General features: G+C 35.3%; 6 protein-coding genes across 7 annotated transcripts; 5 read left to right on the top strand and 1 right to left on the bottom strand.

Moving 5' to 3' along the window:
* The first annotated feature begins 7,048 nt into the window (after positions 1-7,048).
* LOC113731129 (GDSL esterase/lipase At1g29670) lies at positions 7,049-13,807 on the top strand. 2 transcript variants are annotated; one of them, XM_027256217.2, is made up of 5 exons: positions 7,049-7,361; positions 7,858-7,982; positions 11,532-11,777; positions 11,901-12,132; positions 13,487-13,807. In XM_027256217.2, the coding sequence occupies exons 1-5, from the start codon at positions 7,112-7,114 to the stop codon at positions 13,693-13,695; spliced, it is 1,062 nt and encodes a 353-aa protein (XP_027112018.1). In that variant the 5' UTR covers positions 7,049-7,111; the 3' UTR covers positions 13,696-13,807. The 2 variants fall into 2 exon arrangements, with proteins under 2 accessions (XP_027112018.1, XP_027112017.1); XM_027256216.2 differs by having other exon boundaries at positions 13,442-13,807.
* Positions 13,808-20,869: 7,062 nt separating this feature from the next.
* On the top strand, positions 20,870-21,954 carry LOC113731130 ((-)-isopiperitenol/(-)-carveol dehydrogenase, mitochondrial-like). Its single transcript, XM_027256218.2, has one exon. It carries the CDS (start codon positions 20,947-20,949, stop codon positions 21,730-21,732), a length of 786 nt encoding a protein of 261 aa, XP_027112019.1. The 5' UTR covers positions 20,870-20,946; the 3' UTR covers positions 21,733-21,954.
* Positions 21,955-32,405: 10,451 nt separating this feature from the next.
* LOC113728632 (GDSL esterase/lipase At1g29670) lies at positions 32,406-37,201 on the top strand. Its single transcript, XM_072081389.1, has 5 exons — positions 32,406-32,715; positions 32,850-32,974; positions 35,230-35,475; positions 35,898-36,138; positions 36,725-37,201. The coding sequence occupies exons 1-5, from the start codon at positions 32,472-32,474 to the stop codon at positions 36,940-36,942; spliced, it is 1,074 nt and encodes a 357-aa protein (XP_071937490.1). The 5' UTR covers positions 32,406-32,471; the 3' UTR covers positions 36,943-37,201.
* A 7,589-nt stretch (positions 37,202-44,790) lies between these two features.
* Positions 44,791-49,279, top strand: LOC113728631 (GDSL esterase/lipase At1g29670-like). The gene is made up of 5 exons (XM_027253016.2): positions 44,791-45,044; positions 45,398-45,522; positions 47,026-47,271; positions 48,054-48,294; positions 48,946-49,279. Exons 1-5 carry the CDS (start codon positions 44,801-44,803, stop codon positions 49,158-49,160), a joined length of 1,071 nt encoding a protein of 356 aa, XP_027108817.2. The 5' UTR covers positions 44,791-44,800; the 3' UTR covers positions 49,161-49,279.
* A 664-nt stretch (positions 49,280-49,943) lies between these two features.
* Positions 49,944-62,198, top strand: LOC140036713 (GDSL esterase/lipase At1g29670-like). Its single transcript, XM_072079187.1, has 6 exons — positions 49,944-50,405; positions 50,662-50,786; positions 52,792-53,037; positions 53,810-54,050; positions 60,906-61,033; positions 61,990-62,198. The coding sequence occupies exons 1-6, from the start codon at positions 50,162-50,164 to the stop codon at positions 62,059-62,061; spliced, it is 1,056 nt and encodes a 351-aa protein (XP_071935288.1). The 5' UTR covers positions 49,944-50,161; the 3' UTR covers positions 62,062-62,198.
* A 795-nt stretch (positions 62,199-62,993) lies between these two features.
* LOC113731125 (floral homeotic protein AGAMOUS-like) lies at positions 62,994-70,084 on the bottom strand. The gene is made up of 9 exons (XM_027256212.2): positions 69,926-70,084; positions 69,373-69,604; positions 65,365-65,446; positions 64,959-65,020; positions 64,767-64,866; positions 64,612-64,653; positions 63,753-63,794; positions 63,418-63,584; positions 62,994-63,255 (listed from the first exon to the last, which is right to left on the bottom strand). The coding sequence occupies exons 2-9, from the start codon at positions 69,600-69,602 to the stop codon at positions 63,252-63,254; spliced, it is 729 nt and encodes a 242-aa protein (XP_027112013.1). The 5' UTR covers positions 69,603-69,604; positions 69,926-70,084; the 3' UTR covers positions 62,994-63,251.
* Between the last annotated feature and the right edge of the window lie 1,705 nt (positions 70,085-71,789).

The following is a 71,789-nucleotide window of genomic DNA, read 5'->3' as shown; positions in this document are numbered from 1 at the left end:
CGAACGGGTCGGAGAGGCTGACACCAAGCCGGAGGCTCCCTCGCGAGCTAAGGCCAAATAGGCCGGAGAGGCTCCTTTGCGAGTTGAGGCCAAACAGGCCGGAGAAGCTCTCTCGCGAGTTGAGGCCCATACAGGCCGGGGAGGTTCCTATGCGAGCTGAGGCCATACAGGCCGGAGATGAGGCCATGCATGCCGGAGAGGCTCTTATGCGAGCTGAAACTATACGGGCCAGAGAAGCTCCCATGCAAGCCGAGGCCAAGCCGACCGGAGAAGCTGGCATCTGGTCAGCTGAGGCAGAACAAGCCCCTGTATAGCCTGACATCGATGAAACTGGGGAGATTGCCGGACAGGCCGTTCCAGCCTGAGCACTATACGTTGATGGCTCCTCCAGCAAAGAAGGGTGCGGGGCCGGACTCCTCCTAATCAGCCCTACTAGGGAAAAGTTGACCTACGTCTTGAGATTCGACTTCATAGCCTCTAACAACGAGTCTGAATATGAGGCCCTGATTGCAGGGATGGAGATGGCTTGGAAATTGGGAGCTGAATCAGTAAGGATCCATAGCGACTCTTAGTTGATAGTAAACCAAGTTTTGGGGAACTACGAGGTCAGGGAAGAGCCATTGAAGAAGTATGTTGCTAAAGTACTTGATCTAAGGAGTCGGTTTAAGTAGTTCACCCTCGAACGAGTCCCGAGAAGCTGCAATAAGAGAGCGGATGCTTTGTCTAAACTAGTTTCCACTTCTTTTGACACGCTGAATAGGGAAGTATTGGTAGAGGTCGTCAAAAATTGTGCATATGAGCAGCTAGACACGACAGTAGTACGAGTGATGAGCTCCTGGATAGATCCAATTGTACAGTACCTAGCCAGGGAAGAACTTTTCTTGAGCAAGACAGATGCTCGCAAGGTCCTTCTCAAGTCACAGAGGTATGCTCTCGCGGACAGAGTGCTTTATAGGAAGTCGTATCTACGTCCACGGCTGAGATGCGTGACGCTTGAGGAGGGGAGCTACATTCTGAGCGAACTACGTGAGGGCATATATGAAAATCATGTCAGTTCGCGAGTTCTGGCCAAGAAGGGCATGTTATCCGGATACTACTGGCTGACCATCTTCCGAGACTCGGCCGAGCTGATGGCAAAGTGCAGGTCATGCCAACTGGACGCACCGGTTCATCATGCCCCGACTCAAGAGATGGTCCCTCTTCAAAGCCCATGGCCATTCTTTCAGTGGAGAATTGACCTGCTTGGGAATTGACTATTCTTTCACTAAGTGGGTAGAAGTTAAGCCCCTTAACACCATCAGCAGCACGTCGGTTCTAAAGTTCCTCTGGAAAAATATAGTTTGTCGGTTCGGCATACCACGGGCCCTGATCTCAGACAATGGCAGACAGTTCGTCGATAGTTCCCTCCAGGACTGGTGTTCCGAGCTTGGAATACAGCAACACTTCACTTCCGTAGGGCACCCACAAGTTAACGACCAGGTCAAGAATGTCAATAGGACCATCCTGCATGGTTTGAAGGCGCGGATCGAATCTGTCTGAACTGGGTGGATAGACGAGCTGCCAACCATACTGTGGGTTACTGAACCACGCCCCGAACTGCTACACAGGAAACTCCATTTGTCTTAATTTATGGGGCGGAGGCTGTAATCCCAACAGAAATTGGAATACCCTCGGGCAGGATGCAGCATTTTGTGGCTCGGGATAATGAGGAGGAGATGCGATTCAACCTAGACCTGCTAGAACAGTAGAGGGAGGAAGCAGCCATAAGAATGGCAAAGTACAAAAGGCAGGTTGCGCGGTACTACAACGCTAGGGTAAGACATCTCTCCTTCAAACCAGGAGACCTGGTGCTACGAAAAAATTCGGTAAATCGAGCTGTGGGCACAAGTACACTAGATCCGAACTGGGAAGGCCCCTATGTTGTAAAGGAGACAGACCGAGCTGGATACTGCAAGCTAGCTCAAGTCAACGGGGAAGAAGTTCCACGCACATGGTACAACTCCAATTTAAGGCTTTTTCGCTAGTATCCGAGTGCATGACCTGGGGGTGATTTGCGTGGGGCTAGAAAAGTTAGAGGTCAGCTCGGGGAATTGGATGAGCTGACTTTTACACATGTTAAAAGCAATTTCTAGCAGGACAATCTGTATATGTATCCAGATATTATGACATGAAATGAAATGAAATTTTAGCTAAGTGTTGAATAAAGGGAAGATTCATTCATTTCAAATAAGGGTGCAAAATGGGGGTCATACAAAATCGAACTGGCCGGTCCGGAGTCCTACCTACTCCGACTACGCCTACACTAAATACTATCTATTTTTCCCCCTGGTGCTCCTGCTCAGGTTCAGGAGAGGTCACAGGCAGAGTGGGGTTAGTTACGAGGTCTGTCAGCTTACGTCCATGCGCATAGCCCGCCACGAGCCTGTCAATCTGGTCGATCGCGTCGGGATTGTAGTCCGACCATAATCCCAACTCGAAACCAGGCAAATTCAGAGCCTGCACATCATGAAGCCTTCTGACTTCTTGAACTCTTGGACGCCTAGTTGACGCCTCTCCTCTCTCACAACCTCGATCTGGCCCGGAAGCTCGGTAGACTTCCTCTGCTCGGCCTCTAGCTGCGAGATCAGCTCGGCCACCCTTTTCTTCTCCAGCTAACAGGCGGACTGGGCCTCGGCAAGTTGTTTCTTCAAGGACTCCAGCTCTGCTTCGGTTGTTTCAAGCTGATTGGACAGCCTGTTCTTGGCTGCATCGACCTAGGAGAGGTTTACTCCCATGTTCTTGTATCTCTGCAACAGCTCGGTGCCAGCAACATTGAGCTGCAGTAAGACATGAGATCAGTACTTGAGCGACTTAAAAAAGGATACGAATAACCATGAAACCAGTTTGGGATTCACCTGAACTGCGTTGAGGTAGTAGTGCTCGAGCAGCTCGGAGTCGGATGCCATCTGAATGAAGGTATGGTCGCGGGGAAGGACTGCTCCTCGAAGGAGATCCCGAGCTATCTCGGGGAACTGGGCTCTGTCGTTCATCGACAACCCCCACTTCGGGCAGAAGTGCATCGGGTGAGGGTGCAAGCTCAGCTCGGACAGTGGATTTACGGGGATTATGTTCCTACGGCGCCACATGGTAGGTGGAGATTCAGAAGAGGCCTGCTGCTCGGCCGAATTCACCCCATAATGCTCGAAAGGGGTGGCGGTTGGAGCTGGATACGCTGCCTGGGCAGTGGGAGAGGCGACCTCAGTTCGGGCCCTCTTGGCCGTTGTTTTCTTCCTTTTCTTCTTGCTGGCCCCCTCAGTATGGGATGACTGAGCAGGGGCCTGTGGAGCTGGTACTGGAGGAGAAGGAGCGACAGAAACCGAACTACTTGGTGCAGTGGGCGGCACGGTGGCAGGCGTGCTCGAGCTGCCCGCTCCTCCAATGTTCAACAGTTGGGAAAATCTCTTCACTACAAAAGAGGATGAGAGGTGGTCAGCTCAGATAGTAAAAAAAAAAAAAAAAAAGAGAGAGAAGAGAATGAGAAGGGGAAGAAGAATTTATGGGCAACCAGCTCTTCTGGGGTGAGTGACCTGAGGTCAGGAGCAGGGTCGGTTACCTCTGCCCGAACCAGTCCCGCAGACCAGAATTGAGCATTGTTGAATTTCTACACATTCAGCCGCGTGCTCGAACTGACCAGGCGGTCTAGCTCGGCAGCGGGAAGAGGTGAAGGAAGAGGGTCTAACACTTGGACGTCCTCCCTCCAGGTCGGGGAAGGAAAACCAATGTTCTTCACGAAGAAAAACTGGGCTTTCTAGCCCTTGATAGAGGAGGGGACGCCGGAGAACAGCTCGCGAGTTGGGAGCTTTGCCCTACTCCTACGAGCGAAGTAGAACCAACCGTAAACTTGACCGATGACTTTCATTTGGAAGAAGGATCTAAATAGCTCCAAGGAGTAGGGAATCTCCTGGATCCTACAGAGTATGAAGAAACCTAGGATTGACTGAACTGCATTAGGAGCAAGTTGGGTCACCCGGATCCCCCAGAAGATCAGAATTTGAAAGAGAAACTGGGGAATAGGAAAACGGAGACCTGTTATGAGTTGGTCCTTGTAGATTGCCACAAACTCAGGAGGAGGTCGGTAGGCAACCTCCCCAGGTTGGGCAGCTCGGGCTTCAAACTAATGGGGAATGCCATATTTCTCCACCAGCTTGTCCACATCCCCCTGATCTAGGATAGGAGGGATGAGGTCTACCTCTCCGAAATTTGGACCCCTGGGGGGTCTTTCCCTGGCTCGGAGTAGAGCTGCCTTGAGCGGAATTGCTTCATCAGCAGTTCCAGCTGCGGGCTGAGCAGGCTGGTCGGGTTGAGCCATTGCTCGGACAGGAGAAGGAATGGAGGAAGGAATATACTCCGACTCGGATGAACTTGGAGACGAAGAACTAGAAGAAGAGGGAGAGGAAGAAATAATTTCTATGGGAATAGGCCGGGTTACTCTACGCCTAGGGGCCGAACTAGTTATATCGGAATGTGTAGAAGAAGAAGACATAAAAGTGAGAGAGGACTTACTGGCGAATAGGAAAGGAAAGCTGAAAGGTGCTTAGAAGGTAGCACGAACTGACTCTTGGCCGAACTCACTAAGCGATCGGACAAACTTGGAAGGGCAGAGATGTGTGAGCTGCTAGAAATTGGAGAGAGGAGGAAATGAGAAAGGAAGTGTGAAAGTGACGTTTGGTGGGGCCTATTTTTAGGCCACCAGGGCGGGAAAACGAAGCGTCCCGACTTGAAATTTGAATTTATTACTGAAAAACCGCTGTATTGCGTGACGGTTGAGCTGGCAACCGCCATTATGAGAGACGTGATGCTTGAAGTGATGGTTGCGTCAGCAGACGTGGCAGCTACCCGAGAAAAAGCAGCTATCATGGGATTGTGGGCCCCACAAGGAACCGACCTGCCTCGAAATTTGGTCCAGGTTCATGCGACTTTTCAATGACCATAGACTCAAATGGAGGCTAGTGTAGCGGGGCCAATCTACGTACGCCACGTATCAGCTCGTATGCGGCAGATTGGGCGGATCAGTTCGGACATAGTGGGCACCAGTTCAGCCGTTTCCACCGCCATTCAACCATGTAGGCTTAGTGGGTCGCGCCTCCCGCGCCTTTCGGATATATGCATATATGCAACCATGTGGGCCTAGTGGTTCTTTTCTTCACGCATATATGCATGTATATATGTATATATTGAATTTCAACTAATTATTAGGATAAAAGCAAAACTTTTCTAAAGTTCAATATCAAACCATTTCTTTGGGCCGATATGGGGACACCTGGATGGTTATTAAATTCGTCCTAACTCAGAAGTTGAATCATTTGACCCAATGAACGGCCACTAGCTGAGCCATATTTCTAATTTGATCGGATAAAGAGAAGGCAATAAGATGCAACCGTTTGGTCCAGTGGTTTAATTGGGAATGTAGATGGTGCTCAATGACCCGATAGGCCTTTGCTTTTGGGTCAAAATGTATGTTTACCGATGTTTGGACCCTAAATCTCAAAATAATTTTGTTTAAAGTTCAATTTTTTCCCCAAAGAGAAATATGAACGTCTTTATTTATGTACAAAAGACTTTGCCATTAGAAATAAACTTTCACTTGTTGATCAAATGTCCCTTCAGATGTATTTGTTTGCTTTATTGTTGCATAATCAATTCAACATTCAATATGAAAGTGTTATTATTACGTAACAATGGTTGAAAATTAATGGAATTTTTTTGGCAAAGTATTGACAAAAACTTAATTCTATTTCCTTAAAAGCCTATTCTTTTAATAAATAAGATAATTTTTTGTTATCTGTGAATGCAGGATTTATATTTTTAAAGTATGATATAAAGAAATTTACTCATTTATTAATGTTTATTTATTCAAAATATATCTTTTTAGATGTACTAATTAATATTTATGAAGTACTTTATTTATAAATTCTATGCATCTCAAGATAACTAATATGTCACATGTATTTGTAAAGACGGTAAATTACACAAACCTCCCCTCTAGTTTCCTGCAACAGTCAGGGGTCTCTTCTCTTGATTCTGAAACAACATGAGCCTCTCTTATCAATGTCTTCCATCAAGTCAAAATTTATAATTGTTTTGATTTTACATTTTTACCCTTTATCTTATATTAAACAAAAGAAAATTGTCAAAACAAAGAGCTTTAGTTCTCTAAGAAATGGGGGGAAAAAAGAAGAATAAAGCTATTTTTATGCATTAAAATTTGAAGATTTCCCATATTTTGTTAGTTATTTTTATTCTTCCCAGTCAAATTTAACAGATTTGCATGTGTGTCTACTTCTAGAATAAATTGGATTCTAAATAAATGAGTTGTCCAAACTATACATTTATCAAATATATTAACAATTTAAAATTTCAACTTGTATATACATGAATATTACATAAATGATTCAAGACATCAACTTATTTTGTGGCAAAGCTAATATAGAAAAGAAGTATTATGGATTTTCTTATGAAAATACATACACTTAATCTACAAATAAAAAAATGATTGATAGAAGGCCAACTTTTATGGCTATATATACAATTATGTGTGATCGGTATTTTATAGTTACAAGTTGAGGGAAAAAAAACTCCACTCTTTTTTTCTTAATTTTTTTGGAAAAAATTACTTATGTCATTGAAATGGTGGTTTGGGGACTTTGAATTGAGTTTATGACAAAAGTAGTTAACATTTCTCCCCTGATCACATGTAGGGAAGCTTTTCTTGTTATTTGGCAAAGAAGAAGGGGGGTCCTCTTTATTCCCAAATCAAGAGTGGAGATCCTTAACTTTTGTAAAAACTAGAGGGGAAGTTTATATAATTTACCCTTATAAATATTATTTTACTGATCCACTGATTCAACAATCAATTCATTAGTTGAATCAGTGACCTATTTACCCGATTCCTTTGCGGGTCAGGTTTAACAGCACGTGGAGATGGAGTGGCTCCGCCCTCTCCCAAGGTGGACTACAACTACAGCCAACTGCAATAGGTCCTCTGCCTTCTATATTTTGGCAATGACTTTGGAATTTTGGTACCTCCACGTCTGGCTTTTCCTATCACTTGCTTCTTTCCTCAGCGACAATCATGACTTTTGTAGCTAAGCAATGGGTTTTCTTGCCCGTCGTAGGAGTGCTTAGCCTCTTCTTGCAACCATTTGCTCTGGGCAATCCTCAGGTCCCTTGTTACTTCATTTTCGGCGACTCCCAAGATGACAATGGCAACAACAATTACCTGAACACTACTGCCAAGGCAAATTATCCACCTTACGGCATTGATTTCCCGGAAGGTCCAACTGGTCGCTTCACCAATGGGCGAAACCAAGCGGACTTCATAGGTAACCATCTCTTTCTTTTCTATATCCAGCACAAAACTTTTTTTTTATTGTATTATTTCTTTCAAAAAGTTTTTTGATTCGTATGGACTCTTTTATGAAGACTATATTCCACTTTGGACTCTTAAACGCATTTCAAGCTGAGTTTTTAAATTTTATTCTTGGACACTTTAACTCTTAAAATATGAAAACATCAACTTTAGTTCTTAAACTTCAGCTTCGAACATTACTCTTAAAATATGAAATCTATCTCGCAGGATTGTCAAAATTGATGGAATAGTACGTAAGTGATGCTTGAAGTTTAAGGACTGAAAAAAAAAAGAGATGAATTTCATCTTTTAGGGGATAAAAGTGACACATATTTGAAGTTTAAAAACTAAAGTAGAAGTGCAGCAATAGTTTAAGGGTTCAGAATAACATTTGGCCCTTCATGTACAAGCTAGGGCTTGCCAACTTATATGCTACTTATTGATAGAAAGTATACGTCTGTTTCTGGCAGCTGAGCTCCTTGGATTTGAGGGCTACATGCCTCCATTTGCAAATATAAAAGGCCAGGACATCACTAAAGGTGTTAACTATGCATCAGCAGCATCCGGAATTCTTGACCAGACAGGTCGCCAGCTGGTAATTATACAACTTTGTTTTGAAAAATAAAAAGTTTTGAAATTTCAGATCAATGTTATATACTCTCATTACTTTGGTAAGAATACACTTACAAAATGAAAACAAAATTGCCTAAATCACTTCAGCCATTTTAAACCTTTTTTTTTTAAAAAAAAAATCACATTATAGTGTTTATGTATCTCAATGCAAAGTAAATAGTTTATATTTTGTGCATCCACATGCTAAGAACTGATTTAACGGCCCTTTGTTTTGCAATTGCAGTATATTTAAGAAATCCAATTCTGTTCAATTTCAAGACTAACATAAACTCTCCAATTGTCTCTATTTTTCAATTTTGCTCTTGTCCATGTTTCTTGAAAGGCGTTTTTCCTGGGTTATTGATGATTGGAATGTGATGCATTGTAGTACCAGATAGGGGTGGCAATTCGGGTCTAAATCAGGTTGGCGGTTCGGGTTCGGGTCAACCCGTCAGAAAATCTGTTGATCCGAACCTGACCCGCCAACCCATGACGGGTCAGGTATGCTGACCCGAACCCGAAAATTTCAGGTTGACGGGTTGGCGGGTCGACCCGAAATGACCCGAAACTTAATTTTAATTTATTAATTTATCACTGTAATTTCTAATAAAATCAATTTCTCACAAAACTAATTACATAATCAAGTAATAAAAATTTAAATAAATAATTCCAAACCAAATCTAAAATAAATTAAACACCGTAAAAGTGTTTTATCCCAAACAAAATATAAAATAAATTAAAACAATATAAAAGTAAAAAATAATATAATATATTATTTGTCCAAATATAATAATTTCAACTTCACACAAATTAAATAAATTCATTTAGGATTAAGTAATTAATGCCTTTGAAAAAAAGAATAACTTAGTTTAGTTAGATAAAATTATTTTTATGTTTATTAAATTATTTTTAATTCGTAAACGGGTCATATCGGGTCATATCAGGTCACCACGGGTTGACCCGAAATCGACCTGTTTTCTTTTCGGGTTCATCGGGTCCAACCCGATTCTGACCCGAATTCCCGAAACCTCAACCCAAACCCATTAATTTCGTATTAGATTCGTGTCGTGTTTTCAGGTCGTGTCGAAAATTGACACCCCTAGTACCAGACCTTTTACATGACGTTCAAAAACGAGAACATGTCACTGCCTAATAAGTCAGGTGCCATTAATGTGCAGTCTGCCTACTGAAACTTTTTTATGACACTGCAATAATTGAACAAGAAGATAACAAATGATGTTGACAATCCACTGACCTTTTCTCGACAGGGAAACAATTTAATGGGATCTTATAGTATAGTACCTTGTACAGTACTAAGACATAAGGATGTCCATAAATGCCAAGTTTATTATTTGTGGTCTTCTTCAATTACCTATACACACATTGTACATGGTTCTATTATGTGTTACACTCAGTAGATCTCGACTTAAACATAATTTAACTAAATCAGAAGATGCATTAACATTTATAAATATTTATGAATTGAGAATTAGAATATTGGCAAATAAATTTCCTTCTGGCCAAAATAATTTATAATGTGCTCCCTTTTGGATCATTGTTTTCTGAAGTCTTTGTAAAAAAAAATGTAATGTAACGATTTGATATATGTAAGATAAAAAGATGATTGAAAAATGTATTCATGAAAAGGTAAAAATTTTTTGAGAAAAAATGACAATCCAAAAATGGTCAAATCACATTATAGTGAGGAGACTACTTGGCTTCTTGATTTTCATTTTCTTTTAATTTTTGTATGCAATGAAATCTAGAGTGATTGTCCACTATGTGTAGATCAAAGTGTAGGCTCGTTCTCGCGTACTGCCAGTTAGAAGTGTTAAGTAGACTCAAGCTTAGACCCTTAATCCTCGCTTAACCACGATATGTTGGCATGGGAACTTATTCTGATTAGTTATTTTGACAACGATTCGAGTCACTTATTCACCATGGTTTTCGAACTATGTCCAAAATCCAGTACCATGAATGGTCGAATAAGAGGATACTGGCATGATCATATATCCACATTCTTCTCTGGTCACAAGTTCCATTTCAAATTAGCTTGCCTTTAGAGTGTAAACAAGTTAGAATGAGATGTACATAAGTTTCAATACAATATAAACAAATTAGAGTAGGATTTACAAAAATTTGAAATAGACATTTAAACTTGTAGTGGACTAAAATAGACTAATGAGGCATGGATCCTTGATTCAAGTGAATTTCATTTAACCTTGAAGTGGAACAGAATTGTTTGGCGGGCCTATAGTTCAAGGCCAATGTTAGGGCTCCATTGGACCTTCCCGTTCTGACTTCTTCTTTTTATTTCTTTTTTTTTTAAAATATAATGTAAGTGGAGATCTCGAACTAAAATCCCTCACTTATATTCTTTCCTTCCATACTGTTCAATCCACCCCTTCCTCTTCCAGTTTTGACTTTAGATCTAAGTATTCATACAATTGTCTTATCTAGGAGAATTTCAAATGGAAAATTTTTATTTATATTATTTATATAGTTTTTTGGGTTAATTACATTTATCATCCCTGTGGTTTTGACCAAATTACAAAACTACCTTGTTGTTTGGCAAAATTATAGTTAAACCCCTTGAATGACAAAACGTATATCAAATACTCCCAGAAATTAGTCGCTATCATATGTTGCATGCACCAACAATATATATATATATATATATATATATATATATACATATACATATATACATATATATATATATATATATATATATATATATATATATCTAAAAGTCCCAAATTACCCTTTTGTAAATTGAGTTGGTTACATTTATGTCATTGAGGTTTACCCCAATGACAAAATGAAACTTATAGTTTCTGCAAAATAGTTTAATGCTTTAAACAGCCAAATGTTTATTAAATACAAATTTCACCTGTCAGTTGCATCGATTTCAACAAAAGATTTAATGAAATTCTGAGAATACTGGTTAATTGCTAGTCCCTTTTTGCCAATTTTTTTCATGGCATCATTAACAGTATTGTTCTGTCACTGCTATAGTTTTATTGACCACCTATTATTATTTAATATAGCAACCTTTTCCATGTTAGTGCACAAAAATCAAACTCCATTTTTCAATTGGTGGATTAGTCTTTCAATTTTAACACAAATGAACCATATGGCACACTGAAGTGGTAAAAATACTTGGGGGAAAAATGAAAAATGAAAAAAGGAACAAATAATGAAGTGAACATATCAGCTGCGGGCCATGGATTCTGGTCACAATGCCACAATGGCCTCATTAGAAATTAAATAGTCATGACTCATAACTTGACCTATTTCTTCTTTTATTGTCTAATTTCTTGTCTGATACGCATTTCCACTTCTTTAAAATTGCTTAATAAAAGAAAGCTAATGGAATACATTCATTATTACCAAATTATACTAAAAAATTTATTTCAAAATCTCAAGAATCTAGTATAGGTGCTTTGCTTTTCTTTTTGTTGTTACTTACCTCTTGAGGGAGGCAAGATAACCAAAACTCACACTACATTGCTTTCTTTTTTACTAATAGGGCGATATCGTCAGCCTCAACCAACAATTGCAAAATCATAGAAGAGTAACTTCGCAGCTTGTGAGATTAATTGGGAACGAAGCTGCAACAAAAGAATACCTAGCCAAATGTTTGTATACTTTTGCAATTGGAAGTAACGATTACATCGACAGCTACTTACTGCCAGAATATTATCCTACAAGCCGCCTATGTACTCCAAGACAATTTGCTAGAATGTTGATTAAAGAATATTCTCAGCAACTAAGGGTTCGTATAATTATTTTCTTTTGACTAATTTCCATTTTCATTCATTAAATTTTGATGTTCATCTTGAATATACATTTAAAAAGAAAAAAGAAAAAACCTAACTCGTATCCCTTTTGGTGCTAGAAATTGTACAGATTGGGGGCAAGAAAAATAGCTATCTTTGGGCTAGGTTTCCTTGGTTGTGTGCCTGGTTTGTTATCTATAGATGGTACATGTGTGGATTCTTTAAATAGTGAAGTTCAGTTATTCAATGAGGAGCTCAAGCCACTGGTCGATGAACTGAATACCGAGTTAAGCAGTGCACATTTTATCTATGTAAATGTGACAGCAATCACTTTGAGCACTATGCCTGCAGGTACGTTAGAACTTCTACTTTATGGAAACCGAAAGTGTTTATTTAGACTCAACCTGCACAGATAATATAGGACGGTGATGAAGGCAAACCTGATGTTCATGCAATCGAAAAGAATATCAAGGTTTTGGTTACAAAATAAGCTTATTGAACTTAATTTTACAACATTTTTGTTATAAAGACTGAGGTAAAATGTGTGGATAATAATTTGTTTCTTTGAAAAAGATGCAAGTTGGTTATTATTTGGTTAGTTACCACATTTAACATTCTTGGGTTATTTTCTTTTGAAGTTTATGAAAATCATGATAATGCAATATCAAAATGAAGAGGCTCATAAACCAAAGAGTTTATCTCTTAATATAATATTTGTGTAGATGCCCTATACAATAGATTGCACAATTCTATGAAGGTGATTTAGAATGCGTTTGATAAAACTGAAATCTGAAAATTCAAATTTGAAATATAAAGTTTGAATTCATTAAGTTACTGAATTATTAAGCACTAAATCTAATATATTTGAGTATATACCATATTAAGTAGTAAGTGAATAACTCATCACTTATTTTTTCAAACAAATTTTGCCTAGAAAATTCAGTGTAACTTAATTAATTTAGATGTTCTATTTTTTATTATCAAACAAGTCCGAATATGTTAAAATCTGAAGTCATTAAATTTAAGTGCTGAATTGGGTTATCAAACAAGATCTAGTCATTTAACAATAAATTTATTAACTGTTTTAATCAATGAACAATACCCATACCCTTATTTACCAAAAGTTGTACCCTTCTATGAATTTTTTTTTTTGGGTTCTTATTTTTCATACTTTTCCTAATAAAATGATCTAAAGCGTCTAATACACTTTGAACAATTAGATTTGTTAGCTTTTAACCATTTGAACAGGAAATATTGGTTGCTACTATATGGAATGATAATTCATCAGTATATATACTTGCATAAACTCGAAGTCCAATGAAGCAAATTAACGTTTTAATGGAACGATTGACTTACAAACACTTCAGCTACTCAGCATTTCACACGTAAATATAAAAGCAAAATTATCCTAACTTGCCACTTGCCATTTTCTAATAATTGATGCTTCCATTTGAATGTGTAGTTGGATACATAATATAGACCAGACAATTGGAGGGTTCACTTAGGAAATTTCAGTTTATGTAGAAACAAAAACGAAAAGAAAAGAAAAAAAGAAAAAAGGTCATTGTACATCTTCTTCACGTCTACTTCCACGTTTTTCTTTGATACTGTGTTTTTTTTTTAATTTTTTCAATGCATTCTTACACTAAATCTATCTCAGAAATTACAATTGATAAATCACCATGCTGCAATGTGTCTACAACAGTTAGTGCTGGACAATGCATTCCTGGACAAATTCCCTGCAGCAACAGAAACCAATATTATTTCTGGGATGATTTCCATCCCAGTGAAATAGTGTATGAAGCATCTTCCAGATTGGCATACTCTGCATTATCCTCATTACTTAATGCTTATCCTTTTGGTATCGGTAGCCTAGCAGACACCGACTCTCGTGAGAAACTGGAGATACAATAGATTATGTTTGCAGTTGTGTATTCTTTTTCCCATTTTTTCCCCAACAAAGTGTGTTGTAAAACTCTGAAAGTCTGATGAATTACTATGATTTTATGGCCTCAATGTAAAAAAATCAGGCTAAATCCTCAAATATTGTCAATTGCTAAAAAATTCAACCAAATGCGTGTCTGCAGAAGTATAGTACCAAACTATGCCAAATTTTTTTTTTAAATGGCCTAGGAGCGACGGCCCCACAAATTTTTTTTTAAGAGCTGACAGGATTTTCCTTTTTTTGTTCTTAAGAAAAATTGTGTATAGAAATTTGTGAAATAAGAATTAGGGTTAGTAAAACCATTTTAGCAAACTAAGGGCAAAGATGTTATCCCCCACAACCCTTCGCGAGCAGGCTAAGGGCAAAGATAAAGGCAAGAAACACGCGAGGCATTGATATTTTTTTTTAACAATGTTTTAAACTTCATCCATCTTGGCATTTATTTATTTCGATTTTTATGTTTAATCTAGTCGCTTTACGATTGAACAACATTAAATATTTTCAAAATTGAGAAGTACACGGCATTTTATGAAACCTTACAATACCAGAAAATGGTACATTAATTTAATAGATAAAAAGGTATAACTAACTCTATGATCAATTTAATTCTTTTAATCATTAAATATGAGTATCGTATGTCAAATAATGACCTATAAAAGCACATTTACTATCTATGTGTTTTATACAAACATTCTTTATTTCTACGAAGATTAATTTTTTAACACAATGGCATTTTATATAAATTTCTAAATATAAAAAATTGCAATTCACGTAGTAATATTTCTACTTCTATACAATTACAGTTGATTTTGTAAACCCTAAACCCTAATTTGTAAATTGTAAACCCTAAACAGTAAACCCTAATGTGATACAGCTAAGTGTTAGAAGACTATATGAACAAAGTTAATATTAACAAACCGTCACTTTACTAATTTGTAAATCTTACAAATTATTTATAATATGTAAACCCTAAACATTTCTACATTTGGTAAAATGGTTTTACCGACCCTAATTCTTATTTTACAAATTTCTATACACAATTTTTCTGAAGAAAAACAAAAAGGGCGTTCATGACGAGACAGAAAAAGCATGGAAAATCCTGTAAGCTGTCGCGCCATGGTGGCATGACGGCTTGACAGGTCCCTTAAAAAAAAATTGTGGGGCCATTGCGTTATGTAGCTTTTTTTTTGTGAAAATTTGGAGCCCGTCACGCCATGTGGGGTCATTGCTTTTTCTTTTTTTTCTTTTTTTTGTCGACACAGGGGTATCCGGGTCAATCCTTACGGAGCCCGACTAATCCCCTGCGGCCCGGGAGAGGAGGCCCCACTCCACACCGAACACGTTAACAGCGGGACTCGAACCCTGGACAAGCCAGGAAGGTCGCCATACCCTAAGGAGGGGGAGCGGACCGCTCGAGCTATCCCGTGGGGGCAAAGACCAGCCACGTAGGGTGGCAAGTTGTAAGAGGCAGGAGTCATTGCATCATGTAGCTTTTTTTGGTGAAAATTTGGAGCCCGTCAGGCCAACATGGCGCGACAGGCATAGTTTGATACTATGCTTTTGCAGACTAGCATTTGGTTGATTTTTTTAAAAATTGACAATATTTTGAGGATTTAGCCAAAAAATCACAATTTGATGTAAACTATTTAATTATTATTAAAATTAAGTTAAGCCCAATATTTTGTTTTTTCCTTATAGTCAAGACATTATTTCATGAACAAATAAAAAATCAATTTACAAAATTACGAAAAAGAAAAACAATTTATACTTTGTCAATGAGTAACATTAGTTTTGCAATTAGCTAAGATTAATCTTTCTTGATTTATGTATGGGTTTTTCTAGTGATCAGTATCCAATGAGCACTTGTTAGTACACACAAATTACTTAATTTGTTATGTTGATACACACAATCACAATTATTGTGTCCTTGTTTTTATACATTTTTCCATGTTATTTGTACTTTTCTAAAAAATAAATACTTGAAACCCCTATTAATGAGTGAGTGGTGCACAACTTAGCCGAACAGTTTATATAATTTTTTTTTTGTCAATAACTATTTATATAATTAAGCCATGTAAAAGGTGCAATGTCTAGGGATACAATATTTATTGATATGAAGAAATTCCAATCATAAATACAAGATGAATTAATTCTGTATTAGCTTAATTCTGTGTCGCTAATCAGTAAAGAACATAAAATCTAACCGCAAGAATTCAAATTCCAGTCAATAATACAAGATAAAGATTTCCAATTAACTGATCATTGGAAAAAAAAAAACATATATGGCATCTAACAACTTCAAGAAACCTGTCATAGTTAGCATTAAGAAGCAGTACAATTAACCGAAAAACTAAACGATTACTATGATAAACACGGGCGCGTACTTTTGTGGACTGTTTTCCGACAAAGATTTGGGGAGGTTGCTTTTGTGAGGTTTATTGGGAGGATCATATGGCTGCATATGACGGAATTTTCTCTTGTCTGTGTACCTCAGCCTTGCCATTAAGGTGGAGTTCTCCTGGATGTCGTAATCCGCGAGTGTGCGATCTTCATCTAGTTGTTTGCCGGCAAATACGAGGCTCTGGTGCTGAGGAGGGATTCCATCTTTCGGCTGAAGCTTGGCCTTGACGACTTGGATGGTATCGGAAATTTCCACCTCGAAAACAATGGTCCTGCTGCTTTGGGATTTGACGAAGATCTGCATGCTTGCCCGGAATGGACTTAGAATGGTTAAGATAGTTTCGAGAAAGCGTGGACTGTGTTTAGCTGAGAAGCGTGAATTTTGGATTTGAATGATTAAGCGCGGGTTGATTAAGTGGTAGCATATAAAGCAGGTTATGCGGATTGAAATCCAAAGGGGAAAAGGATTAAGCAATGAAAATCCTTTTTGTGAATCATTCAGGACACACTACTTCACCTTAATCTGAAATTTTGGAAATTTCTATTGCCTTTCGGAAATCCTTTTTACCCTATAAAACCTTTAAAAAAAATTACCAAGGGACAGGTGAGATTTAAAAAGTAAAAATGGAGAAAGAGGATTTGAATCCAGAACTCTAATTCATGGGCCTTTCAATTTTACATACCACTTCACTTTAATCTGAACTTTTGGAAATTTCTATTGTCTTTTGGAAACCCCGTTTACCCTGTAAACTTATTCATTTGGTGATTCAAATATGTTAATCAATTGAACAGGGTAAAAGGGAATGCCATAAATAGAAAACATTGGAAATAAAAGAGTGTAATTATAGGAACAAAAATTATTAAGTCAAAAATTGAAAGTCCTAGAAGCTAGGCTGTGTTTGATTTTTGCTGTTACAACCCTATTACACCATGGATTGGGGCGTGACGTGCCTTTTAACTTAATATGTGTCACTCTATTACGTAGTGTAAACTGTAAAGAAGTATATTATTAAAAATGTGACAATGTTTGTGAACTCCCAAAATATTAATGCATACTTACTTTATGGAATGAAAAATGCAACATCTGATGAGTAATAAAGAATACATATATATATATAAGTATACACATACATCTGATTGGTGTAGAAAGCTACCATTTCGAATTTTCTGTGCACTTCTTTCTTGCTTTCTTTGTATTTCCTATGTTTACTTTACTAATCAATCCCTCCATCCCAAATATTTGTCATTTTTGGGCAACTCAACATTTTAACAATAATGACCTAATGGTGATACTTACACAGAGTTTTCAAACTTCACCCTCCACATTAAGAAATTTGAATGGTGTGTATTATCTTTCTAAAAAGGACAAGGAATAGGAGTGGCAAAAGAATAAAAATTATGTACTAATTTTTTGAAAACGACACCAATTTGGAAAACGCAATAATGAGAAAATTACGCTTTTAATGTGAGGCTAGGAGCTTGCCCACCAAAAAACAAAAATCGAGGCTAGGAGTTTCACGTAATTAGCAAGATTGTCAAGTGCTGTGAATTGGACCGGTTGGGGTTTATCCCCATAAAGATCTGGTTTTAGTGATTCTGTGTTTTATTGGTTTGACTGATCTCAAATTCGACCCACTAAAATTTTGACCTAGTTGGGTGATAGCCCAATTATGATACACAAATAAACAACCCAGCCCATCCAATTGCTACCCAAACTTTTATCGTCATGTTAGCTGTCATTAGGCAAATTTTCAAAAGATCCCAGTCCAAGTCAAAAAAAAAAAGAGATTCTATATAGGAATTCAATAGAAAATCAATCCTCAAAGCCTCCTCACTTGCATCTGATATTATCCCAAATTCTCAAATTTTTCATCCTGAGAACAGTATGATCTTTTGATAGATATGTAGAGAAATGGGTTTAGCTAATTTGCAATATGAAGCATGGAAGGATTTTCTTGATCTTTATTGAATCAACAAATATGGTTCAATTGGAACACTCCACAAATTAGTCCAAAATGCATAGATTTGTCTATATTAGAAGAAATGAAAACTGAATAAATATAGATGTTGCGAAGATTCAAAGAATGAGCATTTTTTTTATGTTACTACAATGCAAAATTTCCTCTTCCTAGCAGTCACGGCATTTTCACGTGATCCCTACCACTCAAAGTCAAAGGTGGAAAAGAAAAGAGAAATACGGGAAGACGAAAAGATGACGAGAGAGAGAGAGAGAGATAGTCATGGGGAAAATGAGAGAGGAAATGGGAGAAATGAGACTGTGAATCATTTAATCCAAGTAGTAATTCAATCATCTACGTGTGTCTAATTTCGTGATTTTACTCGAGTCTTGCAACTAGTTATTATTTTTTTTCTAGCTTGTACTTATCAGTGACGGTAATTAATGAGCTTAATCTTTCCCTGCACTTAATAGTTAATACTAAATTTTTTCTTTTTAAATTTTTTTAATATAAAATCTAAAGCAATCTGGTATCTGGAGGATTTGAGTTCATGTATTAGAAGATTCCCAGTTCACCTCTTCCAAACGTTGTATTATTATATCACGGTCCTATAATCAGTAATCACGTGTCCATGTCATTGTTTCTCCTTCGAAACTTTATGTTGCGTGTAATCTTTCACAAATCACAGTAACTTTAAAATTAAAAGTAGCTAGCCATCTTTTGGGAAAAAAAAAAAAAAAAAAAAAAGCTAGCCAAGAGTGAGAAGTTGTCATTCTGGGACCATTTAATCAGTTTATCAGTAAAAGACAATCAGTTGGCTGGTGGTCACTACCAAGCGTCATTATTTTTGGTATTGGTTTTGGTGGTTGTCATTATTTTTAGTGATTTTTTTAATGATGATTTAATTTTCATCGACTTTTTTTTTTAAAAAATTAGAATAAATTAAATTATTAAAAATATTATCATTACGATAAAAAAAAACCCACAAACAGGAAACATTTGAAAAAAAAAAAAAGCATAATTGTCAAAACAAAAATTTCTTTAGTCAAAAATTGAAAGTCCTTGAAGCTAGGCGTGTTTGACTTTTTATGTCACTTTCCCTATTACACCGTGGATTGGGTGGGACGCATCTTTGACTTAATATTGGTTATCAAAAGACAAATCATCATCTTCTGTCATATATTTATGTCTTGCACTCTTGTTATAGTGTAAATTTTGCTATATTTAACATACCTCTTTCTACTGGATCCTTCAATTAAATTTAATAGATTATAAAGTGATTACAAAAGGGTAGAGAGAACAAGGATAGAAAAATGTCTAACTAGAATTATCTTGGTGAAATCATCGTCACATGATATATCTTTTCTTCCAAAAAAGTACACAAAAATTGTAGATAGTTACCAAATATAACAAAAAAAAAAAAGAAAAGGAAAAAATTGTGAAGAATGCCAAAAGCAAGGTTCTATTTGGCACTCTGAATCTACGAGGGTTCTATGATCATTCTAGTTCTAGTAATCATTTCATAGGATTCATCATCTAAAATGGTTGCATGATGTATTAATTGAATGGATGAACTTTGTTCAGATCAAGTGTTTTCCACCGTAGTATATAACGAGCCTAAGAAAATAACTTGGCATCGATCGTAAGACTCTTTTCTCCTGGACTGCCTTACACTTCGTGTCATTCTGTGGCAACAAAGATGTCAAATCACATGAAATTTGATAAACAGATTTGGCCTCTCGAAATACACTTGTAAGTGTGTTTGCATTGTTACAACCGAAGCAGAATCGATTGTCAATCTCTGTTGTTGTTGTATGGTAATCTGTCCATATGGGGCCAAGTCAGACTTGAAGGTTGAAACTTAAAACACGGAGATATTAATGGTTATAATCATAACTTAAAGATTCATCCAAAATGGACTTTTTTTTTTCCTTTGTTGTCAACTTAATTATCCCTTAGATGGCTAGGCCTTTAATTATCTCTTAGATGGCTTTCCTCCGCAAGAGGCACAAAATTCCACCATTGTCGTGTTCACAAGAAGCATAAGATGACCGAGATCCACGTAAAGATTCGATTTGATGTAATTGCCCTTTGAAACTCTCACAATACGAAGAAAGATCGTTTGTCAATTCCTTGCCAGTTTTGGACTTCTATGGCATCTGAATTGTCAGAAAAAATGCACCTAGTTTTTGACTGACTGATTAATTTATGCATGTAAGTTAGAAGTAGAGTTACCAGCCTTCAAAAAATAGAGTGACACCTAAAAGGTATGAAAATAAAGCAAATGGATACATTTCTCAGCATACTCAATCTCAATTATTGACTTGGTGGTCCGTACTGTTTGCCAACTCATTTGGAAGCAAAAGGCATTTGGAATCTTGGGTTTTCCAAAAACAAAATTAAAAAAAAGTAATAATATAAATCTTTGACGTCTTCTAGATGGTAATTAATAACTCCAAGTCATTTATCCAAAAAAAAATTCATATATATTATTAATATTTTATTATTTATTAAAAAATATTATTTTATTTATTTTTTAAAAAAATAAAATAATTATTTTTATTTTTTTAAATTCGAATAAAAAGCCGAATTTAAGCTTAGTCAAGTTCAACTTAATTAGATCAAAATTCGACGCACTCGTTTGCAATACAGTACTTTGCACTCCAAGTCCCAATTGTTGATTAAAAAATTCTCCAGCACATGGGATGGGCAGTGGGCACATGATTAGGCAAAGGGCGGAACCTACTGTACTTGGGGGTATTATAAAGCAGCAATCCTCCGAGTTGTCGACGCATGGAACAACAATAATTTCTCCTAAAGAAGGACTAGCTTCTTGAGATAAAAAAATTATCTCAAAGAGCGATGGCACAACCACCTCCCAATATCACCAAAAAGTTGGAAGGCAAAGTTGCCATCATAACAGGTGGTGCCCGTGGCATAGGCGAGGCAACTGCTCGACTTTTTGCCAACCATGGTGCCAGAGTTGTGATCGCTGACATCCAAGATGAAGAGGGCCAAACCGTGGCCGAATCAATTGGCTCAGAAACCTGCAGCTATGTCCATTGCGATGTAGCTGATGAAGAGCAGGTCAAGAAACTGGTCGATTCAACCATCCATACCTATGGCCAACTAGATATCATGTTCAGCAACGCAGGAGTATTTAGCAAGTCAAAACAATTGGTGATAGATCTTGACTTTGCAGGACTTGATCGAATCATGGCCATCAACGTACGAGGCACGGCGGCATGTGTAAAACACGCAGCGAAAGCGATGGTGGAAAGGGGAGTAAAGGGTAGCATAGTGTGCACGGCGAGTTTAGCAGCCACCACGGGTGGAGAGAGTTGGACTGATTATTACATGTCAAAACATGCTATTTTGGGGCTGATGAGATGTGCTAGCAAGCAGCTGGGGCCACATGGGATTAGGGTCAACACTGTTTCACCATTTGCTGTTGCTACACCGCTAACGTGCAGCTCGTTTCAGATGGATGCTGAGGAATTTGAGAAGTTGAATCAGCCTCTTTCTTGCTTAAAAGGAACTATATTGAAAGTTAATCATATTGCTGATGCTGCTTTATTCCTTGCCTCTGATGATTCTGCATTTATCACAGGGCATAATCTGGTGGTTGATGGCGGATGTACGGTTTGATTATCGATTATCATCGCAACAGAAGTTCGTACTTTTTTTTTTTTTTTTTTTAATTTGTTGCAATGGGTGTTTGAAGGTTTCAAATTATTGCATCCACAGCAGAAGTTAAGAATTTTAAACTAGAATAAATACTTATATCGGACAGAAATATGTGTCTAAGATGCTGTTGTTTTGAATTTGTCGAATTCTGTCAACATAAAATAAGATGACCTATTTAATTTACCTTTTTTTTTGTTTTCTGTTGACATGGTAGAGATCAAGAGTACTTTTTTAGTTTCCTTGTTTTGATAAAGGAAATAATGCTAGATTAAGACTAAAGAAGTCGGAGGATGTTTTCATCTCCATACTGGTTTATTCATGTTTGAATTATTTTTTTTGGTTGATCTTCATTGACTAATTTTATTTTGCAAAATTTAGGTTAAAGGAGGATAAATAAGGCGCAGTGATTAATTTGGTGAGTAGGTGCATATAACTTCTTTCTTTCTCGAGAAGTTTAGGATAATGTAAGGAGATTGTGGATGATGAATTATAGGTTGGAGACAATAACGGACTGGAACGGTTACTGAACTGATGGCTTTCTAGAAACGTTTGATGGCTTTCTAGAAACGTTTACATGTAGGATAGCTCAGATTTTAAGTTTAGAAAAAAACTAGTTTTGTACCCGTTCGTTGAACGGGAATCTTCAAAAAATAATAAATTATTTAGTCAATTTTATAAAAATGTCGATATGAAATACAAACTTAATATATATTTTATTTTAATCTTTCTTAAATATATTACTATATGCGCATTGTAATATAAAGTATTCTTATAATATAAATTTAAACATCTAATTTAGTAAATAATAATTCAAAAATAGAAAAAATAACATTCGACAATACCATAACATTCAAAAACTTGAAAATAAATAAAAAGTGCAATAAATAGTATCAAATAATATTCTACTCTTCAGAAACTTGTTTTTGTTTTTCTTCTGTTTGAATATTCTCCTCGATTTGTTCATGCAAATCAGCATTTATTAATTTTTCATTATCACTGCATGATAGCAAAGCAGGATAACTAAGTATAAAAAAATAAATGATTTATCACGTTCAAGGTTGTGTATAACAATACGTAAAGATTATAATTTAAGAAAGTAAAATAGTATATTAAATCTACCTTCTCGTGCAAATCTTTTTATGAGAATTCCCTTCCTCTGTGATTTTTGTTGAACCCTCTAATGAATGATTCATATGAAGTGTATTGAAATGTTGTTGATTAGAATCATTTGTTATACTAATTGGGATCTGGGAAAAAGATACTTCAGGTTGGTATTGGTTGTGGGTTCCACCAATCTGATAATGATTTATCAAAATTAAAGACAAAAATATTATGTGAGATATAATATATGAAATATAAGATAAATTTATTACTAATTCAATATATATTACTAATCATATGCGTTCATAAAAAAAAACAGAAAATAAAAACAAAAAAAAGGAGTGGAAAAAAAAATTGAAGATCAATATGCATTTTTTTAAAAAAATATGTATTGAAAAAAGATGTACCTGATAATCAAGAGGAGTGAAAACCCAAAATCGATGCTTTAATGTGCCAACCGCTTGCATTGAAAATACCTAACCATGAATTTAATACTTGAAATCAATATATTAGAGGCTATTAGAGGCTATATGTAGTGTAAGCATAAGGAATAAGAATTGATAAGAATATAAGAACATTAAAAGTAGGTTTATCTTGATTTAAGTTGTTTAAAGTACGTAACTTTTGGTAGGAAATAAAAATCCTATAATATTAAAAAATCTTATAGGAAATAAAAGTGTGTTCTCAAGACAAATTTTACTTATCTTGAAAGATTACCTCAACTATATTGAGTCTTTTAAGTGCATGGACTCCTATAGTGTGGGTCCACACATTAAATACTCCCCACCATCTGGGTAGAGATGTATTGTGAATCCTATAACCTAACAATGAGTATAACCTGCATGTTTTGATTAACAACGAATAAGTTTATAAGAATTTACAAATCCGTACTCAAATAGGAATTTATATTTGACCGTACGGGGTCAAATATATATAGTTAATTGGATTCAATTAACTTTTTCTTTTCCATAAATTTCGTGCTATGCACTATGTCTTGATAACGCACTTAATAATAAAATTTATTAAGAATTTTATTTCCAACATCAGATATTGACTTCTATTATTAATGGTTCCTTTTGAAATTAGTTACTTTTCTACTTCTTATAGTGATAACAATTCTTATTTACTTCGGTTTCCTATGCAGTACACAAATTATTGGCATGAATTTTGAGATATATCTAATAGAGATATTTATGTCTCTTTTATTTGTATCGCATTACTTTCCAGTTCCTTTTTGGATAGGAAATAAGAATCATATAATATTAATAATTCTTATAGGAAATAAGAATTGATATATATCTAAACAAAAAAGGAGCATGCCACGTAAGAAACTATTTACTGTCTCGTTAAACCACGTAGAAAAGAGAAAATATGAAGGGATAAGAATGAAAATACGACTTTATTATATATATATATATATATATATATATATATATATATATATATATATATATATGATGTACGGTTGAGATAACATTTTATACATTTTTTCAACATTATTGAAAAATAATATTTTAATTTTGGATTAATCTTTTATACACTAATAATATACATATTATTATCATTAAATATATGACAATTAATAAAATTTTTAATTTAAAATTCACATCTTGCATAATATAATATGTATTTAATAGTGATAGTGTATATATTATTAGTATACATAATATTAATTTTTTTATCAAAATAAGACCAAAAGATAACCTACTTTATGACTAGACTGATTAAATACATGAGTAGACCAAAATTAACTATAACCACCCGTTTGGTTGATAGCAATAATTATCACAATCACAGATCAATGATAATGATAATGAATTTGTGTAGATTTCTTCCGATAAAATCTGACGTTTGATGGTGACCATAATGTCAATGACTTTTTGAATAAAAAAAATTATTATGCTTTTCTTCCACGTGATTGAAGGCGTGGAAATTGGGAAGCCACGTCAGTGGGCTGAAGACAGAGGACGTGCTACGTCCTTTCAATGACCTGACGGCTGACACAGAGCATTAAACAAACTGGTTACCTTCCCACTCAACATACAAAAGGGAAGGAAAACATCTCTTCATCATTTACAACGAAGAGTAAACGAAAGTATGGTTGCAATGTTGCATCAGGAAGGGAGTTCGATTCTTGTAGTTAAAATTTTTCGAAAGAGTTCATCGTAATCTATATCTATATGTATTCAGGAAGGGATTTTTAGCAGAAACCCTCTCAATGCCTTCTAAACTTGTCATACTTTTTTCTAGATTTTTGTATTTATTTTAATACATAAAAAAATAGTGGGTTATAACCCACCTTATCACCAATCAATATTCCTACTATCTCACTCCCACTATCCCATTATCACCTTATCACCAATCAATATTCCCACTATCTCACTCCCAGTATCCCACTATCTTAACTCATCCTACAATCACTCCTACAAATTCTCTCCCGTTTCCCAGTCCAATTAAGAGTCCACTCCAACTATCTCTTAATGACCCATTTTTTTTAATTCAAAATTGCGTCTTCACATAACACACAGGAAAATACCTGAAAGCTATCCCATCCTGGTACCAGAACTCCGGTGCTCTTCTTAGTACGCATCATACTTCTTTTCTTGAACCTTCGGCAGACGTCACGAAGCCGGCGGTGATTACCTTTCAATAAGTGACCCTGCTCATTTAGCTATTGATTAGTATTATTGTGTTTTTTCACCTTTGCCCCACTTATCTGCTGTCCCAAATTCAAGTTATCCTATTATTTAATATATTAAAATTTTTCACTCAAAATTTGTAAGGAACTCATCTAAAGTTTCCTCACCATGGAATATGCCCGCCTACAAGCATTTCAACAACAACTAGATTTCAAACTCGCAAGATTGCAAAGGAGGAAATATTTGCTTAGAAAACGAAACATATACCGCAACGATTCCACACACCAGTTGGAAAAGTTTCAACAAGTTTGCGCTGACGAAAGAAAAATCTCAAATCAAATCCGAAGAACAAAATCCAGGCTACACTGATTAAAACGTCGTTCGCATCAAATTAAAAATTCCGGTACCGTGTTTTCTTTAAATATTATTCCCCATATTGTAATTCTTTTTATTTTCGATTATTTTCAATAATATAATATGTCTATAATTTTTTTCCAACCCTTTTACTGATCGACTTAATTAACTTATCGAGTTAATTCCCTCACCCTCTCTCTCAGTTTCTTATTTGTTTTGGGTTCTCTATTGATTTTGTAAATGTATTGATTTTATTTCTTTTGTGAGCAGTAGTGGAAGATATTATGTGCAGAGACTCCAGCAGAAATCAACCTTCTTGCGGCCGGCTTAATTTTCCAGGTCGGTCCCCTCTGTCTTTTAAGTATGTTGTGCTTTTGCTTTGCTTTTTGTCATGAATGATATTGCATTGATTTTCTGATCATCCATTATTTCTGAAAATTTTTTACAAAATCCTATGAACGGTTGTTTGCTTATTGTTACAATGTAAAGCAAAGATAAAAAGGTATTGCTTACTTATATAATTGCGGATGGTATAGGTTCATGATTGAGGGTTCTACTATTTCTAACATAAATTGTATATTATAAAAATTTATTTGTTTGTATTACTGAAATTTTTTTAATTATTTTTTATTGCACATTTATCACATAAAATAGGTGTTACGATAGTTATTTTCATAATTTTATTCCAAAAATGATCGTGCATGAAATAAAAAAAGATTTTTTGATAATTAAAAATGGTTTATAATTGGAGAAAAACAATTCAGATACTACTAATAACTAAGGCACTATACGCCCATTATTAAAATTGGATTAATTTTTAATTTCGTCAGAAATCCTTTTGGCAAAGTTGCATTCTAGCCTTTATTTTCTTTATCAACAATGACAATTACAACTACATGATTCATCTATCTAGCAATAGCACAATTCAACTCATGGAATAAATAGTTCATTGCTTAAAGTACTTAAACGAAAGGTTAGAGCCAAGTCTTACTTAACACCTGCAAATAATATATTACAATTAGAAAAAAGAAAATGATTTAAGAGGAGCAAAAAACTCACCAAGCCCCTGACATATGTGCAATCGTCAAGGCACTTTTGAGCATTTAAAACTGCATTCCTTAGTTCAGGTAACCACTTCTCTGTAATTGTTTTCATTTGATTACAATGCAATTCTATTAAATTCTATTGATGCTATTTCTATATTAATTATTGTATTTTTTTTGTTAACAGTTCTCATACAATGTATCACTATTTACACATAAAATAAATACATAAACTATTGATTTTTAATTTAATATATATTTTATTTCTTGATCAAAGAAATGAAAAATCTAACTGTCCTCAAGATCGCCGGGCATCCACATCACCAATGATTTTGCGTGATCATGGTAAATATACAACTTCTTATATCGTCATACTCATCTTACATACACACTTTTTGGCTGCACTATCTTGCTAAATCAACTATAGATACAATACAATACAATTGTATTACAATTGTTCGATTACAATACAATTGTATTACATTCTATTGATGCTATTTATAGACAACTTAGCAATTTTATAGATTAGCAATTTATTTTATTTTATAGATTACCAATTACTACATGTACCAAAATATATTTATATAGGGATTACTTCATTAACTATGGGTGCTAATAACAATTCAATTGGTGCGTATTTTTCATTTGATTACAACACAATTGTATTAAATTCTATTGATGCTATTCTATATTAACTATTATATTTTTTTGTTAACAATTTTCATACAATGTTAAAAAAAATTCACATACAACCGAAAAAGACGGTTCTTAAATGATATATTCATTCTATTATATTTCAAATTATTGTTAACAGATATTATATTTTAATTTTATTGGTAAAATTTTTTTACCTTTATTTGTTCATCATTTTATTTTTTTTCCAATAATGTCAGCACCGTGCATAGTACGGGTATTCCCACTAGTAAATGTGTAATCATAGAGCAGCAGTCAGAAGCTGTAGCTTTAAATGAAGGGGCAACGGTGGGTAGTTTGGTTCAATTTGGGCCTTCTCAATTTCTTCCTTTCTTAATGGATCCAAATATTAGGCCGCCTTCCAAAAAATTTCAGGATATAATGCAAGCTGGCCCATGCACTTCTATTTCTAAATGCCAAGTCCCTTATCTAAATCCATTAACATCTCAAGTTTTGGTTTTTAGTGATAGGCCTCTAACGGATTGTTTGATAGTCTTTTCTGTAAAGACACAGAGTGTGGGTCTTCTCTCTTTTCAAGGGTCGTGTGATGGAGCTTTGTGAAAACATATCTTCATTCGGCCTAGTCTTTGAACATCCATGTGTGGAACATGGCTAGCGACAAAGTAACACAACGGGGACCATTGAGGAAGCTTTCATGAACCTATCAGTCTTTGGATCTAGTAAGAGGCAACATCACCAGAGGGACCATGCAACTTACTTCCTTCTGGGTTTTATATTTCCACCTGATGTCAATTTCACAAATGCTCGGTCACCAGACTAAAGTGTCAACTCTTCGAGGCATGAAGAGGAAAGCTCAAGTGGGCATAGAATCTAACTCTTGTTATCGACGACGTCGGTTGGATCTTTGGCCTAACAGTTGGTCTTCGTTGACCATTTATCAGCCATCACCACGACAAGATTCTCTGTCTGGGGAACCTGGCCCTATATTGGGCAATCTTAATCTGGACCGTTCTGATTTCTCTACTATGGGTTTGCAGGTGGTTGTCTTAGAACAATCGCCTAATGCTCTATGAGGATTCTAAGTTGGAACTGTAGAGGGATGGGTCAACACCTTGCAGTTCAATTTCTGACAATGTGCTCATAGCACATGAGGTGCTAGAGTTTTTAAGGAAGGCGAAGAAGGGGAAGACCTATCTGGCTGCCTTAAAGCTCGATATCAGCAAAGCTTATGATAGGTTTCTTGGCAATTCTTAATAGCTGTACTTCGTAAAATGGGCTTTCTAGATTCTTGGATCAGGATCATTTCTCAATACATCTCTTCGGTCTCTTACTCAATTATTATCAATGGGGTATCTTCACCTACAATTTATCGTACTTGAGTCCTCCGTCAAGGTTGTCTGTTATTCCTCTATTCATTCATCCTATATCAACAAACTCAGTCCTTCCTCTTAACATTTTTGGCAGAGACGAATTCATACTCACTTTTACGGGTTTGTCGTGGTGGCCCTTCTTTATCCCACTTGATGTTTTCGGATGAGACTATGGTATTTTTCAAATGTGTACCATAGAGGCAGCTGGGAAGCTAAAAGATACGCTAGACACATATCGAGATGTTTCGGGTCAGGAAATTAATTTTGCTAAGTCAAACTTCGCTGTTAGTCCAAACACTCCCACTAACATAAGAATGGCCTTCTCAAGAGTATTTAATATTCAATTTGTAGTAGGAATGGGAAGATACCTGGGGCTCAATCTTGATTTTTCTGAAAATAAATATCAGATGTTTGCTAAACTCAAATCACGAATTTCCAGGCGTATTGGGAAATGGAGGTCATCCAATCTTTCAGTTATTTGTGTTAGCAAAGCATGTGCTAAGTGCCCTATCATAGTATACCCTTCCAATGTTTGGCATCCCGCGCACTATAGCCAAAACAATTGACAAGTACATAGCACGATTTATTTGGACTGGGGATGTTGAAGGACGTGGGATCCATTGGAAATCGTGGTCTATTCTAACTATGTCCAAATTTAGAGGGGGTTTGGGAATGCTATCTACAGAAGAAATGAACAGAGCCTTAGTTGTTAAATCAGCTTGGCGAATACTTTCTCAGCCGAAAACTCTATTTAGCCGCTTCTTCTTATCTAAGTATTGCAGGAAAACAGATTTTTTAAGTGTGCGTTGTGCAACTAATGCCACTTGGGGATGGCGAAGCATCTTGTGGGGAAGAGATTTACTGAAGTTGGGACTTAATTGGCGAGTAGTAAATGGAGCAAAAATAAAGTTAGAGGATAATTGGATTCTTGAATATCAAATCCTCTTCGTGGCATTTACAATTTACCCCAATTGCTAAACATGGCAGCTGCGGATTTGATTGATTCTACCGGGCACTGGAGGGATTCATTGATTAAACTGTTTTTTCCTACCGTGGTAGCCTGTAAAGTTCTACAATTTACATTCTGCAACATGGAAGAGAGGATCACATGATATGGGAGTTCAAAAGAAGCGGGGCTTATTCTGTCAAGTTGGGATACCATTTGGCTGTAACTGTCCGTCAGAGTCAGAATCCATCATCATCTTCACCATCCCAAGGGTCAACAATTCCAAACATAGTGTTTGGAAACGGTTATGGAGCCTAAGAATTCCATCGGTCATCCAGTTCTTTGTCTGGCGATTGTCTATACATCAAATTTTTATAGCATATTTTTCTACGAAAGATACAAAAAATAGCACTCCAAACGGACCTAGTTAATGAATGGGATGGAAATCTAGCCAATTCCTTCATAATTGTCAAGTGGAATATTACATGATACGGCATGATAAAATGGATTCGCTCAAAAAAAGAAAAACATTTTCTAAGACGTCACTAAATTTTTCTCTAGGTAAGTAGACCAGAATCCCTTTTCTACATATAAAACCACTAAAAATTCATTGTAATAATGCAAATAAATATAGCCAGATCCAGTCCTTTGTGAATCAAAATTCCAAGCTGTAACACGTAATTGAACTCTTAATATTGTTTCACCATAGCTCACTATATTCCAAACCCATCCCTCTTAACGTACAGATGACTTTACAAGATTCTTGCTTCAATTGTGCTACATATTTTCAGACGAAGTTAGTCAGGATAATTTTTTATAATCGATATAAAATCAACCAAACAAAGAAATGGATAACAAGGTATTACATAATTGCTGGAAAAATGCTTCTTTTCTCCAGCAGAATGCTGCAAATTAATTTAAATAAGGTAGCTAGTCCTGGAGCTATGGTTGAAAACAGAAACTAGCCTCTGAATACGCAGCCGTTGAATTAAAAAACCCGACCTGTTAATTCGACCATATCTTTTGTTTTAAACAAATCAAGCCTATGGTCTAGAAACAAAAAAGATTGTTCTTCCTGGAAAAAAATAAGAAAAAAAAATCAAGAAGAAGAAGAAGAAGAAGAGCAGTAAATTAGGAACCCTAACAGAATAGTTTCATTTTCATTCCTGGGTAAGCTAGGAATATTTTCAGCTATACCTTATTTGCTGGATCTGAAAAAGATTAATTTCAAAGAAATGTTGTAAACGCTAGTGCCGTCGTCAGTAATGGTATCCGACTTGTAGAATGCAAATTTGTAAGAAATCTTTCTATGGATAATGATTATGCATGAATGGGTTTGTCTGCAGTGGTCAGGGAAGTAATTTTCTTTGTTAGGTTCAGAGTTCGAAATCTGTACTTGACAATTGAGAATGAAAAAGATGTGAGGAGGAATAGAAGGACAAAAAAAAACAAAAAAAAAAGAGAGTTTGTCTAACAAGAAGGTCACCAAGTGTGAATGTTTGAAAAAGCGAAATTAAATCGTACAAGTCTTAAAATGGAAGGACCGCAATATATATGAGGTGTGAGTTTGCGTGACAACCTGTGCTTACTAACTAGTTCCCTTCTAATGACAGCTTGAAAAACCTTTTTTGTTTTTAAATTCACAATGGGACAAATCAGTATAATTTGTTGATTGTGTAATCTTCAAACAAGATCCAAAGACTTTTGCCTTCTAATGACGAATTCTAGATGCCAATTCTCACCTTAGGGAAAATAAGATAAAAATGTCCTCAAGCGTATTACATATAACGAGAATGGCAGTATCATAATTTGTACTAACTTTTTTTTAAAGTTACAACAACTTGGAACCACATACTTGTTTTCAGGAGAATGGGACGACCAACTTCACTGATAAAATGGTTAAGGTTAACTTATTGAAAATGTAACCATTCAACTCTCCCTTATGCTCGTGGAAATTCCACCACAACTCAACCTCCAATTCCAACTTCACCAAAAAATTGGCTATTCCACCACAGTTGGGCAATACACATGTATGAAGAAACCCTGTATCCTTACTTTCATTTACCTATTGCCTAGATTGATTACTATTCTCATTTCTCAGTGAACTCAAATCTTTCTTCTTATATTACCATTCTTCCATTTAATTTTTATAACATATCCTTGAAGGAAGTTTAAACCAATGTGAAATTTGGCCAAACCATTCACGAAATCCAAATAAGAGGAGGGAGGAAGGAGAGAAGAAAGAGATAGCCAGATTGTATTGATCACAAAAGAGAAGAAGAAACGTGGAGAGGTGGAAGGCTAGACGAGGGAAGGGGAGGTAGAGAGGGAAGGTAGGGTCTAGGAGGTAAGATACGAACAGAAACAACTTAAAAAAGTCAAAATTTCATTGTGTAAGAAGAAATATCACATACCTTTGACTTTCTGAAATAATATTTTATCTGGCTTCATAACTACTAGTTAAGCCCATAACCTCCTTTCTCATTCCATACACTATAAATTGTTCCTCCTTTGCGAAAGGCAACAACCAAACTTAAGGAAAGAAACCTGTAGTTCACTTTGTCATTCATTCCGTAATTATTTCTAATTCAAAATGGGTTTTATGCTTAATATATGGATTTTTGTATCCATGGGATTGGTCAGGTTTGACATGCAGTTGGTTCTTGGTGCACCTCAAGTGCCATGTTACTTTAGTTTTGGTGATTCTATAGCTGATAATGGCAATAACAATAACCTCCCAACAATAGCAAAGGCAAATTATCCACCTTATGGGATTGATTTTCCTGACGGCTCAACAGGAAGATACACCAACGGTCGAAACATTCCTGACTTTATTGGTAATTATATTTTCGAAGGACCAAATTAAACCTTCATATTTTCTTTGTCAATTTAGCTTATGGTGCAGAAAAGCACAATCCATTTTTGTTTTTTTTTTTTGCCATGGTCATCTTTTTGGTGAATTTTCTTGCAGCTCAGCTCCTCGGATTTGATAATTTTATCCCCCCATACGCAACTGCAAGAGGACAGGACATTATCAAAGGTGTAAATTATGGTTCTGGTGGAGCTGGAATTCGCGATGAGACAAGTTTTCAGCTGGTAATTTCGTCAAATTGTTGCATACAATTCTTACCAGTTTGCTCATGTCCATAAGTCCCCACCGGCTGGCTATACTAATTTACTCATATCGAAATTGTTGTGGCTATGTGCTAAAATATATAGGTTAATTCTAGCAGATTTGAAGAATCTCATTAAATTCCTAACGTTTGAAATTCTAAAAAAAAAAGGGCAAATTACATTTTAGCCCCCTGTGGTTTTCGAAAAAACCACATAACCCCCCATCGTTCAAAAAGCTATACATAAACCCCCTGTGGTTTGGGTTGAACTGGCAAATAGACGGAAAGCACCCACCGTAACGATTCGTGGGCAAAACGCGCCTGTTCTTCTGGTAGCAGTAGGAAACATACCCATATTACCCCTGACCAATTTGACGTACCCAATAAAGCCTAGATGGGTGCTCCTCATCTCTTTCCATCTTCCGAAATACTTTGTAGCTGACTTTGCACTGAATGTTGGTGAAGGAACCCAAGATAGAGAACGAAGGAAATCTGAAGGTGAGTTCTAACATCAAGGTGCAGTCTTTTCCTTTCCTGAAATATGACTTGAATGGATTATTAATTTTTTTTCAATAAACTATAGATGTCATGCTCAAGCAGTGCTGGTGGAAGTACTGAAGATCTAAGGTACCAATACCTATTTTGTTCATGTGGGAGAAAAGCAGTGGTAAAAATTGTTGAATCTGACAAACCTTCAAAAGGAAAGCTATATTTTGTTTGTGCGACAAGAAGTTGTGAATTTTTCTCATGGTGCAATCCAACAAGGAGAATAAGACAAAATTACACTAGTGATTTAAATATATTTTAGTTACACACAAGTTGGATGGGTAACTAGTGTGTCAGAGAGTTGCCATAATCTCCTTAAACCCGCATGCGGGTTTAAAGAGTATTCGGATATTCTCATATGCACCTATGCAAATCGAACCAACCGGATATCTTATCCGTATCCCATTTTTTTAAATAAAAATCTTATAAATTTGAAAAATAAAATCAAATTTAGATGTATTAGGGTTTTAAAAATATTATATAAGTGATAAAAATTTTATAAATTGTAAAAATAAAATCAAATTTAAGTAATTAAATGTTATATTTGCATAAGAAATAATACAATAATCATAATAATGATAATACAATAATATTGGTGTAATAAAACTGCCATTAATTTAAATATTTACTTATAATGCCCAAAGAGCCTAATTACCAATTTTTTCTTCTCGCGCTCAAATATAACATTAACCCGCATGCGAGCTAACCTTGAAATAGAAAAAACACAGAATCCCGCTTGCTGGTTTCAGCGTTATTATGCAGGCGGGATTTTCTTTACTCCCGAATGCAATTTTCTTTACCCTAATCTTAATGCATAAATTCAATTCTAGTTGATAAAATACTCTATGCTTAAATATGATCATACAGATTGTCCCAAAGCAGCAAAATTTTAAATTAATCAACGCTTAAGCAAAATAATCACTGATTTATTAACTTTCCAATGCCCGATAGTTTCTGTTCAAAAACCATGCAAGTGCATCTTATATGCTAAAATGATGTCAAAAAACTTACCAGATGCAACAACAGCTTTCGTGATGCTCTTTCACAGCTACTTTTTGGTCTTCAATGGTAGATCTTTGTGGGTTAAATTTCTCTCCTTCATTCGGTGGTCATGTTTTTCTCTCATTTTCTCACGACAAAGACAGAACAAGGAAGAATCTGACTCATCTGCTTCCTTTTTGTATTTATATTAGGGTAATTTGGACATTTTGCCCACGAATCGTTACGGTGGGTGCTTTCCGTCTATTTGCCAGTTCAACCCAAACCACAGGGGGTTTATGTATAGCTTTTTGAATGATGGGGGGTTATGTGGTTTTTGCGAAAACCACAAGGGGCTAAAATGTAATTTGCCCAAAAAAAAATAATCATGTCATGAAGTCAATTAATTGATTTTCCATCTTGTGAAACCATACTCAACTTTAGCAGTTTAAAGCAAAAGAATAAGAACTTTTGCGCCCCGTGCCCACACATACACATATATAAATATATATAGTAAGCGGGAGGTTTCGAATTTAAAACTTCTCACTCGTATTCTTTCTCTCCTCTATTGCTTAACCCATCCCTCTGCCATAATAATTTGATTATGCAAGTTTTCGGTATGTTGTCCTTCATCTAAATATTGTCTCCCTTGGATTAATTTCTTATGTTTGATAATTAAGCGTGGACAACTTAATGACTCAATTAATTTCACAGGGTGCTCGTATCAGCTTTAACCAACAGCTGCAGAATCATGGTAGAACAATTTCACGTATTAGTCTCTTACACGGAAGTCCGACTTCGGCAAAAGATTATCTAAGCAAATGCTTGTATACTGTTCTGATTGGAAGCAATGATTACCTCAACAATTACTTCCTGCCACAATTTTATTTAACAAGTCGGACCTATACCCCAGATCAATATGCTGAAGTTTTGATTCGACAATTTTCTCAACAACTAAAGGTCGGTGCTATAATTACATATATTTTGTTCTCCCTCATCATAGACTTTTCTTTATTTAACATTTCTATATAATACTAATTTCCATAACAACAAAGCATTAACATTCTTTTATGTACTGCAGTGCAACAAATACACACCGCATGGCCTAAAAACATCTGATAAACAGGGTCTAATTGACCATTTGCTGATCACTTTTGTACTACTTTGAAATGCATATTTGTTACACTTTAATTGATCGAGTGCATGATGCTTCTTAACCAACTCGAACAAGCATTAAGTTATCTACCATACTATTTTTCTTTTCTTTTCATGCCAATAATATATTAATTTCATTGTAAAAATTCTCTCCCTCTTCTATTTTAACTTGTGAAATATTTGCAAAGGAAACTAGGACAACTGACTTGTTAATCTTCTTATTCTAGACTTTGTACAATTATGGAGCTAGAAAAATTGCACTATTTGGATTGGGCGCCCTTGGTTGTATTCCTGCAGTGATAGATAGTTCCGGGGGGACTACGTGCGTGGATTCAGTCAATGCCGCAGTTCAAATACTTAATGACAGACTTAAACCACTTGTAGATGACCTTAATTCACAATTAGTGGGCGCAAAGTTCATCTATTTAAAAACTAGCAGCATTCAGTCAGGAGATCCAACAAGTCTTGGTAAGGACTGTTTCTATTTACACGTACCTAGGATTTTCATGGGTTAATTATCCTTGAAAATCGTCTAATTACTTTCCGAAAGGATCTTTTCTTGGTCCTTTAACTTTCTAATTGTGAATTGTTAGTACATAGAAAAAAATTCTTGTGAGAATCAAAATCCCCTAATTTCTTGAAATGAAAAAGAGAAGTCATTTTATGCCGCTTGAAATTCAAAATTAAGGCCCTTTGTCTTCTATGGTTTTGCAAACAAAATATTAATTGGAATTCCACCTTTTGGACTAGTGGATTCTATATACCATTTTCAGCTACATACATTCTATCAAAGAAGCAATATCAAAATTTTACCACTAAACTCGAGTAGTCGATATACTTATTAGATTCTAAGGAGAGAAAGATGAACCTAATTTAAGAATTTTGGAGGTATTTTTTGGACTTGTTTTAGTCAATAATACCACAAGTACTTTATTTCCAAAAATTCTACAATTTTCTACTTTGTATTAAGAAATTTAAAAAAAAAATTGTAACAACTAACGACATACAAAATCTGTTGAAAATTATAGTAACACTTTTCTCTTCTATATATAAGGCATACAATTTTTCACTGAACCCTGCTGCCAAGTTGATTCATCAACTGGACTCTGCATTCTTGGAAGTACTCCGTGCAGCAATAGGACCCAGTACGCGTTTTATGATGCCATACATCCTACCGAGACTGTGTATCAAGCTTACTCGATCAGAGCCGTTGATTCAGTTCTGCCCTCGGATGCTTATCCAATGGACATTCGCCACCTTGCTCAACTATGATGAAGTTTTCAAGTAATCTGATGTAACTCATGTCATATCTCGTTTCAAACTTATTCATGGTACAAGTGCCTTGTGTGTTTTTTTTTTTTCAATGCAAAGAAATAATGGTGTCTGGAGTGGCGGCGAGAAAAAGCAGAGTTTGCCCTCGCTAGAGGCAGGCATATATGCAAAATACTAGTATGAATTATTTGTACTTTGTTAGTTTCTGTTTGGACACTCGATTAAATTTGAATAAAAGGAAAAGAGTAATTATTTAAGATATTCTTTTATGGGTTTGGGGTCTCATAAGTTTCAGTAAAAACTAGTTATGTAAATCTAATAACATTTGGTGTGAACTCGTATCATTTTGATATAATCATGAATTTTTGTATAAGCTTAGTTAAATAAGTTATAAACTCAAGTTTTATACTAAAATTGTACCAATTTTACACAAGATATTGTAAAAATTATATAATGGGTTTGAAATCGATAACAACTCAATTTGTGAGACTTCAACTATGTGCAAATTAGGTTGCAAGATATTCCCATCAGCAAAATATAAACCATTACCAAACAACAGCGAGTCCACAAACACTTATCAGCTGTGCTCAAGGCACCCACGTGTATTTGTAAAAGATTGAGGTTACTTCAGGATCATGCCCAAGAGGCGAATCAACAAGGCATTCGTGACAAAACACCTATTGTAATTCAAATTTGCAAGCAAAGATAGAGTGTTATTTCTTTAAATTATCACCCAGTTTCTGAACATCAAATTTGACATAATGGACCTATAACCCCTTCTTTACATTTTACGAGGGGTTAAAAGTAATGACACATTTTGTAATATCGTAAAGGCTGCTTAAGTAGTCCGTTCGTATCAAAGAAATTGGTTTCTCCACCACAGTGGGGTAATACAAATGTATCAAGTAACCCCATATCCTTCTTTCGTTTACCCAGTGCCTAGATCGAAGATTATTCTCATTTCTTAGTGAACTCAAAAATTTTCTTCTTATGTTACCTATCTTCCCATTAACTGTTATAACAAATCCTTGAAGAAACTTTGAACCAATCTGATATTTGGCCAAACCATTCGTGAAAACCAAATAAGAGGAGGGAGGAAGGAGAGAGGAAAGAGGTAGCTAGATTGGAGCCCAGCTAGATGAGGAAAGGGGAGGTAGAGGGGGAAGGCAGGGTCTAGGAGGTGAGGGATACTAACATAAGTACCTCAAGTGCCGTGTTACATTAATTTTGGTGATTCTCTAGTTGATAATGGCAATAACAATAACCTCCTAACAACAAACCAAGGCAAATTACCTACCTTATGGGGTTGATTTTCCTGATGGCGCAACTGGAAGATACACCAATGGTCGGAATATTTTCCTCCATTAATGTTTTCTTTCTTTTTTTTTTCTCCATCAATGTTTTATAAATTCATGTCTTCCCAAATCTTTAATTGTCTGGTCCACTCGGTTCAGGTAAGATAAGTTTGGGGGAAAATGTTTACAGCGTAGCTGCCTAAATACAACTTGTGGTAGTGATAACACTACTATTAGCCACTGTACAGCCACCAAGCCGCCCCTAGACACCATTTGCAATCAGATGTTCGTGTACAAAAATTGGATGTATGCTATTCTAGTTTCTTGATGTTTGATTCCTTTTTTGTCAGTGTCAAAGTCAAATTACGGTATTCTAGTTTGCTTAACAAATGCATTTAAGAAAAAAACTGATACACTATTCTTCATATGGTCAAACCGGACTCATGGTAGTAGGTACAATTGAGATTTCCGTATTTCTATTGAGTTTGATGATTTGATGGTTTAGTAATTTAGATTTTTTCCTGCAATGCCCTCCGTACAGTATAGACAATAGCATTATAAATGTAAACACCAACACAATAACATCTAAAATTACAATAAATTTTTTGGTACAAATATCGAGAGAAAAATTTGTTGCCTTTTGTTATGTTGTTAATTTTTTCCTTTTTATTAGGAATGATCTTGTTATTTTAATGTTCACATTTATTGATTTAGTGTCTACACTTATTATGTTACTGCCGATTCTGCACGGTACAGCTTTCATCAGTAATTATACAAACCCTCGATCTATTAGATCGAGCCTAACAAATTACAAAAGTTTTTAAATGATTATTTAGCTGTTAGTTATCTTGATGAGAATGGACAAATTAACGAAAATTGATTTTCGTGCCTCAATCAATTTCTCAGGGTCTTGCTGAAGTCAGCTTTGAGGAGCAGCTATGGGATCATGGTGAAACAATTATAAGTCTTTGATTGTTAATTGGAAATCAGACAGCAACAGAGTATCTAGAAAAATGCTTGTATACTGTTCGCATTGGTCACAACGATTTCCTCAACGGCTACTTCCCTGCCACTGAGCTAATAAGTAGGATCTATGACGAAGATGAATCTGCGGATCGCTTGATTCACCGATTATCTCGAGGTTGGTACTCGAATTGCATTTGTTCTGTTCTCCCTCAATTCTTTTCTTTAGCAAAAATATGTTGTTAATAATACTAATTTATACAGTTACCAAGCGTTACAACTTGGGGGAATAATTAGGTAGGATATATATATATATATATAGTTGCTTGGAATGTGATATATGGTGAGTTTAAAAAGGCTGAAAAATGTGTCAAAGAATTATTTAAAAAAACCTCATGATGAAATGGCTGCACGATTTATTATTCACCTCTTGGTTTGCTTTTTGTGAAGGGCTGAAATTGTCCCTTCTGTCATGAGCTTAAACGGCTTTTTTTTGGATGATTCATACACATCGACTTGTGTAGGATCTTAATTATTAATAAAATAGATGATGAGCCAAAACGTGTAAAGATAATAGTTTGAGGGCCGATTAGATGATTTAACCTTTTAGAGGTCAGTTCAATGGGTAAAAACTATAAGATGCGAATATGAACGGTGTATTGTATATAAGAATCTTAGACGAAAAGTTCTGCACATTTATGTTTTTTGTGGTTCCAACCAAAACCCCCCAATTGTTATACTCTTGACTTAATGTTTTACAACTTAAGGAGGATTGTCGGTTTGTTTTGGCACAGACTGTAGTGGAATTAAAAAGAAAAACATAAACAACTTAAAAGTCAAGAATTTTGTATCCCGTAACTTCCTTGGAAATAAATAGAGCCCATAATAATAAATAATGGCCATTCCTTGACTTTCCACTGCATTGGAAAAAGAAAAAATATATAGCCCACCTACATTCCTTGAATTCCTGAGAATGTTGTAAATAGAAACCATAACCTGCATTCCCTCCATCCTCCTATAAATTTATTCTTTCCTTATTTGGAAGGAAAGAACTTGAGAAACATCTATCAGCACTTGCGTATTTTCTTACCTTTTTGGGGTTCCATGTCTTTTATGGCTAATACATGGCTTGTAGCGTCCATAATATTGGTCATTTTCTACCTACAGCCAATATTAGCTGCACAAGAAGTGCCATGTTACATTAGCTTTTGTGACTTTCTAGTTGATAACGGCAATAACAATAACCTAAATGCAATGTCGAAGGCCAATTGATTTCCGTATGGAATTGACAACATGAATGAAGTCGAAATTCAGGAGGGATCACTTAAAGCTAACCTAAGTATATACACCTATACTTCTCATTATACATACGTGTGTATGTCCATAGTCATAGACTAATAATGAGTTGAAGGAGGGACCAATTACGTTTTTGGTAAAATTTAATTTTAGACCCTTAAATTGTAGATGTATTCTTACTTTAGCTCTAATTAAATCTTAATTTTGGACATTTTAACTCATACGGTATGAAATCCATCCACTTTGACCTTAAATTTCAGTTTTGGACATTTTGCACCCTCTAAAGTACGCAATCTATTCAATTTATACCTTAAACTTTGAATATCGTTTGTATGAAATCTATTCACTTTATACCTTAACTTTGAATATCACTTGCTTACTATAATATTAATTTTTGACAATTTTAAAGATTAATTTCACATTTTAAGGGATAAAATATCTAGAATTAAAGTGGGATAAAATTCATGCCTTAGATTGTAAAGTATCTAAGATTAATGCTTAAGTACTACTAAAATGGAAATGCGTCTGCAAATTAAGGGTCCAAAGTACAATTTCAACCCTAAACTTTTCTTGATCGCTTTTAGTAAACTTTTCTTGATCAATTTTAGTGTGGGAGCAAATATTGCAAGAAAGGAAATTCTTAGCCTAATATTAAGGCTTTCATCTTAATATTTGGGCTCTCATCGTTCTCGCGTTAGTCAACACACAGTATGATTCTATGTGATGACTTTCCATGTAGTATGTGACTATGTGCAGGTATTCACCAATTGTATAATACAGCAGCTGAGATGATAATTGCACAAAGAATAGTGATTGGACAGCAAGCAGGGCTGAACTTTTTATTCATACCTTCTTTTCTGAAACAAGCGTTGTTAGTGTGTTTGGATTGTAAGTTATTTGCCCAAATATATTTGCTTACATTATCATTACAATTTTCAATACACCTTTTTATCTTCTCAATTACCTTTTTATCTCACATACATCACATCACAAAAAGTGCTACAGTAAAAATATCTCAAATAACTTACAATCCAACTGTAGCACTTTTTGTGATGTGATGTATGTGAGATAAAAAGGTAATTGAGAAGATAAAAAGGTGTATTGAAAATTGTAATGATGATGTAAGCAAATATATTTGGGCAAATAACTTACAATCCAAACACACCATAGTACTAGTGTTTTATCTCAAATTATAATCTTGTGTTTTATCTCAAATTATAATCTTGTTGGAGTTGAAAAACTAATTTAAAAAACAGGTGGTCATAAAAATATGATAAAGCCACAAATCAACAACACTGCCGAATATCTTGTTGAGTCTTATAAGTTATTCCAACAATTTTATATTCTATAAAACTTAAAAATTGTTGCAAAGTATATTCGATTACTTGAGACCATCTTTAAGATGTTAACAATCAGGAATTTTGTCAACTTTGAACTTTTGAACGATAGAGTGGCTTAACACGCTTCCTTTTTTGTTCGCTCAGGAACTCTAAATTATAGTAAAAACAATAAATTATGATACTACCATTGACGATCAAAATCATAATGATAAAACCCCTTTAGTTTTCATGTGAGATACCTAAGGCTCTGTTTGGATTCAGACTTTTTTGAAAAATAATTTTTTCATCTACAATGCTACATCAATACACAAACAAAAACAACTCCAAAAATAACATATCCATATAATATATAAGAAACAATTCCAAATATATAAAAAATTACACAACTACCCATCACTCTCCACCACCACAGCCACCACCCCCACAACCACGACTCTCTCTCCTCCTCCTTCCTCCTTTTTTCTTTCCCTTTCCCTGCCCCCCAATTTCCTTTCCCTCGACTGATCGCAACCTTCCTAGTCACGATCAAATCTGATCATGACCAGAAGCCGGACCAAGGTCGTGGTTGTGGCTAAAGTCGCAGCCACCACCCACGAACAGGAGAGGGGTTTGGGGTTGGGGGGAAGGAGGGAAGGGGGGAGAAGGGAGAAGGGAGAGGAAAGGGGGAGGAGGAGGAGGGGGAGGAAATAGAGGGGAGGAGGAGAGGAAGAGAAAGGAGAGAGGGGGAGGAAAAGGGAGCGAATACTAGTGGGTCGTGTAAAATTTTTTAAAAAAAATCTCAAAAAAATTGTAAATTATAAAAATACTCAAAAATATATTTTAAAAATATCTCTAAAAACAATTCAAAAAATATCTACAGTAAAAGTTTTTTATATACACAACTACAGTAAAATTTTTAAAAAACACCTCCAAAAATAGCTAATTTAAATAGAGCATGTTGTTTGGGTGTCAAACATAGTGGACAAAAGCAATAAGGGAAAAATGCACTTTTCATCCCCAATGTTTAAGGTGTTCACTAATTTCATCCCTAGAGTTTCATAGAAAACACATTTCATCCTCATAATTTTGTGATTTTGACCAATTTTGTCCCTAAAGTTTATGTAGAACACATTTCATCCTCATAGTTTTACAATTCCTACCAATTAAGGACAATTAAAGGATTGTTAACAAATTTAGGCATAATATCATCACATGTCCCATTAATAATTGTATTATTAATACTTAATTCAATTATTGATTAAATTATAGAAATAACAACAAGTGTTTTTGGATAGGAGACTATCTCTTTTTTTCCCTTTAAATTGTGATATGATATATTTGAAACCAAATAAATAGATTGAAAGATAAATAGATGATTGGAAAACAATTATATGATGCAACAAAACAAAATTTTGCAAATAAATGACAATCCAAACCATTCATTCTTTTGCATTAATATTTTTCTCCAATTAGTTGTATTGGGTCTGTTTGACATTTTTCTTCAATTGGCTATAGTGGGATTGTTTCTTTCCCACTGACTTCGTTTTCTTTGGATCTTCTTGTTCGATTGTGATTAAAAAGGAAGTAATCGTGGCTAAAAATTTCTTAGTCTTTTTTGTATTAAAATGAGAAAGTGAATTAAGAAAAGATTTTTGAGCTTTTTGTTGATCCAATTTTTTTTTTTTACCTAATAGGCATGTCGTGATCAAGTGACGCTATCCCATTCAAATTGTTTGACAATCTACCAATTGTCCTCAATTAGCCAAATTTAGGAAATTATGAGGATGAAATGTGTTTGCGTAAAACTTGAAGGATGAAATTAATCAAAATTATAAAATTACAAGGATAAAATGTGTTTTGCATGAAACTTTAGAGATGAAATTGGTTAACACATTAAACATTAGGGATGAAAAGTGCATTTTTCCCAAAGCAATAATTGTATAAACTATGAAGAAGTCAGAAGCCCACATTATTCCTTGGTAGTTATGCCCGTATCCGCATCCTTGGTATAGATGGGCTAGAAGGCATTAAACGAAAATCATACTAAAGAAACCTTGTTCATTCTTGATGGTCATTTAATTAATGGGATGCGAGGAATATATTTTGGATCGGAATCGATGGAATACTTCTTGATCCTTTCTATTAATTTAAGCCTTACAACCACAAGTTGGACATAAAAAAAAATAAAATCCATTACTAATTTGTTGTACAATTTCTTCCTCCCAACCATCCACTAATATTTAGCCAACCAATTTTACATTGACTTCCTGATCGATGCCGTCATGTCACAAAAGTCAGTTGCCACCTGCCATGTGTGAGCATTCACTATCAGAGATTACCAATTTTGTCACCCTTAGAGTGCCGATTTTGCATTTTTTTTGTACTAACCTGTAGTGCCAAAAAATACCCTCTTCCTTGCATGTTTTTGGGATGATATCGTTATTATTATTATTTTTTTAATGAAATCAGAGAGACTCTAAACGTTATAAAATGGAAGGGGAAAATGGGAAGGTTTAAAAGTTGAGCCAAAAACATCAAAATTTACTTCGTTAGTTTTCTACCAATTAAGTTGGGTCTTGAACTAATTCTATATTATTAGAATTTTATGTTAATTGTCTTACAAATATTGATACTATCATTTTACGTCAATGGCCTAGATGCTGATGTTAATATGCTTATAATTCAAATTAAGCTTTTTTTTTTTTAACTATTTTTATACATGGCTCGAAAAAAAAAAGTTTAAGTTAGAGGTATAAATTCAAAAATTTTCATTGGTACGCCAAAACTCGAGGGTGAGGCAATTACAATTACACCAATGTATCCAAATCTAGCTTTAGAATAACCATTTGTACCCTTACTTTCATTCTATTTCTTTATACACATGTATGCGTGGGTGTGTGCGTATACATATGTCTATATATTTGCTTCTTTGGCGAGATGACGAAACTAAACAAACCTCTCCTTTCCGCAGTCACTGGGGCAATTATGGCTGTTAAGTTTTGTATATGGTCTACGCTGCCAATAGCATTGGTCTTTTGCAATATTGAGCCAATTTGGGGTGCACCTCAAGTGCCATGTTACTTTAGCTTTGGAGACTCATTAGTTGATAACGGCAATAACAACAACCTATCAACTTCGGCAAAAGTGAATTATCCACCTTATGGGATCGATTTTCCTGATGGCCCAACAGGCAGATTCACCAATGGCCGGACCATTCTTGACATCCTTGGTACATATCTCCCAACTCTACATCTTGGAAATTTAATTGGCTTTGTTTTTGTGGAAGGGAATAGCATAAAAGCTTGGAGATCGTTTCAACAAGGGTTATCTTGCTCAGCAATCATACATCATTTGATTAGTTCAACTTTCTTCTAATATTCTTTGTCGATTTTCTCTGGTTCCACCTTTTTTTTTTCCTCCTTTTTTTCAACAATCGATTGCACTGCTGCTTTGGAAAAGCTGAAAATGATATTGTTTGAACATTACCAAGTCCTCTTGCCAAGACATTAGCTTCTATCTTTTATTTTCACTCCAACTTATTAGACATTACTGACCTCCGATGGGAACATTTTTATCTTTCAGGTCAGCTCGTAGGATTTGAGAACTATATTCCTCCATTTGCAGCTGCAACAAGTCAGGACATCATAAAAGGTGTCAATTACGGTTCAGGGGCAGCTGGAATTCGCGATGAGACTGGTAGACAATTGGTGAGTACTTTCTTGATAGCAGTCTTTGCTCTATGGGATTAGAAGTCATACATGCACGTATGTAACTAGTGAGGAGTTTGGGTCAAGTGAGGCTGTATTTTTCTGTTAATTTGCTGTATTTGTTACATTATTTGGTGCACAATAATACAATCTTATTATAATAGTGAAAAATGGATGTAGTAATTACTAAATAAGATATGTCAACTATATTTGGATAACAGGGTAACATAATTGCACATCAAATAGTTTATTAAGTACGACAGCCATACAAAATCATATAGAACTCAACGGTATCTATTCCAAATCCTTGTAAAAGTAAACAAGCAGCATAGCGAAGGATAAACTATTATCTCTGTCATTGACTTACGGTTTGCAGTTTCTTGTTTTTTATCTTTCAATTTCATAACGTATGCTATTACATTTTATCTCGGGGGATCGATTCTGCTAGAGTTTATTAGTTTATTTATTCCTAAATCACAAGGAAAGATAAAAATCACTATTAGACATTCCATTTCACTTAATTGAAAATTAGGTTTTTGGGTGCAAATTAGTTGCACAATATTTAGCATGAAATGAGTACACTGCGAAAACATCTATCACAGAATAAACCTGCTTAGCATAGCCAATATAAGAAGACAAATTACCCTTGGTTTGGTAAACATGCATTCAAAAGGAAACCAAGAGTTCAAGCATGGAGTCATACTAGTTGCAGTTTCGGAAATGGAAATTTTTAATGGCGCTCCGATTATCTTTTTTTTTTTTTTTTTTGGCAGAAACTGCCAAAAGTACTCTTACCCACCTGGACAGCAGAGATGGCTTTTCTTTTGCACTACTTGAAAATTTAAATCTTTGTAAAATTCTAAATGGTTGATATTAGGTGGAGAAAGTGACAAATTTTTTTTTTTAAGTTCTACAATCCTCATATCTTTGAAGTTCTTTTTTATTTTTCAACAGTGCCAATTAGAATTTCCAGCTTTTCAAAATTCTTCGCCAGCATTATAGAAGTACTTTGTTGCAATTTCAGAACTTAACAAAGAAAGCATTTTATTCTTGAAAAACAACTTTCATTATATTAGTTCCCGTCATATCATTGTACAATGTCTCTTGACGAACAATTCAACAAATTTAAGTAGTAAATAGCCCAATGGTTAAACTAGTCCTACAAGCAAGTTTGGTAATAAGAATTAAAATATTAAGTGTTACTCAATAGCATTCCATAAGGGACTTATCACCTAACTGAATATAGATTTGATAAGAGGGATTTTAGAAACTAGGTACGTTACCCAATGCCCCCTAATTAGTTCTTTGTTTTGTTGCTGGTATAGCTTGTATATTGAGTATTGATCTCTATCTGTCACATCTCAAGGAATTAAATGAGCTCTATTTGCCTACAAAATACATATATCATCTACATATAGTCATGTAAAACATAGCCCTTTTTATGGGCAAGATATTTCTTCCTATTTACTTAATCACAAACTAATTTTCTACAATTTTCCTTAGGGTGATCGCATCAGCTTCAACAAACAATTGCTAAATCATCAAAAAGTAGTTTCAAACATTGCTTCTTTACTTGGAAGCCAGGCTGCAGCAAACGAGTACCTTGGGAGATGTCTGTACACTGTTGTCATTGGGAGCAATGATTACATCAACAACTACTTAATGCCACAGATCTATCCGACGAGCAAATTATATACACCAGCTCAATACGCAGAAGTCTTGGTTCAACAATATTCTCAGCAACTAATGGTTTGTGTTACCATTGGAGTTTCCATTTCCATCCTTCATTTTTCTCAGTGTGGTTAGCAATCGATTTTTTTTCCTTCGAAGATCTACTAAATCTAAAAAGAAAACTGTATAGAACTAGTTAAGTTTATAGAAAATTATGATATAACCCCAATATATCAATTAAACAATCAAAATGGCTTATAAAAGAATAAGGAATTATCTGATGACACTTTCAAACGCATTTAAATGAATATAATGACATAAGAGACATAGGAAGGTGCAATCATTGTAGTAATGAGTATTGGGTTTGGGTTTATCCCACTACCGTATGGGATAAAACCCAAAACCCAACAAATAAAATAGTTGGTGGGATAAAATTCAAATTCAACAATGAGTTACTACTAAATTAAATTTGGATTGGTTCTAGATAACTCTTACAGGACGTTCTAACACAACATTACAAGGATAAAAATTCCCCTAATATCTGAGATTATAAATGCTGAATTATGAAGCCATCAAAGGTTGCTATGAGGTATCAATATCAAAAAATTCAAAATGACGTACATTTTAAGTTTGTACCACTAACGGCAACAACTTTAGATACTACCCTGTATAAAACCTCACTACTTTCTTTATGGTAAACTGAGTTATTAGTACAATCACTCTTACTTCTTTCGTGATTATGTCATCTGATAATTCCACTATGCCTACCATAGTTTGGCCTTATCAAGCACGGATTTCCTTGATTATTATTATTATTATTATTTGGTGAGTGAGATTAATTGTTGTTTCTTTCGTGCTAGACTTTGTATAACAATGGAGCAAGAAAAATAGCCCTATTTGGATTGGGTCCAATTGGTTGTACACCAGCTGAGATAAGCATATACCGGACCACTACATGTGTGGATTCAGTTAATGCTGCAGTTCAACTATTCAATGATAAGCTCAAATTTCTTGTGGATGACTTCAACAGACAACTCACAGATGCAAAGTTCATCTACATAAATATCACTAGCATTCAATCGGGAGATCCTGCAACCATTGGTAGGTTTTAACAAAACTTACGCATGTGCAGTTTTTTGCTTGGTCTTTGAATATCAGCATTTTCCCAATGACATATTAAACAAAAGAAATTGAAAAAGGAATGGGGAAGATAAGTTTGGGAAAATTTTATGCTGATCCTTATTTTCATGATGATACATCTAAAACTTGTCTACCTAGTTTCATGTGGATGAATGTTTTGCATTTTGGGGTCAATCAATCAAATATTATGTGGAAAGTTTGTAAATGACAACTGATATGATCTTTTGAGCTAGAATTACAAAGAACAGCAGTCCATCTATGTTTTAATAAATATAGTAATTACTTAACTCTACACTATTGTTCAGCATGAACAAGTTACTGAAAATACAGACCCTTTCTATTATTGTTAACATTTTAGGACTTTGAATGCGGCATATTAATTCGTATATAATAAGTAAACAAATTCTTTCTCTAAGCATGTACAAAATATTCTAAGAAATGTTATACTAAGAAATACACATATGGTATCACCTCAAGTATAAATAAATTTCTTTCAAAAATCAGTTTAGTTACTTTTTGCATGAAAAGAAGAAGAAGAGGAAGAAGAAACTAGGCATCTTACTATACAACACTTAACCAATTGTAACTTTACACTGATTATGTTTCTCTTAGGGTTGCAAATTCTCAACCAACCATGCTGCAAAGTTTCAGAAACTGGTCTATGCAAACCTGGAGTAAGGCCATGCACCTTTAGAGCCATATACCTATTCTGGGATAGTTTCCATCCTACAGAGACTGTCAATGTGTTAACGGCAACAAGAGCATATAATGGTCTATTACCTACTGATGCCTATCCAATGGACATTCGTCAACTTGTTCAACAATGACGAAATGTATAAACTCTAATGTAATAAATTCATAGCAAATGCAATAACCTACACGATGGTATGGAATTCCGATCATAAAGTTGTCCTAATATACAACACCATGACGTTAATGCTGTAGAGTTCATATACATATATTTGGAAAATTCACTATTAGTCTTCAAAGTTGGGGGTTGGACCAAATTAGTCCTTAATATTTCAGCTAAAAACATATAGTCTCCAAAGTATTCAATTTTGACCAAATCGATTGTTAATCTTTTCGATCAAAACAAATGCAGTCCTTGTAGTATGTTAATTTGACCAAATTGATCCCTAACAAGAGTGCTGAACCTATGGATGTTAGTCCAAGAACAAGTTTTCAAAGTTTAAGTTGAATGATGTTTGCTGCTAAATGTAAGCACAATTTTAAAAAATTGGAGAAAAAATGTTTATTTTACATAGACTATCATTGACTTTAACTCTATTGTTATTATATTCCATATGCTGGCAGAGATTGGCCAACCTACTATATTCCATGTGCTATTGGAGATTGACCCTTCTAATCTTATGGTCCTGACCTCGTCACTGAATTTGATGATCATGTAAAAATTGAGAATCAAAACAGCATTTTTCCCTTAAAAGAAAAAGGAAGAAAAAAAAGAGTTGCACTCACAATGAGCCGGCGCAACTAATTAAATAAATTTCCAAGGTAGCTAAGCATTCAAATAACGATGGAGTTAAACTGTTTATCTAATTTCAGATAATTTTCTTCCGTCTATATAATGCTTCAATTTACATCTCGTCCGGAACTCCAGATAGACTCCTGGGAATCCGGAGATTTTGTCGGAGGGTAGTCCAAAACTAAAAAAAAAATTGCCTAACAACATGTAGAGTTTGTCGATTCTCATGTTTTTTAGTTGCTGCAACTATGCACAATTAAATCGACAACCACCATTTGGCACCATAACCTTGAATCTCTTCATCCTTCTCTTAGTCAGTTTTATATACATCTCTCTCCAGTTCCTATGTCTTTTAAAGTCTGTACATGTTTTCTGGTATTCATAGGTTTCATCATTTTCAACCCGCAAACAACTTTAGGTGCACAACAGATCCCTTGTTTCTTTAGCTTTGGGGACTCATTAGTTGATAATGGCAATAACAATAACCTTAATACAACTTCCAAGGCCAATTACCGGCCCTACGGAATTGATTTTCCTGATGGGCCAACAGGCAGATTCACAAATGGAAGAACAATCATCGATATTGTTGGTATCGTCTCTTTCGTTATTCTAGATTTTTCTTTGGAATTATAAGTTTCCTTAAATTCATTTCTTCTGCACTTTTGGCTTTTATTCCTTATTTTTTTTGGTAATTTCTTTTGTTCTGCTTGGAGCAAGAAAGACCCTCTATCAATTAATTCTCAAAATTTATTGTTATTGAGGTCCTTTTTAACAATGATTAACCTGTTCTATTTATTCATTTTACATGACATGGTAACAAACCCATTTTTGATAATCTATTGCAGCTCAGCTCCTTGGATTCAATGATTTCATTCCACCATTTGCAACTGCAAGCGGTCAAGAAATCATCAAAGGCATAAATTATGGTTCAGGAGGAGCTGGAATTCGCGATGAGACTGGTAAACATAGGGTAATTTCTCCCACAACCTTGTAGTTGTGTGCTCCTTTTGTGCATCAACACTAGCATACTATTGTCATTGGATATTTTGGGGTTGAACTAAGGAAGCATATAAGAAAGGTACATACATGACCCAATTTAAAAGAAAAAAAGAATGAAAGATATGCACCACAAATTTCTATTTCTTTCAAGCTACCCCCGACTTTACTACATAAAATCAATTAATCAAGAAAAATATTAAGTGCAGCCATTGGACCCTATTTTTCATGCAGCAAGTCAATCCTGATAAAGAATGAAAGTTCGACCATTTTCTTCATCTTCCCCCTAAACTTCTCACCTGAAGACACTTTAGCAAAAAGTCAGAAAATTTTCAGTTAGATGGATGGTTCAGACTACGTAATCTGATAGGATACAAGTTAATATTCTTCCCAGATAACCCTATTTGCTAATGGAATCAAATTATAAAAACCACCTAGTAGTTATTGTAGTTCAAACAGTTGAGGGAGATGATAAATGTGAGGGTACTAGAAATCTGCATCCTTGAACTGTAAAAGATTCGCGGTTCGGTTCCTAATTCACAAAGGGTTGTATTCAGGTGCCTTACACTACCATAGTTCATTCCTCTAATCGGTTGAAAACCAATGAGCTTCAACACTTATTTTTTTTGAAGAAAAATACTTCAGTAGCTGCAGACGAATAATAGTATCTGTATAAACAGTTGCAAATTAAGGGCGCAAAGGAAATTTGACTTCAAAATAAATAGAGACAATTCGTTAATAACCAATATGATAGGAAAATGTGTCATAATTTGATGCTATAAGGTATTAAATAGTAAAGCTAACGGATAGAGTGAAAGCTGGAAGTAATTGATCATACATCCCTTACCTAGCTGTCATCTTCTTTGAGTGTCACTTTCCAATTCCAAGGAGTACAGCCAATATTGCAAAAGTTTTTTGCCTCACGCAAATTAATGTTTGGAGTGCATTTCCGACAAACTTGCTGCCCTAGGTCACGTAACTGATCACACGCTAAACTATTTTAAAGTGACAACAGAGACGAATGAACAGGTAAAACCAACCATGCACGATAGGTATTAAGTTTTAATTGAGATGGAAAACTAAGTCAAGTAACTTGGTACTGCCAATCTGTGAGGGAAAAAACAAGAGAATATAGCGTTGTCTAGGTGCAATTAATGTTCAAAAGTATAACTAAAATTTCACAACAAGAGATTGTAGCTACTACACCAATTAATTACGCAGAGAATATAGTGTGGTTTAGGTTTAACTAACTGTGAGAATTGTAATTAAGCTGTTATGTGTGAAAATGGTCTATTAGTGTGACCCCATCTTATTTCAAGGATATCAAAAATGGATGTCATACATATTTGGAGTTAAAAGTCCTCAACAGACAGGACAACCCACACGGGTACCAGAGGATGAGCATTCCCATCAAGTTTTAGAAAATTACTTTTTTAAGCTTTAAAGCGTTTGAAATTTTTTAACGTTGTTTCCTATTTGTCTCCCCTCCCCCACCCCCACCACCATCCCCTTGAATTATATTTGCTCTCCACATTCATCCCTCTCCTGAAAGAAAAAAAAATTAATGGTTTATGATTATTACACTTCACGAGAGTGCTGGATCTATTTAAAGTTAAACTATCAATGCTAATCCAAATTAAATCTTTTTGACGTTTCTAAACTCTTTATGCTAAATTTTAGACTTGAAAGTGCATTTCAAAGAAAAAAAGGTGTGTTTTATTAAGGACATCCTTTTGGCTTAACTCTACTATTGCAACATATGATGTGTTGAAGGTTAACCCCTAAGCCAAGGGTGCTGGCTTGATCTGCCACCGACTTATCATACAAGAAATTAGGAGAACGAGTGGTCATACAACAGACCAAGTGAACCCTTTGTTCCATTTTCATCTTATCAAATTTTTGTTCATATTTTCCAGTTTTGTAGTCACTATTTGCAAAGGACTATTATTAACTAGCTCACTTTCCCAAATTCATGTCAGGGTGATAACCTCAGCTTCAACAAGCAAATGCTTAACCATCGAACAACAATTTCACGCATTGCTTCCTTGATTGGAAACGAGACCTCAGCAAGAAAGCACCTAAACAAATGTCTGTACAGTGTTATGATCGGTAGTAATGATTACATCAACAACTACTATTTGCCACAAAATTATAACTCAAGTAGCAAATATACACCAGATCAATATGCTGCAGCCTTGATTCAACAATATTTGCATCAACTAATGGTTCGTATTTCGATCAATATTTTGTTTGCGCTTAGTTGGCATTTTTTATAACACTTAAAATCATCTTTCCCCATACTTCAATGTAGTTTTGATGTTGTCCCTCAAGGATACATTTTATAATTTAACACCCTAGACTATTTGTCTCACTAATAAATCCAATTTCTCGTATGGTCTAGGATAGAGTGGTGACATATATGACACCACAAACGTTACAAAATATGATACGTCATAGTGTTTTTTTTTTTTTTTGTTTTTGTTTTTTGAGTCCTTTTAGAGCCTTAAGACTTCCTAGTTACTTGGTACTTGCAGAATAAAAAGTCAAGAAACATGTCTTACTATATGTTCCATGAGATTAAAAAAAATCGTGCATAATTTTTTCTCTAAATCAAATCAAAAGGTGATCATAATTTTCTATTTTTAATGTAATCATGATTTACAAAATCAACATCTATCATATTCAGAGAATTTTTAGCACGTAACTTTAGATTGAAATGAACTAGCTGTCGATTGTGTCCAGATAAATGAATTGTTCCTCTGCGTTTAATTCATTGTCAAACTATTTTGAGATAAATTTGTACATTTTTTTTAGTTTTCTTTTAATTTATGTGAACGTCACAGGAGCAATCAACAACCATGAAAATTTCAAGTGGAATTGCAACACCATTTGCCATAGTATTTTATTAGGTGGTTTTCCTCGTTTAATGCTGTTTAATGTTGAATTGTTGTGATATATTTTTGTAAAAGGTAATAACTGCTAGACAATTTTTTGCAGACTTTGTATAATTATGGAGCAAGAAAATTGGTCCTATTTGGATTGGGTCCTCTTGGTTGCATCCCAACTGAGATAAGTATGTTTCCCACACCAACATGCGTTGACTCAATTAATGATGCAGTTCAACTATTTAATGACAGACTTAAGCAACTTGTTGAAGACCTTAATACGAAGCTCAGCCAGGCAAAGTTAATTTACATCAATGTCTCTAGCATTCAATTTGGTGCTCCGGCAAGTATTGGTATGTATTATCTTAGCATTTACAGAAACCCAAATTTTTTTTTTGTTGTGTTTCAGTGCATTTTGCTTCTTTCCAATGACAAAAACAGCAACAAAACAATTTTCCAACAAAAAATAAAAGGAAGAAGAAGAAGATAAAATTAAGCTTGAGAAACTAAAAATAATGCCAATTCCTAAATGAGATATCATTGGCAATGTCATTTTCTCGTAGTGGTAACAAAAATTCTCTTTCCTAGCACCTCGTCTAGAGCAAAATTGCAAGAAGGTATTTAATATAGGAGCTTATCCAATCTAATTTTGCAAATATATAGTCCATGTGGCCCATCACTCCCATGCCTTTATTTTTCTACAATTATGGTTTTATTTTGCCAACATGTCAATTTTTTTTTACACTAATAAGTATGGATACATAATACATTACTTTCATAAAAATTTTTAATTTTTTTTCCTAACTCGGCATACATTTAATCTTGCAAGTTTGTGTCTACATATATATATATATATAGTGTGTGTGTGTGTGTTTGAAACATTAATCTAGCAAATAATCCCACCACTACCCCTTGATTTTCAAACTAAGTGACAGGTGCCGAACCTGTGCAATAATAAATACCTACTCTAGAAAAATACAGATTTTGTATATAGCGGTGAGTAGGGTCGAATCCACAGGGACTGGGGATAATTCGTTTCTTTTAGAGTCCAAAGTATGGGGGGTTTTGGAAAATGAGAGTAACTAAATTACTTGGAATAAATAAAATAAAATAACTACAACTCAAATAACTAATTATCACAATAAAAATAATAATGGACGAACTCTAGCCAAGAGACAACTTCGGAGATGGTTCACTTAATTCGATCACAGATGCAAGGATTATTCCAGTTACTATCTGATAAATTAGTTATAGTTGTCATACACGCGATAAACAACCAACTCTTCCTCAATTTGTCGATAGCCAAGGTACGACCGTTGACTATTTCTCTAATCAGGAAATAACCCTAGGTACGACCATAGAAGTTCAATTCCCTAATTGCATGAATAATTAGAAGAGCCTAATTCTAACCAATCAACACGCTACGAGGGTCTCTTTAAGTTAGCCTGTCTATCCCCCTGACACAAACCCAATCATGCCAGTTGCCACCAGTTTAGAATAATTAAACAATTACGGATTTAACTATCCTAATTGGCTTCAGGTTATTGAATTAATCTAGAATCCGGGCCCTGGATAATCGAATAATAAAACAACCATATGAACATAAAGCAAAAGATAGACAAATACCAGTGAATAATGGAAATAAATAAAAACTAATTCGATCTCACAAATTTAGTAGAACCAAATCCCCCGTTGTTCTTGACTAGAGTGGTGAAATTAGTTCATGTTTGATGAACTAAACCCACCAGAAATTGCGGCAATAGCTGCGACCTTCGTATCCATGAATTAGGCAAATTCAATTCGCTCAAATCAATAAGAAAAGTAAGCTACAGGAGTTGATTGATTGCTTGTACTCTTGGCTAACATTCGAAGGAAGACAAGGAACTACTAAAAGCTAAAAAGAAAGAAAAGTCAAAAGAAACTAAGCTAAAGGACAAAAGAAACTAAGAAGAGAGTCACTGCTCTTCCTCTGCGCAACTCCTATTCCAATTAGCCTATTGCTCCTGTGCGGCGTCCGCCGCACCAGAAGAAGAAGCTCCCTTTTTCCTGCGTAATTTTCCTATATAAAGGAATACTCCTTGCGGCGGCTCCTGTGCAGGAAAGTGAAGACTTCGGCCCAATTTGCCCAACAAGGGCTCACGTTTGTTGTTCCAAAAATGCCCCTAGAATAAGTTCTATCATCTGGACTCTTTTCCTGCCAAATTAGCACCTGTTATTATATTTTCGTTCTACTCCCTGAAATAAATGTAAATTACGAAAAGTGAGTAGAATCTAATAATTAATTCACATCAGGTCAAGTAATAGGGGAAATTAATAATAAAATAAGTGAATGAATTGCAACCTATCACTAAGGTAGCATACTGGTACCATAACTTTTTCCTTAAGTCGGATAGGTAGATTTTGAAGTTCAAAAAACAAAAAGAATGTAAATTTTGCATTTTGATTATTATTGTAATTATTTTCTATCAGGATTGCAAATTTTCAATCAACCATGCTGCCAAGTTTCATCCACCACGGGTTTATGCATTCCTGGACAAAAACCATGCATTACTAGAGCTTTTAACTTGTTTTGGGATGATTTTCATCCTTGTGAAACTCTGAACCTGTACACTGCAGCAAGAGCATACAAGAAGTTGCTACCTTGGGATGCCTATCCAACGGACGTCAGCCACCTCGTTCTGGAATCATGATAATTAAGAGATTTTTCTCTTTTTTTTCTATTTGTTGAGACGTCTTCATTATCAAAATCCAGAAATTAAAAGACGTCCTTGGCCACTTAAACAATATTTCAAACATTCACTAACATAAGGTCTGAAATTGTAGGTTTCATAAATAACATGAAACGAGGTACCTTCAAATTCGCCCCTGAGGGGTAATTCGGCCGGTCATGTAATATTTTTTTAAGTCATTGCCCAGTATTCGGGTCCCATGGTTACTGTGCTCAGAGTGAGTTGGGGCACCCTCTCCCGGACTGCAGATAGATTAGTAGGGCCGAAAGTCTAAATACCCACTGTGTCGTAAAAAAAAAAAAAAGGAGGAACCCTCAAATTCAAGAACCCATGGTCCGTATCCAATAAGCCACTCAAGAAGCATATTAAGCTTCTTAATTAGGGTAGAATTCAAAATTTTTATTAGTTTTTTTGTTTAATTTATTTAACAACATTAGTATTAGTCATTATTGTACCAATAAATGATGGTGCATGAAGAACATATAAAGACTGAAAAAATTTGCAATTATTGCTAAATGAAGGATCCATGACCGGGTCCACACCTACTTGTCCCGGATCCCTCTGCGGATCGCAGTTAGGGGCTGCTGTCTTGGATCTGCCAGTTGGATCCGACCCTCAGAGGAATGCATCCGTGCGCAGATCCTTATGGCATCCAAATACGATATTTGTTCATTTTAGAGTTTTTTCACCTGTTTTTGTATCCTTATTAGAGTAAAACTTTCTAACCTATAAATAGTCATATCCCTAGAACATCAATTATTAATTTATTATATCAAACCGTCTTACCAATTGTTGTGAGTTCTCTCATGTATTTATGAATCTTTAATTCATGTTTGAGATCCATTCATGTAAAGCTTCTCTTTTAGAGGGTGTTCGTGTAACTTTGTCGTCTTCTCACGCTTCGATACTACATCAATAAAGGACTAGGACAGAGTGACTTAGGAAATTGCCATGCCCCATAATTAGTTTCAACTTGACTAAAATGTCTCAATTTAAAGTTTAGAGACGAAAGTTGAAATGAGAGTATAGTTTAGAGATAGAGATCAAAATGTCTCACTACAAATTTTAGGGACCAAAATAAGAATCAGGATATATTTGAAAGGTGTAAAATAGAATTCACCTTTTCATTAGATAAATGTGCATGCAAGATGAAAACACAATTTTGATCACGTGTCTAAAAATTTTGAGCATTACTTAAGATACATACGTACATATATATTTACGAGGGGCATTTAACCCCTAAAAGGCTAAAGTATTGTCCTGGGTCCACTGCACCTCTTACTGTGAAAACTATACCAAGAGCCCGACAAAATGAGAATTTATCAGACTAGGAAAAATAATTTACCCTAACATGCTGACAAGGTTTCCTAAATAGAGCAAAATGCAAACAATATGATTCTGTTAAACAAAAATCGTTCAAGTTGCTAAACAACTTTCAAAAGAACGAAACTTATTACGGGTGAACCAATTCAAACTATTGCCTTGTCTTTATATGGAAATCAACGTGGATAACTATTTACTGCACCTTGTCTTGCACAATATCTGCAGTTTCTTCTTCCTGGATAGCTATTAAAGCTCATTTTTATTGCCACTTCACTAATTTCCAAAGAAATGCTTTTACTTTCTTCCTACAATCTGGTTTGCTATTTTATTCCTATTTTGGTTTATATTACTTCGTTTCTTCTTTTTTTTTTTTAAGAAAAATAGCCTATTATTATTATTATAAGAGATTCAAAGTACATAGAGAGAAACACCACCCCCAGTCTGTGTGACCGATTAGACAAAGTTACCCTCTATATCAACCCCTACGGAAACTAGGACAACCCCACTTATCTAAAGTAATATCTCCTCTAATCATGCGGGGAAGGTCAAGGACGGAATCATAAACTACTGACTCCCCAGAATCAGCCTCAAGCTTAGCAAGTCTATCCGCAGGTTTATTCGCTTCTCGAAAATAATGTGATATCTCAATGTAGTGATGACTATACTGCACCAATTCTTGTAATTCCCGCTGCACCACCCACGGACACTTAGCTCTTCCCTGAATAATCTGGATAAGAACTAACGAGTCAGACTCCAAATGAAAATTTGCCAGCCCTCGAGCTATTCCTAACCGCACCCTATGGAGTAGCGCTTTGACTTCCGCTTGTAAACCAGTCATCTCCCCAAAGTAACAGGAGAATGCTAACAGGACCCTCCCATCACTATCCCTGAATAGACCTCCCCCTCCACTCCTCCCAGGGTTGCCTCTTGAGTATCCATCTAAATTTAACTTCACGATTGCTTGCACCGGACATTTCCATCTAACCTGCACCACATTCACAACACTTCCCAACCCAACTACTGCATCAAAGAAACTAGGCCACGATGAACAAGGAATACTAATTTCCTGGAACTGAACGCCGAACCTCTCTCGAAACTCAATAAAAACTCGGTCACAAACTTATTTCACAGTCAACAGCTTCTCTTAAAAAACAAACTTATTTCTCGCTTTCCATAAGTTCCAACAAATCAGTGAGGGCAGAAGTCGAAATAATAACTTAATATAGGGGCCTCTACCAGATTTTAGCCACCAACTAATCACCTCATGCCTTATCGTAAAAGCTTCACCAAACCCGCCAACCGACACTTCAAAGAAACTCTAGACCTGTCTAGCAACCTCACCAATACAAAAAATATGGTTAATAGTCTCTTGAGAAGGGTCCCGACAGCAAAAACACCGAGACGGGCCTACTATACCAAATTTATGCAATACACCCATAACCGGTATCCTGCCACTCATTAATCGCACCATAAAAAAGGAGACCTTCAAAGGTAAGACCTGATGCCAGAAAAAGAAAAGAGTCCAGAACTGTTATCACCTTGCAGCACCACCTGATAGGCTGACGCTGTAGAAAACTCACCCGAGGTACTCGGAGCCCAAATCATTTTGTCCAGCTAACCTGAAGATGGTGGAGCAGCATCCAAGACCCATTACACACAGTGCATAGGCAAAACCTGATATAACCTCTGCACATTCCAACCACCATGAACCACGAAATCCGCAACTGGTTGTTCTTGAAAAATTTTCACTTGTCGACACAACAACCCTGATCCTAACCAATTATCGTGCCAAAAACTTGAGTTTCCACTACCTACTATCCACCTTATATGCCTCTCTGCCACCAACTGAGCGTCCAACATCCTCCTCCAAGTAGCAGACTGCCATGGGCAAGCCTCTGAGTAGCAAGGGTGCAAATTCAAGATATATTTCGAATGCATGAACTCTGCCCATAATGATTGCCTCTGCCTAAACTTCCACCACCACTTCAAAGAAAACGCATCAAAGACATGCTGTAACGACCGTAAGCCCACATCTCCCTCCTCATAAGGCTTACACAGCTGGCCCCATTTGATCCAATGTAGACGTGGCCCAAAATCTGACCCGCCCTATAAAAAGCCTGCAAAAATATTCTCCAACAGACGGAGTATCCCTTTAGAAGGGTTAGATACCGCAAGAATATGGGTAGGCATAACCGACAACACACTCTGTATCAAAACTAGCTTGCCACCATACGATAACAACTTCTCGTTCCATGATAGCATCCTATTCACAACTGCAGTACATAAAGCTGAAAAATAACTCTTCTTCCGTCTCCCAGAGTATAACGGGCATCCAAGATACTTTACTGGGAAAGATTGTGTGTGGAACCCAGTGATTTGTGTGACAACACGTCTTTGCACACCCAAGAGACTAGCATGAGACAAAAAACAACTCTTACTATGAATGACCTTCTGTCCCGAGATCAACTCATAATCCTTTAGCATCTTCATAATCAGCTGTAACGACTTCTTCAGTCCATTCGAAAAAATAATAACATCATCTGCATACGCTAAATGGGTAACAACCGGCACCCTTGTGGAATCTTAAAAGGCACAAAACCCCGTTGCACAACCAACGAATTTAGAAGTCGAGACAAAACTTCGGCACCTATGACAAAGAGAGATGGTGATAGCGGATCCCCTTGGCGAAGTCCCCGACTAGATTTAAAAAAACCTTGAGACGACCCATTAATAATAACTGAGAACCAAACATTTGAAATCAACCTCTAAACCATATCTATCCAAACCTCACTGAACCTGAACCGTCTGAGCACTTGCAACAAGAAAGGCCATGAAACCTTATCATACACTTTGGCCATGTCCAGCTTTAAGACAATATTACCCCCTCTAGTAGACTTCCCAATATCTGATACTACCTCCTGAGCTAACAGGAAATTGTCGAAAATCTGTCGGCCCTTAATATGGGATTGATTATCCAGATGGTCGGGCTGGAAGATTTTCAAATGGTCCCAATATTATTCTAATATTAAAACCTGAGTTGGATTGATTTGCCTGTGTATCTCTTATGTACCAATAGCTAATTTGTTTAGAGATTTACTATTTCACTCCTAAAGTTGAAAATTTCTGATGCTTGCTGAAAGTTTACTTAATGTGCAGCTGAGCTTGTAGGTTTGGAGCGTGACATTCCACCATTTGCAAATACGAAAAGGCTAAGCATAATGAAAGGTGTCAATTATTATTCTTCCAGCGGATCTGGAATTCTTGATGCTACTGGCCACGAACTTGTCAGTGTTCTCGTGATCCCTTCTTACCTTTCTTCTCTTTTCCTTTTCTCTTGAAAATTTTAGTTTTCCTCTTGTTCCTTCCCCATGTGTTGGCTTAATATCTTTCTTCTGCGACTTACCAATTATTTAGATTTGTGAACATCATTGATTTACATGTCTTGAAATTGTTTAAAATCCCTTGAAAATGAAAAAATATTGTTTATACAACTTATATATATATATGTTTATACAACTTGAGGATTGTGAAAGTGTCATTTTTGTGATATTAAAAATGCACACTAAAGGGTACACAATATTTCACTTACTTTAACTACTTCACTTTGTTTGATTAATTAGATTTTATTTTCAATGTGAGGGCTACTCATAAAGGAGGAGGTTGTTAGGTTCATGAGTAGGAAATTGCATCCTATATTGATTCAGAAGATAAAAAAAAAAAAACACTTAGTATGTAAGTAAAGGCCTGAAAACTAACAACTTCAACTTTTGGGTTATCATAGAGTTCTTGACTTGCACAATCAGAAGGGGAATGATCGTTTAAACATATCAATTAAAATAATCTGTCTCTCTTATTAGGCTCATACATACAGCTCTCATTGCATAATTTTATAGGCTACATCTGCTTGATATGTTTTCTTGCACTACTTTTGTAACATTTGTTTTAGAACTCATGGTAAAGTTACAAGTCATGAGGACTAAATCATTTTGTTTTCTTTTGCAATACTTTTGTAACATATGTTTTAGAACTCATGGTAAAGTTACTTTTGCAACATATATATGGACAACATTAATCTGTTTAGGAACATTGTGCCATGATATATAGTTTCCTTCCAACTTTTCTTTTGTAGGCAGAAGTATCAAATATTGTTTTCCATCGGTCAATTGAAAGTCATGATTTTTGCTTACGAACCCTCTCGTTTCTCATATTTCCTTCTTTCTTTCTGGGATGAACTTTATAGGCTTCAACGTTTCAGAAGTTCCTTGCTATCAGTCATGTTTCGGAAGGTATGGGACTCCGCCGTCCAAATTGATACATTTGTACAAACAGAGAAATGTACAAATATTTTGATGCACTGCATCCCAGTGATGCTTGATCATTGCAAGTAGAGCATATTCAGCTGATTTACCCTCAGATGGTTATCCAGTTGATATCAGAACATTGCCAAAAGATGTATATTCAGAGATGATCGCAACTTGTGTTCTTTAATGAATATATGTAGTTAAGGATGTAAGTCAGGTTGGAGAAATTGTGGTGCTGCAACCACAATTTGAGCTGGCTTTCTTGCAAAATATTGGAAGGATGTCACTTCAAGATAAAGGGCTCTTTCCGTTTTATTGGAAGTGAGGGAAGATCAATAGGATTTCTTTGGAATTAGAACGTGTTGGAATTATAAATATGTATCTCAAGTTTGAGAATTGCTAAATTTATTTCTGTACAATAGGAATTAGGACAAAATATTAATCAAGCCTAAAGGGCACCAAGTAGTTAGTCCCCCCAACATAAGATTATAATATCTGCCAGTGTTTTTGGGAAGCCCTGCATTCAGTGCACAAGAGCTTCTATTTGGCTCTGAAATGAGCCTCAAATATCAAATTTAAAATTTGAGCAATAATAACTAGATAAAAAATTAGGAAAAAGGCATATGCAGAAAATTAAACAATCACGAGGCTAAGTAATTATAGCAATCCAATTATTCAGGAGTTAAAACATTTTTTTGTTATTGAGTTTGGTCCCTTAAAGTGGGGAAAGTTACAGTGGGAAAGTGCTTGATGGCTAAACTTCCTATATACTACCTTTCTTGTCTTTGTGAAAATGAAACAAGCAATCTTTTCTTGGCAAATGAGATGGAACTTTTACTTATAACATGCCATCAAATTTTAATTTTCTGCAGCTTATGATACATAGACATAGTATTTCACGCTTTCGATTCCTTCCATAGAAGTTCAAAAGAGTATAACAACGTGGAGGAATAGTTATAAGCATTTATAAGTATAATCATTTGGGAAGTAAAGAAGAAAGATGTTATCAATAGAAATTGGAAGAAAATGGACTATATATTCTGTCCAACAGCATACTTATTTTAAGAATGAAGCTTCGCCTCCACCAACACCGATCAATCCCCAGATTTCTTGAAGAATTTAGTCCTTGCTGGCAAGCTTAGCGACAGAACTTCCAAACAAGAAATGAGAGATGGAGAAATCTCAACCTCATTAAGCAATATCAGCTGCAAAATATGAGAGGAAATGCAATCAGTTCCAATATGCCAGAAAAAAAAACTTTATTATTTTGTGGGGAAAATAACCAGAAAAACTAGAGATGCATAATGAGAAGTCTAAGCATATATGTTAATTGGTGTGTTGTAAACAGTGAATTGAGGAAATCATACACTAGTTGAAGAGGCCTCTGTTCCTGGCGAGGGTAATGATTATTTAATTGCAGCCCATTAACTTGGAGGAAAGTCCTAGCATCAAATGGCTGAGCTGACACTAGTTCATAGTCAGAGCTCCCAGGCATCAAGTTCATGTCATGCTGGGCTCTTTCAGTTTCAGCTATCTACAAGAAAATTTGAACAACACAATGAAATATTCTGGTTAGGCTTTAGAAGAGAAAACTGCATAAATTCGTGTGTGTGTATGTGTACAAATGCTCGCGCACACACAATCACACATATATACGTTAAATAACACACACACACACACACAGTCATTTGGACGGACTGACCTTTGATCGAAGGTATTGATTGTTGCTGTGTAAATCAACCTCCTGCATTCAAGATTGATGTATGGCAAATTGAGTAAGTGTGCAACAGGAGCTTTGCAAGATCAAGCTAGTGTAACTGCTTCAAGGCTTACATATCAGTGCCATTTTCTTGTCTTAGCACTTACATTTCAAGGCTTTCTTTAGGTCTCTCAACTCTTAAAAGCAGGAAAGTGAATTTTATTTTATAGCTCTTCCGGCAAACTGGATTGACTGAATTCTTGAGGGAGGATTTAGATCAATAATAGATATGACAAGTATCAGGGTCATAAATTTTTATTTGGCAATAGAATGAGTTCAAATAAATCATCACAATATTTCTCCTCTTTTTACCACCCCAAAAAAAAAAAAAAAAAAAAAAAAAAAGAACACACACACACACAAAAATATTGAAAAATCATGGTCAAATTTGTTTGTATTGAGAATCCTAATTCCTAGCTATTACATGTTAGAAAAGATGGAGATTATGAGTACAAAATGATGCTTACCACCCTTGACAGATACCATATTATTAAATGTCTTAATCATGCTTCTAATATGTTTCAGCTTCCAAATATCTATGACCCCTATTTACGAACTTTTCAATTGTTCTTTAAAATTTTTAGTCTAGCATATTTTTCCAATCCAACCTCTTACTCTTACATATATATCATAATTCGTTATCAAGTACAAAGAAAGAAAATCATGTCAAAATGAATGCTGAATAAAACGGGTAACCATATTATAGGGCTATGTACTTCATGTACTCTCAACTTCCTTTTCGCAAGGCTCATTTGCAGATAAGATGCATTCAAGAAGTCTAGATTAATTCATCAAAACTTACCCTCTTCTGCATGAACTCAATTTCCGCGAACAAAAGTTCATTCTGCAATGTCAGAGAGAGAAGAAATGGACACGTTATGTTCGGAAGCATAGATAAACTGTGCAAGACTATAATACCAGGAAAAAATCAGTTCAATAAAATCTAATAACAGGTACCTTTTTGGATCGGACTCTGCTAATGCCTCTCTCAACCTTGCTTTCTAGATTCTTGAGGTCCCTCAGATTCAACGACCCTAAAGATTCACCAAGCATGTTCCTGAAAGACATCAAGTAAAAGGGTTAATTGAACAGTGGATCTAACAGGTCATAGGAATAACTGTATAGAGGAATTTTGACCACAGAAATCACCTGTTTGAGTTCTGCAAATTACTGATCTGTGCACGCAGTTTCGATGCTTCCTGTTGGTAGTGCTGTCATGACATGCAATGTAAAGTCAGTGCTGCTGAAAACACAGTACCATTTATGGCATGCAAGATGGAGCTTCATTAATTAAAAGAAAATTCAAAAAAAAAAAATTGTGAAGCATCACCATAAATTGGAAGGCCTAACTTGTATAAAGGTCTGATGGTGCAAGTTTGTTAAGAATGGATCTATACTTACCCATGTTTCAAAACTAATTTGTTACGTTAAGAGTTCTTCAGAAATGCATGGGATGATAATTTAAAATGAACCACAAATGTGGACAGAAAATTATACTATCTCACAGAATTTTCAGGAAAAACCTCTTTGGAAGACTAAATCTCTAACATCATACCTGAGCATTGGCTTCTGAAATAGAGCCGGTGTTCGCAGAATCTGAATTTACCTTTTTGTACCTCTTAATTGTCTCTTTGACACTGAACCACATGGCATCAACTTGTTAGTATGTGCATTCTAAGTATTAAATTGCATCAATCAGATATCAAGAAAATAGCTGGATTCACAATTTCCTCCAAGTTACCAAAAATCTCCCCCAGCTGACCACAAGTATTACCAGCAAAAAGTAAAGAAATAGCAGAACAGAAAACTGCTGTTGGTTAAAAACATTTACTTTGGGGATTGAGTAGGAAAATAAATTTTGTTATTATGTCAAGTTCTTTATTATATCTTTAGCAAGAAAATTGATCTTATCATAATTTCATAAGCTATTCAACCACCTTTTATTGCGTGTGTGAAAATTGCAGATTAAACTAGAATCATAAGAAGTTGTTTCATATACAAGAGAATAAGCATGAGATTTCAAGTTCCTTGGACAATAGGTGAATTTATTTATGTGATTTCAGTTCTGAAAATATCAGTATTTCTTTCAAGGCATTTAGAGAAGTTAAGTAATAGACTATTGTTATTTAGATCCCCTTGAGTAATCAGAGAAATGAGTCTATATCCCAAAAGATCCAGTTCCCGTATTTCAATCCCCAAATATTGTTTGTCCAATTATATCCATGCTGTTAAAGATACAGTTAGGACCTTATGAGTCTTATCCTAAAATTAGACAAGATCTACCTTGAAGAAATCATCAAAGCATAGTTTTTTTTTTTTCCTTTTTTTTGGTGAGGTGGGGGGGGGGGGGGGGTTTGTATCATCAAAGACAGGATGAATAACTGAAGTTAAGACTTTGCGCCAATCCACATAAATTAAGCCCAAGAGGTTCTTTTTATATATATTTCCAGACTATTGAAAATATAATCTCCTAATTTTTTAAAGTAAATAAGACTTAGCTATGTAACACTATTCAAGGTACTGTTTGTCCCTCCGCAGTTTTCATCGGGTAAAATCATAACTACTATGGTAATTTGCATATAGCCGTTATCCTTTATTTACCTTCACCTGGTAACTAGTGATATGGCTGTGATGTGAAGTATAAATAGCCCAAGTTACCAGTATAACAAATTCTAAAGAAAAATCTCTGGCATGATAAATTTTGAAGTTCAAATAGGAATAGCAATGCGGTCAATGCTTATCTAAAAGAAGGAAAAACAAACCCCTTAACCACAACATTAGTCAGACAGAATTCATTCAGGACTAATATTGTAAAAGGTTGCTAAAAACTATATATGTTGTGAAAGTTACTTCAACTCACAAGATCTGATAACTCTTGTTATTATACCACAATGACTTTATTATGATGGCAAGAAAAGATGGCAGATGAATGAGGATTTCCTTTTATTGGATAGCAAAAAGGGAAAAACACTTCTATGTCTAGTTTCGGTTAAAGTTCTCAATGATAACATAACAGCATGGAGAAAAACTATTCTTCCAATTTAGTGGCTCCAAAATTTAATTTATGACAAATAGGGAGAAAAATGTAAAAAAAAAATTGAAAAGAAAGAAAGACATTCATTAATTGATATTTTCATTTAGTAAAAAAAAAAAAAACCGCTGGAACCTCCACTACTTGCTTTTTAGGAAAAATGTTTTGATAAGTTACGTATGCTAGCTAGGGGAAAAGAAAAACCAAGCCAAATGTTGCCACCAATCAATAGAGCTAATTCCAAAAACAAAATATTGGTTACGTGTACACAGGGATCCGTGCAATAGTTAAGAAATTTCTTCCACACCTGATTTCTACTTTAAAACCTACTAATTAATCTATATCTCAACTTCTTATACATTCCAATATTCAAAATCTGGTTCAAAATAAATAAAGCTACTAGGTCATTCATGGCTAATAAGGTGAAAGGGTGCTTAATAACAATTAGTAATAATTGTTGTTCACCTGCCTAAATTCCAATTTCCAGAGCTCTACATTATTAGCTAATCAATCCCAACACGTAAAGCAAAGATACAAAATGAACAAAAATTTGTCAGTCAGAATCATTTCCTGTTTATTAAAGTCCCAAGATGACGTGATGTAATATTGTGCGCAAATTATACCCAACAGCGCAGAATCAACCCCCATTTCCCAGTCAGATGTTTCCTTAATTTCGTCGAGACACTGATTGGCTGCTGCTGCCAAGCTGGCACAATATCCCACAATGTAATTGGCCCCATTTTCTACGGTCAGATTTTTACCACGTGTCAGAAACCCTTTACACATGGATTAAACCCTTTTACTCAGCTAGGTAACTGCAAGAAAACTACTTAAAATGCAGACAACATTTATTACAGCAAAAGACCATTCTGCAAGATCGGTAATTATAGGCTATGGTACTGACTCTTTTTTGGTCTAATGCATCCGAGCCCTGCATTTATAAACCCTACCCATGCAAAAAAGGTGCAACTTACAAGAAGTCTCCCATTGGTTGGCAGTTTCTCGAAAAAAAAAAAAAGGGACTTACTCAAATATATCTATGCAAAATCTGAAAGAAATGCTGAGCTTAAATAGGCTTGCCTATAGTTAAAGTTGTTTCATTTCTGTTGCTTTGTTGTTTAGGTTATTTAGCAGTTTCAGAAGCTTTGGTATGTCAAATAACGAGAAAAGAAAAAAGTTGTATTTGTACAATTGCTGAGGGACAAATTTCATGAATAGAGAGATAGAGGGAAAGACCAATTACAAGGGGTGTCGTAACTTATTACACTCTTTTGTCAGAAGTTTGATAACTGGAAAAATCATGTGTGACGTGAGAAAAGATTCTTGTAACCAATACAAAACAAAATTCACCTAATTGGGTGTTGAAAGCTAACTACACTAGAAGAATCCATGTCCCAAAAAGACTACAAAATGTACGTAGTGGCAAGCTGGTAATGGGCATATGAACATAACCCATGTCAAAATTGACTAGGTTTTGATTTGATTTTGGACGAGATTTAGTGCAAACCCTTCTGAAACCCTAGTTTTGTTCAATTTGGTTATTTAAACATTTTGACTTGTTGAACAGTTGCCAAGCATTTTACAGTATGCCCAATTATATTCATTTTGATTATGACGATGAATTTTACATTTTTACTTCTGAGAAACCATTGACTTTTGGTAGGCAAGAGTAGAAATGCATCATTGAGCATGCGTTCCAGTTTTCCACTATGGCTGGCTAATAGCATGTTAAAAATTTTTGTAAGTCTTGGCAAAAAGGAAAAAGAAAGTAATTTTTCTGAGTCTCCTAGACCATGACCTTTACCTTTCAACGATAAAATAAAAAAAATTGTGAATTTGAAACCCAAAAAGAAATGGAAAAAACAACAAAAAAATGCTCTTAGTCCTAGGGCTGAGACTGATGACAACTTTAGACCTGTCCTACGGCCTGGTTTTGATTGATCACGTCCAACTTGCTATTAAGGATGCATCAACTGATATCTGAAATGGGCAAATAGGAAGATGACAGCTTTCTTGCTAGGCATCAGAAATGACATGTGGAAAGAGAGAAAGGTTGAAGGAAAAAAGCAAAAACTTGACAGCAATGGAGGAAAAGAGGAAGCTGATCTCACAGTTCTGAATGCCTTCCCAAGATTCTACTCATTTCATACAATAGATCATAATGTTGCTTGCTTCCTTTTCTATCTTTAACAACAGATCTGTGCCTAAGCCGACCATGATTTCAAATGCAATCATCAAAATAGAAAACTCATAAAGCAGATTGCGGAAAAAGAACAAAACACAAAACAAGAAAGCCCAGTCAATCTTTTTTTTTTTTTGGTTACAAAGCAAACAACTCCAAATCTACTACTGTATGGCAACAAGTATAATGATCAACGCTTATCCCATTAAAAAAAAAGTCCGAAGCAAAAATAGCAAAAAGAGAAAGCAAATAGTGAAAAAGAAAAGCTCAAAAAAGAATGTCTCTTCAGAGCTGAAGTAGAAGAAAAGGTTGAGATCTTTGGGATTAATTCTGCTGATGTAAATTTGTACCTGTTATTTGCATACTCATAAAGACGGCCACGGTTGGAGAAGACGATCAAGGCAACTTCAGCATCACAGAGAACAGATAATTCATAGGCTTTCTTCAGCAAACCATTGCGGCGCTTGCAGAAGGTGACCTGACGATTTGTGGTGTTTTCAATCCTCTTGATCTCAATTTTCCCCCTACCCAGTTTTCTTTGTGGAGAGGTCTCTCTGGATGGATCACTTTGGCATGACATGGCTGCAGTTGATTCAGTCAAATGATCAAAATGGTCCACCAGAACATGTTCAAGAAAAGGTACAAATATGATCAGTAACCAGCATATATAAGAAAGTTGTTTGATGCTGAATCAAGCAACTAATACTTGAAACAATAAATGAAGATGCAGAAGTATCCCATCCAGGCATTCATAAGTACAACTCTGTACTAAGGTTTCAAACTGAAAAATACTGAAGATTTGTTAGTATAATATTTGGATGAAGGATCATAATAAATTGGATTGATCAAGAAACTGAGTTCAATCATTTCTTTGAGTAGAATATTTTCAGCTCCATTACTAACCTGGTGAGGAAACTGAGGAAGATTAAAGAGGTAAGAGTAGACGTTTCTGCTTTCTTCTCTTGCTTAACTTCCTAGAAAATCTGCGCAAGGGATATGCAGAAAATAGGAATGAGTTGCAGAGGGAAATAAGTATTTATAAGGAAACGGTGACTTTATTTACAGGTGAATATAACAACCATGATTTCTTGTCTTTATACCAAATTGTTGTTTTCCTTATATTTCCTAAAATAATATTTATGTGTCACTTTTATATTGATTAGTTAAATTGAAAATCAAAATTGGAAAGTAAGGAAAATTCTAGGAGATCATTCTTAGTTTCTTGGACATTGGCCATTCATTTGACCAACTTTCCCCCCCAATTACTTTCTTATTAGCTTTTTTCTACCATTCTTGACTAGTCATCATTACTTATGACATAAAGATATACGGAAATCAACACCTTCCTTCCCATTTATCGTCTTTAACTTCATATCATTTATTTACCGTAAAAAATGAGAGGTCAAATTTGAATAATTTATTTATAATAGGATAAGATGGCAATTAAAATACTCCATTTAATAGCCTTTGACATATGTAAGAATAAAACTGTATCCCAAACTAATAAGTATGATAACGGTACACCTATATATACCAGTCCATGTGGTTATATGACTAATGTTTTTGTACAATTTCAACTATTGCATTACAGTTGTGTTGATTAATTGCTCAATCCTCAACTATTCACTCTGAAATTGATTTGTGCATATCATATAGCTTTGAAAGATCATAATCTGATACACAAGGCTCGACTTGTATCGTCATGTCTACCCAAGACCAAGTAGGCCAAGAATTTGTATAAGAGGACTAATTAACTATAGTACGTCCTTTATAATTTTCATTTTTCCTCTGTCAATTTTGAATTACACCCCTGAAGAATCACCAATTTACAATTTGGACGCTGAACTGATCAAGTGAAACACTTAATTATCTTGTACAATTAATTTGTAGTACATTGCCCTAATTGGTTGAGCACCAATGAATTTTGAGCAGCTGTTTTTTAATCAAATGATGTTATTCGCCTTAAAAGTACAACAATATTTTAGCAAATAGCCGCAAATAAGGGGTACTAGTTAAAGTCTGAAAATGATTATTTTTCGTGCTAATTGAACAACATGCCATAAATTGACAGCATGAGCTATTAAAGTGGTAAAATTGATTCCTTTTGTTGTTGAACTCCATTTTGGAACCATTTCTTGATCTACTTGACGAAAAGCTTTATTTTCACGTTAAAACAGGAAAAAAAAGTTGGTAGATTTGATAGGATTCTTTTATTATGTCTCCAATAACATAGGATAAGAGTGGGGCTGATTTATTTTTGTCTGAGTTCAAGTTTCAACGATAAAGTATCCTAAGTTCAGGTCCTGAGTGATATATTGTGTGCGTATTTAGTGGGGGTCATGAAACATAGAAAGTCAATTTGATAACTTAGGGTGAAAAGAGAAATCGAGAGATTGTTTGTGGTGGTGGTGGTTGGGGGGGGGGGGGGGCATAATTCAATTAATCCTTTTCTCAGGAAAAGTGAAGTTAGATAAAGAAAATGGCTAAAAAAAAAGAGACAATAAATGTGAGCAATGATGGAGCCAAGGGGGGCAGAGGGGGGCCATGGCCCCCCCTAAGTTTTGAAAAATTTAATTCATAATATGTAAATATATGTATAAGTCAAAGTTGGCCCCTCCTAATTTTTTACAATTTTAGTTTATATTATGAGAGTTTATATATATATATATATGTGTATATATATCTGTGTGTGTGTGTGTGAATTAGCCACCTTTTGATTTAATTTTTTCTTCAAAAAAAAGTTATTTATTTTTTATTGTAATAATTA

This window comes from Coffea arabica, chromosome 2e, assembly GCF_036785885.1.
Source record: "Coffea arabica cultivar ET-39 chromosome 2e, Coffea Arabica ET-39 HiFi, whole genome shotgun sequence".
In the NCBI taxonomy this organism is placed as follows: domain Eukaryota; kingdom Viridiplantae; phylum Streptophyta; class Magnoliopsida; order Gentianales; family Rubiaceae; genus Coffea; species Coffea arabica.
The sequence above is the reverse complement of the archived record's forward strand: the minus strand, read 5'-3'. Positions and strand labels throughout refer to the sequence as shown.

Excerpts from the sequence above, each read along its gene's own strand:
- LOC113731129 (XM_027256216.2), top strand. The coding sequence starts at position 7,112 with ATGACTTTTGTAGCTAAGCAATGGGTTTTCTTGCCCGTCGTAGGAGTG. Across the intron at positions 7,362-7,857 it reads AAACCAAGCGGACTTCATAG|CTGAGCTCCTTGGATTTGAG; the intron begins GTAACCATCTCT and ends TGTTTCTGGCAG. Across the intron at positions 11,778-11,900 it reads AATATTCTCAGCAACTAAGG|AAATTGTACAGATTGGGGGC; the intron begins GTTCGTATAATT and ends TTTTGGTGCTAG.
- LOC113731130 (XM_027256218.2), top strand. The coding sequence starts at position 20,947 with ATGGCACAACCACCTCCCAATATCACCAAAAAGTTGGAAGGCAAAGTT.
- LOC113728632 (XM_072081389.1), top strand. The coding sequence starts at position 32,472 with ATGGGTTTTATGCTTAATATATGGATTTTTGTATCCATGGGATTGGTC. Across the intron at positions 32,716-32,849 it reads AAACATTCCTGACTTTATTG|CTCAGCTCCTCGGATTTGAT; the intron begins GTAATTATATTT and ends ATTTTCTTGCAG. Across the intron at positions 32,975-35,229 it reads ATGAGACAAGTTTTCAGCTG|GGTGCTCGTATCAGCTTTAA; the intron begins GTAATTTCGTCA and ends TTAATTTCACAG.
- LOC113728631 (XM_027253016.2), top strand. The coding sequence starts at position 44,801 with ATGGCTGTTAAGTTTTGTATATGGTCTACGCTGCCAATAGCATTGGTC. Across the intron at positions 45,045-45,397 it reads GACCATTCTTGACATCCTTG|GTCAGCTCGTAGGATTTGAG; the intron begins GTACATATCTCC and ends TTTATCTTTCAG. Across the intron at positions 48,295-48,945 it reads GGGAGATCCTGCAACCATTG|GGTTGCAAATTCTCAACCAA; the intron begins GTAGGTTTTAAC and ends TGTTTCTCTTAG.
- LOC140036713 (XM_072079187.1), top strand. The coding sequence starts at position 50,162 with ATGTCTTTTAAAGTCTGTACATGTTTTCTGGTATTCATAGGTTTCATC. Across the intron at positions 50,787-52,791 it reads ATGAGACTGGTAAACATAGG|GGTGATAACCTCAGCTTCAA; the intron begins GTAATTTCTCCC and ends AATTCATGTCAG. Across the intron at positions 54,051-60,905 it reads TGGTGCTCCGGCAAGTATTG|CTGAGCTTGTAGGTTTGGAG; the intron begins GTATGTATTATC and ends CTTAATGTGCAG.
- LOC113731125 (XM_027256212.2), bottom strand. The coding sequence starts at position 69,602 with ATGTCATGCCAAAGTGATCCATCCAGAGAGACCTCTCCACAAAGAAAA. Across the intron at positions 64,867-64,958 it reads AATTTGCAGAACTCAAACAG|GAACATGCTTGGTGAATCTT; the intron begins GTGATTTCTGTG and ends GATGTCTTTCAG. Across the intron at positions 63,795-64,611 it reads TTGAGTTCATGCAGAAGAGG|GAGGTTGATTTACACAGCAA; the intron begins GTAAGTTTTGAT and ends TCTTGAATGCAG.